Source organism: Equus przewalskii, chromosome 8, assembly GCF_037783145.1.
Source record: "Equus przewalskii isolate Varuska chromosome 8, EquPr2, whole genome shotgun sequence".
NCBI classification, from domain to species: domain Eukaryota; kingdom Metazoa; phylum Chordata; class Mammalia; order Perissodactyla; family Equidae; genus Equus; species Equus przewalskii.
This window is the reverse complement of record NC_091838.1, coordinates 24249153-24310100: the sequence shown is the minus strand read 5'-3', so window position 1 is coordinate 24310100 and position 60948 is coordinate 24249153. Positions and strand designations below refer to the sequence as shown.

At 38.1% G+C, this 60948-nt stretch overlaps 2 long non-coding RNA genes across 2 annotated transcripts; both read right to left on the bottom strand.

The window, feature by feature from the left end:
- Positions 1-1752: 1752 nt before the first annotated feature.
- LOC139085046 (uncharacterized) lies at positions 1753-17083 on the bottom strand. The gene is made up of 5 exons (XR_011543032.1): positions 16812-17083; positions 7364-7417; positions 7099-7231; positions 6550-6644; positions 1753-2070 (listed from the first exon to the last, which is right to left on the bottom strand). It is a non-coding gene; the product is annotated as an uncharacterized lncRNA (long non-coding RNA).
- Positions 17084-41786: 24703 nt separating this feature from the next.
- LOC139085047 (uncharacterized) lies at positions 41787-47837 on the bottom strand. Its single transcript, XR_011543034.1, has 2 exons — positions 47679-47837; positions 41787-43051 (listed from the first exon to the last, which is right to left on the bottom strand). It is a non-coding gene; the product is annotated as an uncharacterized lncRNA (long non-coding RNA).
- Between the last annotated feature and the right edge of the window lie 13111 nt (positions 47838-60948).

The following is a 60948-nucleotide window of genomic DNA, read 5'->3' as shown; positions in this document are numbered from 1 at the left end:
TATTCATACTCATATTTTATATATATGATAATTGTCTTAACTCTCAATAGGTTTCCTAATTAATATTTATGATTTCTTCTATGCCTTTGTACAAATTCAATTTTTCAGTTAAGTTTATTAAGTATAATTAATATATAATAAAATGCTTATATTATATTTTAAAGATACAGTTAAGTGCGTTTTGACAAATATACACATGCATACAGCCACCAACCCAATCAATACCTAGGTTTCTATCACTCCAGAAAATTCTCTTATGCCTCTTTCCAGTTAGTCTCCCCTGACCTCCTGCCCCAGGCAATCACAGATCTGATTTTAATAACTATAGGTTAATTTCACCTGTTTTAGTACTTCATGTTAGTGGAATCATCCTATAAATTTATCTTGCCTCACATCCCACCTCTGTGGCTAGAATGAGGATTTTTCGTGACATGGAAGCTGTTGAATATAGTCATATTTGATAGTTCTTTCCTTTGGACTTGTTTCCTAAAAATCTAGTCCATTTGCTGCACAGGCCTGACTCGGAGAACACTGTGAACCAAAGTTAACATCTTGCCAAAAGTTATCTACAGGTTATAAACCATCTGAAGATTTTTTCCTCTCTCTTCCTTTCCAAAATTTGATGACAATTTCCACTTCTCAACCAGAAGAGATATTTACAGTAAGCATTTGCAATCTATCTAGCTATGTAATAGTGCTGTGCTTTTTAATTATAATTTTAATGTTTTTTAGTCTGACCCCAAAAGTTCGTGAAAACATTCATATCATTCCCGTCTTCATATTTATAATAATCCCTTATTTAAACTTTGAAAGTTTCCCCTCTTTGAGTCATCTTATTAGCCTATTTTTCTCACTTGGTGGTTTTTAGTTTTTTTTTTTTTTTTTCAGTTATAGCAGTGGAAACTTAGTAATGTGTTTCCTTAAAGTAGAAGACTCTGAAACAAATTCACCATCATCAATTCTGATACACACGGAAGTGATTTGCCTATACTTACAAATAAGGAACAAGTCGTGTTTGAAGAAGAAAGGAAAAAAGAAAGAAAGAAAAGGATGCTTATTGCAGTGTGGATGGAATTTCCCAGACCTAAATTGTTTTAGAAATAGGGAAAAAAGACACAAACAGCAATGTAAACATGGCTGTTAGCAGTACCATCCAAAATATTTCCCATATGGCCAATGTGTGTCAACAAAGCAATTCCTGTTTAAGCAACGCAACGTAAAATTATAGAAGGATGCTGCCAAAATTTTGCAGAATGCAACTGGCCTCCACACTTGAGGAAACAGACACTCTCTGAACTTGTGAGAGGAAGGACCAGAGCTCTGCTCCTGAAGACCTGCCCGGAGCCAGACCACACCTGAGGCTGAAACACAAACTGCTGGTTGGTGGTCATGCCTTTCAGAGGTGCACCTCAGTCAGGAGGCAGAGACGAGGAGACTGTCAGGAAAGGCAAATGACAGTAGTCATTATGGTAATAATGGCCATAGATAAGCATATTAATCATATTCTAGGCACTCTATAGGCAGCAATCCAGACAAATAGGTATTATTATAAAATTAATGGATCAGAAAACTAAGGCTCAGAAAAATTAACTAACTTGCCCTTGATCACTTGGCTAGAAAATGGCTAAGTTGGGATTCAACTCATACCATCCCTTCTTTCAAACTGCTCCCAATTTGTGAGTGTTTATCATCCACTAAGCACAGTACTGGGTGTTTCTGTACATTAAACCACTTGCTACTCACAACAGCAGATATTATCATCATTGCTTTAATAGAGGAAGTGGACGTTTGGAGAGGTGAGATAATGTTTTTGAAACTGCTGGCAATGGCAGAACAAAGATTCAAAACCATGTCTATCTGACTACAAAGCTCAAGTCCTTTCAGAAAAGTGTTGTCTCTCATGTGGTTTATCGTCCTCTTTACCTGAAGAAATTGGGAATTTGTTAACATGTAGAAAGTGCATCCGTTCTTAAAATGAAGGATGAACAATTATCTTCCAGTCTTCACCTGCATCATACTATCAACTGTAGATTAATTCACTCTGGAAGCTTGTGACTTCATGATTTATATCTACAAAGAAGGGAAAACGACAGACAAGCGTTAAAGTTCTGTAACCTAGACTACAAACATCTGTTGCTATGTATTAAAAAGGAGGTAGATAGATGTAATAACAATACCTTTCTGATTGTTCTTTCACAACAGAAGATACTCTCCAATTATGGACATAGATTAAAAAATAAAGTTTTTCTTTTTCAAAATATGAGGTTTTGAATTCAAGGTCTTTAACAATGACTTCCAAAGGAAAAGTAAGAGAAAGTCATTCTCATTAGTGAACATGATGATTATCTATTTTTAAATACTCAAGTACAGATTATTTTGCTAATGTAAAACTTTTGTAAAAACAATTGAGATAACACTTTATTAAATGCTGAACCAAACTCAGAAGCTATTGTAATTATATATAAAATTTCAGAGGCCCTTAACTAATAAGAAAGGTAACTCAAGAAGTAGAATTTGAGCCTAATATTATAAATTCAAGTCCCTTGATGATGTTGCTTTCACCGAAATTAGATGTTAAATATACATACAATTTCTTTAATAACATCCCCTTGAAGTGAGTTACGGAAAGAAGGCAACTGACAGTGCTGAGAATTTGCAACTGTACTGCATTTCTCTGCATATGTTCAGAATCACGGCCCTGAGCAGGGTCCGTGGTCCCGTGTGATTTTCAGCAAGCCACTTTAGCTCAAGTTATCAGAAACAGATGACAAATGGCTAAAAATATTTTCAAATAATGCTAAAACAGCAACAGCCCAGCTGAAGACCAGCTGACTCATCAAGTTTGGTCTATCCTGCCGAGAAAAGCTAAAATAGTCTAACCTTTGGATCAACTGTCTTGTAATGCTGCTTCATCAGAACTAAGACCCTTGTCCCAGATAGGAGGACAGAAACACAGCTCTTAGTGCTGGAGAAGCTCAAGGACACAATGTTCATATCAATGAGGCTCAGTCAGACCCTTTCTTGTCTTCCAGGCCCTGAGAAGGACGGAATGAGATGGTGGAATGACCGTCTATTCATAAACAATAAATCTCAGGTTAGAATCTCAATTTTTTTACATTATTCTTAGGTATATTACTCTCATGTGTTTTCACGGGAACTAAAGAAGAGAAAAAAGGTCACAGAATCACATGCATGTCTTCTGAAACTTTTGGCCCTGTTGTAAAAAGCATTATCCCTATACTGAGCTCATCCCATAGTGCTCTAATAGAAGATTGGGAGAGGCTCTTCTTTTTATCATTGTTCATCTGGTACTGAGAGAGGGGATCACAGAGCTGATCACAGACAGACAACAAAAAACAACTGGAACATACCAAACCGGATTCACGGTCGTACCAGCTGACTAGGCAAAACAATGGGACGGTGTCCAGATAAGCAAAGTGAAGTGACAACCCCACTGAAAATTGGGGCAAGTAAAAGGGAGAGAAGGTAACCTCGCCCCTTAATAATTTTCTCCAGGTGACAAGCCAGACCCCATGCTATGTGCTAGCATTTTGTAGAATGAGGTCTCCATTAGCTGCTACTAATAATGATACCTGCAAGAAAGAAGCCCCGAATCTTCCACCTTATCAAACCACAAATCTGAAACTGACATAAAAAGCGCTGAGTTAATAATATTTATTCTGGGCATTTGCAGCAGTAATCTCTTGAGAATGTAAGTACAACTTTACCCGAAAAATTGCTTATATAAAAATTTTAAACTATCTGCAAATATTTAATTTTTAAAGTAAGTTTTTAGTCTTCTCTAAACCAATCTCTGGCCATTCTGAGATTTACATAGAATTAGTTTAGTTTCGGTCACGTCTAATGTTGTCTGAGAGATTTTCTTTCTGACCTTATGCAAAGGACAAGATTGTTGTCCTATGTTCTTCCAATTTTTTTTAATGATTAAATAATTCATTTTTTACGTATTAATTTTATTGTTAATACTGTTATTTTCTCTTTCAATTGTCAGACTGTACTTTGTTCTACACAGTTGTTGCCAAATTTAACTATTTTTTCTATTTGGCAAGTAAAATGTTCAATGTGAATGAAATAAGTGTGACATTAGGTCCTGTGGATTCCTTCCATGTAAGACTGAGTCTCCCATGTGAAGAAAGTGTTCTCCTATAAAATCTGAACTAAAAGATTTTTCTCATCTCCAGATCACTCTTGGGCTCCGTCAAGGCTTGGACAATGATTGTCCTTTAGATGACATTATTCCTTAAAACTAAAGATCCTTAAATTAAGAAATAACAGTCACTCTTGATTTTGTCTATAGGCTGGAACTTTTAGCATATTTGTCAGCATAAAGATTCTCTTGTCTAGAATGAGTTGGCAAGTGGGAAACAAAATCTCCCATTTACCCATTTGTACACCTCAGATTTAGTAGAAGCTTGAAAATAAATAGAAAGTAATTTATAAGGTTGTAAGCTAATTTTCCTCAGTATTTCATAATCAATAGGAATATCTAAGACATTAAAGAAGTAAAACACTGTCGTGCTTGATCTGCATGACAGGGGTGGCAGCATAGCAGAGTGGACAGCATGGAGGGGTCATGGCCTCTATACTAAAAGATACTGTCCAAACCTTGGCTCTATTTGTTTGCTTTGTGACCTTGGTTAAGCTACTTAATCTCTCTGAGCATTGACTTCTTCACCTATAAACTAAAAGTAGTTATTCTCACTTTCTGGGTATATTGTTAGGGATATAGCAGACCTCTAGTAAATGTTATTTCTCTTTCCTTTCATGAAAGCCTAATGTATTTATCGTGATCTAAAATGAAGTGAACAGAACATAATCACAACAGAATGAAAACTTCCTCTCCGGCCACTCTCCCTGCTCCTCCTTCTGCTCCTGTCACCTTGTTCTTTCCCAGCTTCAAGGCTGGCTCTTTCTCTTCCAGGAACACGTTTCCCCTACACATCCCCAGACACAGCGTCTCTTACAAGCCTTGACTAAAACGTCATCTCAATGAGATCCACCCTGTGTAGAAGTGTAACCCACACCCTGATCCTCCCAGCCACACACTCTTGATCACTATCATCTAGCTCTGGTTTTTTTCCACACCGCTTACCACATTCTAACTTCCTTTTTTCTTTCTTTCTTTCTTCTCACTCTTTATTTTCAGAAGACAATATGCTTCACTGACATTAAGTGCCACAAGGGCAGGGACATTTGTCTGTTTTGTTTATTGATGTATCGCAAGTGCCTAGAACTGCACATTAGAGGAGTTCAATAAACACTTCTCCCTATTTTGCGTTTTATAAGATTAGATAAGGTTATAGAAGACAAGGATCAAAGTAAATATCTCTCCTTAACTTCTATATTTGTAAATATTTTTAATGTTTTCTTAAACTTTTTAAAGTTCCTGGAATAACTTTCGATTCACAGAAAAGTTACAAAGATAGGACAGGGAGTTTCCGTATATCCTTCACCCAGCTTCCCCCAGTGATAACGTCTTATGTAACCATGGTACATTTGTCAAAACTAAGAAATTAATGTTCTATCAATACTTTTTTAAACAAATGAATAGTGATAAAGCACCAAGCCATCTATGAAGTTTATGCTCATACCTTCATGCCATTAACCCAGAATAGAGAGTGACAAGAACAGAATGTCCTAAAACTATTTCACTTCCTCTCTGTTTTCTTTCATATTTTGTCATCCTGGAAATCCTTTCTGTGTGAATAACATGTATATTTAAGGGCTTGGGTTGGTAGATTTGCAAAAGACTTTCCCACCAGAGATATCTAGAAGACCCCTGAAAATCTCTGGTAGGAAAGCCTTTAAAACTCTTGTAAAAATATCCCATGACTGTCTACTATATCACCAGCTGAAAAGAAAATCTCCTTCATTTTTAAAATAGGAGGATAAGGAAAACAGAGAACATATAACACTATTCTTAATGAGAAGCTCTTTTTTGTTTCTAACATGTAAATGTATACTCAGTGTTCTGGGAAATGATTCTAGAAGGCCAAGGTGTTCACAAAGCGCTAAGGACTGTGCTACACATCCTCATTAGCTTAAACTGAGATAAAGGAACTCACAAAGCACCCCCCACGATTCACAATTTGTGGGCAGGGGATCTGTGTATAACAGCTATCACTTTTCCCAGTCTGCAGCAAAAGCAGCCCAGAAGAGGCCAATGCATGATGGCGCTTGATCAATGAAGCTTGATGGTACAGCTGGGACTTTTGCAACTGCAAAACATTGGGCACTTGCAATTACTGGGACTCCTCTTCTGTAAACCTCTAAGAACATTTCTAATCGTTCTTGGTCCTGGTTTACCTTACCACTGTCCCTCTCCTTAATTCTCCACCTTACCTTGTATCACCTCTAATTTTGTTTCAGTTCAACTTATTTTATTCACTAATTCAACAAACATTTAGACACTATTAGCCAAAGAGACTCACACATGTTATTTCACTTAATTCAGGATGACCCTAGGACACATTAATACTTCACTTCATAAATGAAAAAACTGAAGAACAAAGACATTAAGAAACTTACCCACATAAATAACTGCCAGTAAGTGGCAGAGTCAGTATTCACACGAGGACCCGTGTGACTCCGAACTTGCTATCCGTTCCTTCTATGACGCTCTGCTGCATTTTGAGAAAAATTAAAATTATGCAGGAGTTTCTTTCTTTTCAAATGATTTCATGAAATCAAATAAATTTGATAAATTCATGTTTATTGGACAAGAGTATCTTAGGACTGAGGTTCAGCCAAATTAACGGATTCTTGACATCATGAATTTGTCATCATGCCACACAAGATGTAGAGGTGAGAATGGGAAGAGAAAAGGGAAATATTTTTGCATTTTCTTCAGTGGAAGGTGGAGAAAATGGGATGAGAAAATAGGCCCTGAATTTGAGTTTCTACCTCACACAGACATTCTCTGTACCCAGCTGAACAGGAAACCTCATGCCTCAAACCCACCCTGGGATCTCCCATCTCAAAGCCTTTGCTTATGGTGTTCCCCTGCCCTAACATCCTCCCCACACCTTGGGCTTTGATTTCTACTTCTCTACTCTATTCCTCCATGGTGGCACCTACCATAATGCCTGCATGCTCGATAAAATTTGATTGAAAGAACAAGCTTCCCCAGATAGATGTCACATCCTTGGGCTACATAAACAATAGTCCACATTAAATAAAACAGTGATGGTCAAAGTCGGTGGAGGAGGAGCTGTTGGGAGAGAAGGCAGTGCAGTTTGAAAAGAAAGAAGCATTTTCCTACTTTCTTGGATTATTTTTAATTGTAGTAATTATTTATTCTATTTCAAATATCATAAAAGGAGGTCATGAAATTTATACTTGCCCTATTAACCTGGGGCATGGCGGTTATTTCACCTCTCTGCCTCAGGTTTTTCATCTGTAAAGCAAGAAAAATAATCTCACTGTAAGGACTGAATAAGATTATCTATTAACACACTTAGGTCATAATCTGGCACACAGTAGTCACTCAAAAGAAGTAGTTATTACCATTGTTATGATTATTGTTATTATTGCTATCTTCTAAATTTTAACTACCTTGAGCAGATCTTTGGGCCTCATTTTCTCACTTGTGTGTAACCTGTATATAAGCTTTAATGTCCCTTCCAGATATTAATTTCAAAGGTTTAAACCTCTCAGTACTTATATATTTCAGATTAACCCAGCATTATATAAGAATGTCAGGCCTCTGTTATTTTCTTCCACTATCCCTTGTACAGTTACATGACAATTTTATGTGTATATTTCCACGTATGTGAATGTGGTGTGTAATAGAAAGTTTGAGCCAACTAAAACATTTTTTACAACATTCTAAAGCAAAGATCCAAACTTTTGAAATATTAAAAATATTTTTGTTTGGTTTTAAAATGATAGTGCATTAAGTTTTAGACAAATTAAACTTGTTCAGAGAAGTTTAAGTGTTCTCACCAAGATTTATTGCTTTCCTGAGATATTTTGAGGTTCTAACTTGCTATGATTTTTTTAAAGTAAGTAACACTAAATTTAACCCAAAATCCAACATGTTGATATGAAAAACTAATTTCTGATATACTATCATTTTTCTCTTGTTCTTAACATAAGATATTTTCAGCTTATCTATTTTCAAATAGTTCCTAAATAATAGTTTGCTTTGGATGATTGACTATAGGAATTTTGCTCATATAATACCTCTAAAGCATGACATCTTAAATCACATACTCCTTTCACTTGTAACGTTTAAAGTGAATTTCATATTGTTACACAATTTATCATTTGGAGATGGAACAAGATATTTACACGGATTCCTTCTATACCTCCACAACTGAAAAATTATGGCCAAGTCTTATTAGAACCATGTGTGCTTGGTTATCACAACTGAATAGCAAAAGCTAGGAATGGTCTTGAATATACATATTCAAGGACATATGCATGGAAATCAAGGCCCAGTGACACAGGGTGGCTTAAGGAGCACTGAGCTTCCTCCCATATGACTTTTCAGAGATCTCTCTGAGAACACACTCAATGGACTCCCCAGTGCTGTGCCACCCTCTCCTGCTTCTACCTCCCTGCGTACCTGGCTTCTCAGTCAACTTTACTGGCCCCTTTTCCCTGAGCTTCCCCAGAAACCTGTCAGTGATCTGCTCTCCTGGTTTTTACTGCCAATTCTCAGAAATGGACTCCAATACACTACTTCTTGTCAACACATCTGTCATGAGCTTCAGATCTGTACAAGGAATAACCTATTGGACATCTCAGTTTACGTAGTCCACAGGTGAGCCAAGCTCCACCTGTCCAAAACAAGCTCAGTGTCTTTCCTTCAAAGTTCCATATTGGCACCATATGCTCCATCTCGATAGTGACACTAAATTCCTTGGTACTCAGTTTCCTCATGTTTAAACTCTAAAAATCTGAGGGGCCAGCCCTGTGGCGTAGTAGTTAAGTTCTCCTGCACATCACTTCAGTGGCCCAGGGTTCATGGGTTTGGATCCCAGGCACAGACCTACACACCACTCATCAAGCCATGCTGTGGTGGTGTCCCACAAACAAAATAGAGGAAGATTGCCACAGACGTTAGCTCAGCAACAATATTCTTCAAGAAAAAAAGGAAGATTTGTAACATGTTAGTACAAGGCCAATCCTCCTCACACACCCACACACAAAATTAAGAATCTGAGTTTAGTATTCTGTAAACTTGTTAATCTGTGAGGTAAGAATCAAGCAATAAAGCATCATTGGGAAACTCAGCAGATCAATGAGATGATGGATGATGTAGAAGGTATCTAGAAAGAAGCAAGCAAATCTGTGTCAGTTGAGAAGTAATCATGTGAATTAAACTTAGATGAGAAGCATGTTTGGAGGATGGAGAGACAGATCTGCAAGATGCATGTTGTAGAGGAATAGGGCAGGAAGGCTTCAGTTAGGAGTTTAGACTCAGTGGAATAGAGACTGCATATTGGGAAGATTTAGGAAACAAATATTGGTATTGTGGGGCCAGACTGGGAAGGGCCTTAAAAACTCTGCAGAGGGGGCTGGCCTGGTAGCATAGTAGTTAAGTTTGTGCTCTCTGCTTCCACTGCCTGGGGTTCACTGGTTCAGATCCTGGGCACGGACCTACACGTCACTTATCAAGCTGTGCTGTGGCAGGCACCCCACATATAAAGTAGAGGAAGATGGGCATGGATGTTAGCTCAGGACCAGTCTTCCTCAGAAAAAAGAGGAGCATTGGCAGCACAAGTTAGCTCATGGCAAATCTTCCTCAAAAAAAAAAAAAAAACTCTACAGAGGAGCTTGGATTTAATGTGATAGGCACCCCAGTGACATTACACTGTATCATGAGGGATCACTATGAGAAAGAGTGACTGAGCAGGAGAATGCAAGGTAGCTGAGAAGGGAAGAAAACAGACAGAACATTTGGTAAGAGGATCGACTTTGTAGGCAGACTGTGCAGGCGTGAGTCCTAGGTCAGCCATTTGGTACATATATGTCCTCTAGGCCTCAACTCCTTCTCTGTGAGATGGAGAGTAATGAAGAGGAGGAGTGAAGCCTGTGACAGTAACTCTCAGTTCCTGCTATGGTCACAGATGGCATGAGGCATGTGGTGTAGGCCTGAACACCTATACATGACTGAGCAGAAGTCAAGTCAGAGAGGTACTTCAAAGGACACAATAGTAAGACTGAATGAAAGAAGAAGAAACGTAAAATGTAAATCTCAAGTTAATAGCTTGGAAATTTTAAGAATTACTGAACCTCAGAGAAAGACGGGGATCATTGAAAAGGGAGATTTGCCTGATGATAGAAAGACCGCATGGTCACTTCTTGGTCACCTTAGTTTGCTAGGCCATTATATCATGGGTCATTTCATCATGCGTTGACCACAGAGACAATGGGGAGAATGGAAGCCACTTATATAATCCTAAAATGAGGGATAATAATGGTAGTTCCAACTAGAAAATGAGGAAAAACTGAATTATCTGCAAGTTTACATGGAATTTAGCATTTAATATTTCATTGATTCTGCATACGACTTTAGAAACATCATGTCAAAAACTTACTTTGTGCTTGACATATTCCAAATAAGTTCTTAAAGTCTCCCAGCTTTTGAAAATAAAAGGTAATACAATTTTAGGACAAACTTCATCTGGCACCAAATTATGCCTGAAAAAAGAAGAGCTAATTTGCACTACAGGGTTAGTGTGGAGGGTGAGGGTATCTATTTAACTTGTATTATGCCTAGATATTAAACGGCCATCCAAATTTGCTTCACTGGGACATTTGATGTGCAGCGTAAAACACAACCGTAGATCTTTCTAGAACTGTGATTTGTCCACACACACTCAAGCATAGAGTTAAGCATAAATGGAACTCATATAAAATCAGTGTTTAATGATATTCAAAATTTGGAAATTACTTTCAATATATCAGGAATAAAGGGATACAAGCGAAAAATATTTGATATACTTACCATTACTATCAATACTGCAACAAAAAAACTGATCTGTATTTTACAAAACCCATCTCTAATGATCCACGCAACATCTTTTAGATGTAAAAGTGTATGCGATTCTAACATATTCAATCTCTCAATCAGCATTAATATTTGTGAAGTGCTTATTCTATTTAGAGCACTGTTCTGGGCACAGAAATTGACATCGTGGGAAATTTTAGCTTAATTCCCAAACTGAATACATCAAGGAGACAAAAATGATAGAGAAGATTTTAAAAACAATTTTAACAAGCAAGTAGATCCAGAAATAGATCAATCCCAAAGAACTGATATCATATACACTGCCTCTAACCATAATGCACTAAATTGGGAATCAAATTCTAAAATATAGCTTCCCCTGCCCCCTCAAAAAAATTGTATAAAAACTAAAAAATACCACTTATAAATAACTCATTAGCTACAAAAATAATAAAAAATATATAATAATTAGAACATTAAAATAGTACATATTGAAAATTGTATAATACAAGAAAAGAAATATTTAGAAGTAAGTTTATACTTTTAAATTCTGAAATTAGAATATAATAATAATCTAAAATAAATGAGCTAGCATTCAACTTAAGAATGTAGAAAATAGCAATGAAGTGAATTCAAAGGAAAAGAAAGAAGGAAACAAAGATTAAAGCAAAATTTTATGAAATAGAAAACATGTCACATGTGTACACAAAACAGTGAATATGAGCAACATAATAGAAAGCTATATATTTGAAAAAACAGGAAAGACAAACTTCTGACAAGATTAATTATGAAAATATTAATAAAATTAGGAATGGAAGAAAGAGGATAACTATAGGCAGATTTAATGTTTTTATTCAAAGTGGAATAGAATGAACAACACGTCAATAAACATGAAGAAAACTGAAATTGACAACGTTCTTGGAAATTAAAAAAATTCAAAAGTTAATCAAGAAAAAATAAAACTCCCAAATAACTGGATAAACATTAAAGAAAACTCTCCCTCCAAAGAGAGCCACCACATCTAGGTGATTTTAAAATGTAATAAATCTTAGAGTAATCCAAAAATTCCTAACTTATACAAAATGTTCCAGAGAATGGAAAGAAGAAAAGAATAGAAGAAGGAAAAAGAATTTTGTGAATTCCATCTAACAGTGTATCAAAACATAAGATATTGCAACAAAGTAGCATGTAACCCAGGAACTCAAAAATAGTTTAACATCTGGTAAATTGTATTAATTGCCACATTACCAGATTAAGAGAAAAAAAGAAACACAAAAAAGAGTTATTCAATAAAATTCAATATCCATTCATGATAAAACTTCTTGGGAAATAAGTTTTAGGAGGGAACTTCAATAGCCCAATAAAGAGGATCCACTTATATCTCGCATCATACTTAAGGGTAAAATTTTAGAAGCAGAAATATGAAAGTCAGCAATAGAACCAGGATATCTAATAGCATTCTTAGTATTCAACATTGTACCAGAGGTACTAGCCATTGTAATAAGACAAGATAAAGAGTAAAGAGGTAGAAAAGTTGAAAAGGAAAGTCAAAACTGCCATTATTTGTATACAATATGTTTGCACAAAAACCCAAAAGAATCAACAGGCAATTTTTAAAAGTAATTTGAGAGTCCTTGTTCTATTCCAAAAGTAGTTTGAGAGTTTAAAACTAGTTTGTACATAGACACAAGCCAATGCACAAAAATTAATAACATTTCCATATGCCAGCTATATCCAAATAAAAATCATAATAAAAATATTTTATTTAAAAATACCAATAAAATCTATAAAGCACGAAGGAAGCCAGAAATTGCCTTTACGTAATCCAGAGTCAGGTCGATTGGATTTCAATCCAGTTCCTTCAATTAGTAGCCTCATGATATTGGTCAAATTACTCAATCTCTCTAGACTTTGATTTTCTCATTTGAAAAATGGGAACAGTAATTGATGCTTTTCTCAGAGGGTTAATGTGAAGATTAAATGAAATAATATGTGCAAATTACCTAAAATGATATCTGATATTTGTGTAGTAGTAGCATTTGTAATATACATATAAGTAAAACCCATATGGAAAAAACTGTAAAATTTTATTAATGGACATAAAACAATTTACCAAATAGAAAAATATTTGGATAGGCATGGCCATTATCTTGAAGACGTCAAATTTCTCCATTGTACTCTATCAATTCAATTCATTTCCAATCAAAATGCCACTAAGGTTTAACAGATCTTGAAATACTAAATCCAAAATTTGTAAGGATAAATAAAGGAACAAGAATAAGCAATACAATTTTGAAATACAACCAGAAGGGTAGTGGGAATTAAAATATATTCCAGAGTTATAACAATAATACAGAGAGTACTAATTAAAGGAATGGATTATAAAGATCAAAAACAGTTCCCTGTGTATATGTCAACTTGGAACATAAAACAAGTGGGAATTATTTCTTCAATAAATGGGACAACTGGTTTTCCTAAGAAACATTGCAAATGTAGACCTTTATTTCATGCAAACACGCTTAAAAACTCAAGAACAAATTAAAGATGAAAACATTCAAATAATTAAAAGGAAAATATCTCTACATATTATCATGGTAAAGGTCAAAAATATTTTAGCTGAATTGATCTATTTGCAGAAAAATATTTACAAAATAAAATTTATGCAGATTTTTGAAACATACAAAAGACGATACTACTTTCTATTTTTTATATATTTGTACATAAACATATTAAAATGGATATTGAGCACACATCAAACTCATACTCATGGGTTCCAAAGAAAAAATAGAGAGGTAGCAGTGAAAGGGGAATTTAGCTTTATATTTAATGTCGTTTTTCCACAATACCATCAGAAAAAGAATGAGAATCAAAACATATTTTTAAGTGTTCGCAAAATTCAACAACAGAATCTCCAATGGTTAGAATCTGCCAGAAAAATCTCAGATGGGGAGGGGCAGACAAAGTATGCAGCCCAGCTCTGTTCCCTAGAAATTTATTTTTTCTTTCAAAGTTTACTTCAACATCACCCTGCTAGCCTCCATGGGGGAGGGGAGAGGATGTCACTTCCCCTTTCCACTGGCTCAAACAAGCACACAATAGTATTTTCTTGACTGTTGGAATCATGAGTAATTTTTTAAGTATGGGAGAAAACTTTGTCCTGGTAGGTGACAAAGAGAAAACAAATCCAGTACTACAACTCTGAGCGATCTGGCTCCCATCTCAGATGCACTGGCATCCCCCCGCCCCCACCAAACCACCCGCTGGCTCTTTTTGCTTTCCCTCTGCTTCAATAGGAGAAGCGTCTCTGCAACAAAACAATCCAGCCATCGTTTGTGTTTGAATCCCCTCTCCTCTCACTTTCTCAAGGACTTTCTTCTTCAGGAGAGTTAACTTTCCTTACTATGTATTTTGCTGTATTGGGGGGATGGAGGCTGCTCTGTCCCTGACAGGAGAGTAACACGTTAATTCCTTCAACGTGCACCACATATCCACAAGGAAATCTGGGGAACCAGGACAAGACTTTTGTTGCTAGTTCATTTTCACTGAAAAATGGAGTGAATCATGTTTTTTTTTCACACTCACATGATGAAAATTATTTCCCAAATTATCCTCTACTGAATAATAAAGGAGGATCATTCTAGAAAGTATACTCCTTTCAAGCTGGTCTGTAAATATTGCTAACATAAACATATTCACTTGTAGGTATTAACTGCAGCTTGGCTACTTGTGGGCCAGATGCTGCAAATCAAACAGTAAGGAGGCAGCGTGCCCATTCTGTCCCAAGGTAGTACAGCTTCCTTCAATCAACAAGTCACCGCACTTTCAAAAGAGCTTTCTCCTTTCTGTTCTGAAGGAGAATTCTAGTAGCATTTCTTCCAGTTAATTGTCTCTTCTCCTCTTTTTAATTGGAAAGCAGATTTCAAATGACTCATAACAAAAATTTGACCTCAGTAAAAACAGAAAGCTTGGGCAATTGTTAAAGAGCGTGGTTTTCTGAACCGTTAATACTATTTTCATCTTCATAAAATTCCAACTCTGTCAAACAAGGAAGGTGGCATAAGCCAAGAAATACATATCCTACGACTTTTACTTTTATGATTTTGGAAACCATTAAATAACTGGAAAAAATTGAAATGCAGCCAAGTAGGGGAGAAAATGGGACTCTGTGTCTTTAAGCTAGGGAGAAAAATAAAACCCAATCATTCCAAATGTATTGCTTTAGTCATCTGGTTTCATTCTATTAATGACCTTTAACATCTGCAAAAATATTGTGAAAAGCTAATTTTGTTTGTACTGAGGTGGTGCAGAACACTTTCTGGCTGTCACTCTAGGATGTGCTATAAAATAAAATTGTCTTTCTGGGAGGCTGACAAAAGCCTACTGTACAGATCCAGTTTATTTACAACATCTAGGAAGGAAAAGAAAACAGAATTTTACAACATGCCAACATGCGAAAAATGAATAGTACTTACACATTTGTGTGTGTGTGTGTTAGCAATACCACATACAGATATCTCCCAAGATTAAAGATTTTTTAATAATGTTTTATGGCATTCAGCAAAACTATTTCTAGCAAATGTTATGTTGCTAAAATATGAGAAAATGCTATTCAACATAGTATGTTTTGATTTACTGCAGGAGCTCTTTAGAAAGGCGAAATGGCCTCATTTCCTCATTTTGACAAGCCTTATGTTTCTATCAATTAAACAGGAATTTTTGGAAAAGAGGCAGTACCATCGGGGTTAATGTATTGACCCTATATCCTTAGAGGCCAAGGTTAAATAGATACCAAGTAGCCATCAAAAAGAATAAATCTAGTCATGCTGGTCTTGTCCTTATGGTCACTCATTCGCAACTGCACTATCCAATTTTGTGAATGACTTGTGGACCCTACAGAGAAGTGTCTGGACCTGAAGAATGTAGGACTTTCATGGTTTGGGAGTTTGATGAGCACTGTAGGCCGAGTTCAGGGGCCATAGAAGAGTGGATCTCAAAGTTGGAAGAGGCCTTGCAGCCATATAGCCAAGGTTCCCATCTGATAATTAAGTCCTCCTGACAACATACCTGCCATGAAGCCAAACAGTGACGCTCGATAACTTCTAATGAGAAGGAATTCACTACCTTCTAAGGTAGGATGCTATTTTGAGAAAGCTTGACTTTCAGAAGGTTTTCAAAATATTGAACTGAAATATTTCTTCTGGAAAGTCCCCCCTTGGGACCACAAAGAATTTCCTTCTGCATCATCATCCTTTGTATATTTGAAAACAGGTAAATTTCTCTAGTTCCATTAACACATGGCCTACGGCATGATTTAAGTTTCACTCATTCTCAGGAGTTTTCAGGTGTATACACGTAGATAGCAAAGATGAGGATGGAAGGGTAGATAAGTAGATGATAGGTAGATAGACAGGTACTCTTCTGCAAACATCCTGAAAAATGATCACCGAATCACAAGACTATCACTTCCTTTAGACAAGAGATATCAAGATTTTGGTAACAAACATTATCATTGGGCAGATTCATCACAATGTTTACCCATACTGAGTTTACCAGCTTAGGCAAGATTGCTAAGCCTTTCACAATACTTCCTCCTAAACTTGTCTCCTGAATCTGTAATGACGGTTTTCAGGACCTAACTCAGAACTTCACATCATGTGTTCAAATTTTGATATTACTCAATTTGACCTATAATTCCAGTATGTTATATCTTGGACAGACCTACAAGGAAAAATACCCAGCCTTTCTGTTCATTAAATCATCCATATCATCCAGCACACCGTCAAAACCACCCAAAGCATGGGTAAGGAAACCACACCTACCCATTTTTACTTACATAAGAGGTTATCTCTTGTCTTTAACCAGTTTTATTACGGCCTCCTAGCTGTAGTCATAACGGAGGAAGTTTCAAATTTGCAGTGTCAGACAAACACCCGCTGGGATGGAATTCTCTATATGAGTGGGCAAAGGCAGTGACCTAAAGCAATCTTCAGGTCAGTTGACATGGTTTCAAGATGGATACAGTTTCATTTTAACCTTTCCTTTCTGATTGCCTATTCTCACTCCACTAGGTTATCATACCCCAACTCTTGTAACAGCACAATGAATGGACTTTCGAGTGATGCATTTTCTTTTCATCTCCAAATATGTACAGTTTCATAATGGGCCATCTGTCATTTTGTGATTCCATGTACACAACAATGCCCTAAAGTTTAGTTGCCATAGCAACCACACCAAAGTCTCCAAAGCAAACTCTGCAGTTAGTCATTCCTCCTCTCAGATTCTATCCAATGTGGGGTGGAAGTGGGGGCTAAAATTTCAGAAAATTTACTTTCCTAATATTTCTTACCTAGTACACCTCAAATTTCAATGAACTAGATTATAATATTACTTAAAAGAAGGAGGAGCAAAAGTGTCTTCTATAGGCTGTGATTTGTTTTATTTTAGATTAGTTTTGTTAGAAGTTAAGTCTTGGTTCGAGTTCTGGACAGATACCCACACATGGCAATCAAACCTTCCTTTTCACTCTGCTGAAGACCAATTTTAGAAGAGGCAAGAAAAAATTCAGCTCATTGTTATATTCTTGTCTCCTATCTCATAGCATTCCAGAGCATCTGTGCCACATTATAGCAGGATAAGGGAACCAAGAGCGTATTCTGTGAAGAAGGCAAAAAAAGCAGCTTTTAATCTTGATTTACTTTATTTCTTTTCTCCGGAGACTATCTTTTACTTATCTTTAACTTCTTTCCTGTCCCTTAGGCATGGAAATGATTCATTTTCTTTCCTTTTTGTTTGTAATCTTTAACGGCTTTCACAAAAGGTACATCTGCATTGCCCTGAGTGATATAGTTTCATAGGAAAGTAAGGCAACTCTCTTTGCTCTTCCTTCTACTGCTTAATGTCTTTCAAGCGCTTTACAACTTCTTCATTTTTTCATTTTTTCAAAAATTAAGAAACTGAGATTCAATCAGTTTCAGTTACTTATTCAGGAAACAGCAAGTTGCCTGAGTAGGAGGAGGAAAGGCGACAAGTTGTGAGAATATTAGTCAGGGGCCATTGCAAAAATTTGCACAAGGGAGAGAAGTCAGAGCAGTAGGAATGAAGAGAAAGATATTGATTGCAGAAAATATCTTAGGATATTCCTTCATTCATTCAAAAATATGGTAGGCACTGTCCAGTTTGCTATAGGAGAAGCAATGCAAAAATGGGTAAAATATGATCCCAGCCACTGAGGTTATAGGAAATGGAGCTCTCTCACATGCAGTTGGCAGGACTAAAATAGATACAGTGTTTGATAGGATGATTGAGTAGTATATATTTTTTGAAGTAGAGTCATATTCTTCATAAAGATGTTTTCGTCAATGATGGACCACATGTACAATGATGGTCCCATAAGACCAGTACCATATAGCCTAGCTGTGTACTAGGCCGCACCATCTAGGTGTGTGTAACTACACTCTACGATGTTCACACAATGACAAAATAGCCTGATGACACATTTCTCAGAACGTTTCCCGTTGTTAAGTGGTGCATGGCTGTATAAATAATTTTATTTCATTTTTATTTTATTTATATTACATTCCCATTATTCACAATGTTGATAAAGAAAGAAAATATATTTTAAAAATACTCATAGTCTCACTGCTTAAAGGTAATCATTCTTAAATTTTGGCATACATTCTGGTAGCTTTTCTCAGCTACATAACATAGCTGTTATATATATATTAAAAGATATGTAATACATAATAGCTATGTAAAATTATATATATTTATTCATGTTTATATATAAGTTAATATATATTAATATATGTTTATATAAATATTATATATATAACACTGAAGATATGTGCTATATTTAATTCTGAATTGCCTCCCTTAATATGATGGCATAAGCATTTTGTACATTAGCACAAATATTGTGTGATCATCATTTTTAAAAATTATGTAATTGTTCATAATGTAGTTATACCCTAATTTTAATAAACCAGATGCTAAACATAAAGAAATGGTATCTACTAGCTTTTCCACTTTTGAATTATTTCCTTAAAATATATTCACCAAATAGAATAAATATTTCAGGGACATAAAAAATAGTAACAGAAGCAATGGGTACCAATTTACTTTTCATTACATGTCGTTACTTTTTACAATAGCTTTTGGTATTCTTTGTTTTTACCATCTTGTGGCTGTTGTGTGACTTACTGAGTATTATAATCACATGCCCAACTAAATCTTTCTGGGGTCTTCTGGAGTCTGGACTGCCTCATACCCTTTGTCATTAGTCAAAGATACCTTAACTTTGTTCCTTCTAACACTTTTCACAATCAGCTCCCTGAAAGAACGAAATAGCCCAGTATTTCACCTTCTAGGAGCTTCATAAACATCCTGTGAAATTTCCTTCAAGCTTGGCTGAATAGGAGTGGCTTTTCCAGTGAGAACTGATAGAGTTCTAATATACTAGGTCCTTTATTATTTTAGACAAGTTTAATTTTTATACTTTCAATGGTCAGTTCCCTATCCATTTCCCCAGATGGTCTGCTATAACAATCCAGGTTTCTTAACAAAGACGTTAAGAGATTCCTGCAGGGAATCTGTGCTTAATAAAACAAAAATGATATTATGGAGTGAATACGTTACCCCCAAATCCATACATTGAAGCTCTAACCCCAGGGTGACTATATTTGGAGACAGGGCCCTTAAGGAGGTAATTTAGGTTAAATGAGGTCCTAAGGGTGGAGCCCTAATCAAATAGGACTGGCTTTCTTATAAGAAGAGGAAAAAACACCAGGAGTACGTGCTCACAGAGGAAAGGCCTTATGAGGACACAGTGAGAAGGTGGCCATCTACATGCCAGGAAGAAAAGTCTCACCAGAAACCAACCCTGCCACACGTTGATCTTGGACTTCCAGCTTCCAAAACCACAAGACAATGAATTTCTGTTTTTAAGCCATCCGTTCTGTGGCATTTTGTGACCGCAGCCTGAGCAGACTAATATAGACGGGTAAGGCTCTGTCCTCAAGAGATTTACAACCTAGCTGTGAGGGAAACATTTAATCCACTTTCCTTGAAGCCTCATCACTCGGGTCATACAATAACATCACAATAACAGTCTTCTCCCAGATGAACTTCCTTCTGCAGAACATCGCAATCCAATCCCACCTTAAACTCATCCAACTGATTAAGGAAATCCTCAGGTTCTGATGTGGTATCAAAAGAGTGCTGGAAAATCTAGTTCTTCTGGATCCCATGTGGTATGCTTCTCGTTGGTGTCCTATTGTGACCACGTGAGTTCCATTCAGTTTTCTAATGTCTGCTGATACAACAGCACAGGAAGTGAGGTCCTGCATCAAGGAGGACTGGATCCCAGAGATGACTGTGGCCTTCTCCTCTACTTATGGGTGACTGTGTGCCTTAGAGAGTCCTCTTTGCTCTACTCGTGCCATGAATGCTTCAAGAGTCACTCACTAAAGTGTGATGGAAAAATATTCTCAGACCAATAACACCACAGCCTGCAGCCTAAGGTACAAAATCATATTGACATTTGCTTTTGGTGTATTTTACAGATTTCCTTGACACACCTCTATTATTTTTAGAAGCTATTTATTGGGACCCGTTTATCCCAGGTCCTAGGTAAAAACCTTAGGGATCTGGACTGAAGGACAATTTGAGAAAATCCGTATTTAAAATTGCCCCTTTGGCCAAGTTTGCCTCCTTGATTTTCACCACCCATAGGTACATTCCTTTCCTTGAATCTTCTAAAAACTTTACGAAAACATATGTTTGAGGTGCTGGCCTCACATCTCTCTATATAAGCCTGGTCATGTCTGACCCCATAGTGTGCACATTTTGGGGTCCCACTTGAAGACACGTACTATATAAAGCATATATAATAAGGAAATCTGTGCAGTACAGAAGTACAATACATATTCGGTAATAAAGAAAGCTAATTTTTATGAACACTGATCATGTAGCCTGGCTTGAATGCTTCATCTGCATTTGGTCATTTAATCCTCACAACTTCCCTATGTGAAAGATGTGATCGCTCTGATCTACAAAGGGAGAAAGTGCAGCTTAGACGTGTTAACTTGTCCAAGGGGAATGGGAAAACCAGGATTCCATCTCAGGGCTGTTGACCACAGAGGCTATGCTATTAATTGCCACATTGTGCTTGACACGTGTTAAAGCAGAATTATTATGAGAAGTACAAAGGAAGGAGAAATTGGTAATTTTCAGGGCAGCCCTTGAGAAGGAGTAGAGTACTAAGATATGGACAGTTAAGATAGGTATGTAGGTTTAGAGAAGATTCAGGTTAAATCTTTGAAGAAGAGATTTGAAAGGGTTTTCTAAGGGGTGTTAAAAGAACTGAGAACTTGAGGCTTTGTGAACAGGAAGTTGAGACAATCGTGTTCTAACGATCTTCTTTCATGAAGGGTGCTTCCCCAGAGGAAGAGGAGCAAAGGTCATAAGCTAACACACTAGGGATTTCAAGCTTTCGTAATGATGAAATCGAGTGATGAAGTGACAGAATGTTTCACCAGTGAAGATGACCATGTTGTCTCAAAGGTTTAAGGGAAACAGGCATTCTCTAACCTATGAGGAGACCTGGAAAAATTCCTCATTGTGGTGATACTTAGGCCCATTTTTTATCTCACTGAGAGGAGTCCAAGTCTCCTTCTGTCCATACAGACCATGCTTCCTTTTTAGGGGTGGAGATGTAAAACAGGAGAGTCTGCTCCAAAACGGTGTATATGAAGTTTCATGCACCTGAAGCCTTCAGGTGATAGAAATGGTATATGCTTGTGTATTTATATGAGTGTCTATATGTTTTATGCTCATCTATATATATATTTATGAATATGTGTGCAATTTAAAAATCATAAATTACTTTTTGCATTTTTTTCATTGATAGCATGCTTTAAAGATGGTAGAAACTATGAAGCATTACTCAGTCATTGGAAAAGGTATCTGTCTCCTTGGAAATCTATGACTGAGGTAGGGCATGATGAGCAACATAAGGCACCAGTTAACCTTTATACCTAGCTCTGCATTCTAAAAGAGAAAAATAAAGGCTGCTGAACACATTCATCTTACTGCCTCAATTACTTGAAGTGGCTAATCAGCTTAACACTATAAGGACGGTGTTGAATATGAGTTGATTTTTCTTTGGTATTGATTGCCGTGCTTCCACACACTGTTCTCGTTATTATGCACCAAGGCACCACCTGGCACTATTGTCTATCTTAACGACTCACACATCAGGTGATCATCCTTTTTCTTCATTGTATACAGTTGCCAATGCATATGCCTGGAACTTAAGACATGGCTCATTGATTTAAGTAACATAGTTTATGTTTTAAAGTACTGTTTGGTGAAAACTATACAGTTTTAGACAAATTTCCCCTGAAATTCAATGGCAGATTTTTTTTCTAGAGTGTATTTTTCTCAAGTTTCTCTCAAGAGAAGTGCTGTTTCTCATTAAAGATAACACTTCAGTTCCTTAATAGGTAAATGTTCAAACGTAAGTAGGAGGCGCACATTCTTTGCATAAATGTCTTCGTATGAACAACCAAAATATGTGTATATGTTTATTGAATAACAATTCTAGTGAGAATTATTCATGTCTGCTTCCACAAAGAAGTATATGCTTACATAGGACACATGTTTCTGCCTACCCACAGATACCCGGCATCCGACAGGCAATATGCAGCCCCCAGGGAATCCAGAGCAAAGCTTGTCCCCTGCACTTGGGGCCCCTGAGGTCCAGGCCTTCCTTTTGTCGCCCCAGCACCTGAATTGCTCACAAAGAGAGCTCTCTAAAAGCCTTGAAGTTGTCCTTGTGAACATGCCCGTTATGTCAAAATCCTGCCCAAAAACTGCCCCGACCCATTCCCTCCTTTCAGCGTGGAAGCACAGGAGTACATGAGCCTGCCATTTTTCCTTGGTTCGTGTTTCATAAAAGGATCAGCTGTGTTGACTGCCCGTGGTCTATCAGTCCCAGGAAGTCCATCAGTCCAACCCCACCCCAGTGGCAGAAGCTTAGTATTTTTCTGACTGTGAGCCCATAAGAGCCAAGCCCCTGAGTGTCCTGGGAACCCCTAATCCCAACCCTCACTAAGCACGAGAGTCTGGACCTAACCTGTGCCTCCTCGTCTGCGGTCTAATGTGCTTGGCACTGAGCTTCTGAAGACCATCATGAGCACAGACCTTCCATCTCCCCCCAGCATCTCCATGCTAATGTGAAGTATACAGGTTCAGGACTCTCCCGGTCCTCTGGAATTTTCCATGTTGGCCCTCCCTAGACAGCACCACTTGCACTGCCCTGGCTTAGTGCCCAGACTCCAAGATGCCTTCTGTGACAAATCACTAATCCAACTGGCTAATGATGAATCCCCAACTTACCCAAGAGGACCAGCTCTTCAGCTTATGGCAGATGCTCTTACAGGGAAATTGGTCTTTAGAAATTCCTCAAGCAAAGAATGTGGCAACTGCTTCTTCAAGAGAAATTAGAGCCTGCCCTCTCTGGAAATGCGAACTTTACTTCCGGATAGAAAGTATGGTGGATACCGAGTACAGCAATGCTTATTATTGTGTGCTGTCTTCCAACACGATGTGGCCAGATGACTGCTCTAAAAGAATAAGTTTCCATGCTAAGGAAGAAGCTGGTTTTAAAGAAAAATTTCATAGTATACTTCCCTTCCCCTGAAACACACACAAAGTGCACACACACACACGATTGTTTCAGTTCCCTTAGGAATTGGCCAGGGCATAAGATTTGGAATTTCAAACAGGCTAATACTTTTACTTCATGCTTTATGTGTAAGCACAACCAATGAACTAATTTCTATTTTTATATAAAAATGTTTTTGACCCCTTGGATGTTTGTAGACACTTACCATCTTCTCTCAGATAACACAGAAATTGATTTTTTTAGTATTCAGGCCCCTTATTTTCCTCTACGTAACTCATTGGCCTCCAACCAATCTATAACTACTAGACAAGCAATGAGGAGGGTGAATTTTTGTGGAAGGCCCCATCTTGAGCAACAGGACCAGGAGATGCTCTGAATTGTTGGTGTCCATTTGGTGCCTGCAGTGGACCAAGAGCTAGAAACTTGGGTTGCAAGCTGCATTGCAAGAAAATATATAGAAATATAGAAGGTAGTGAAAAGGATGTTGCACTGGGCTTTCTCTCCTTTGCCTTCTCTCCTCAAAGTGTATCATCCTCTTCTCGTTTTTTTTGGTGAGGAAGATTCACCCTGAGCTAACATCCATTGTCAATCTTCCTCTTTTTTTTTTTGCTTGAGGAAGATTAGCTCTGCACTAACATCCATGCCAGTCTTCCTCTATTTTGTATGTGGGTCATGCCACAAAATGGCTTGACAAGTGGTATAGGTCCACGCATGGGAGCTGAATCCTTGAACCTGGGCTGCCAAGGCAGAGTGTTCTGGACCCAACCACCACACCACAGGGCTGGCCCATCATCCTCTTCTCTTTTGCAGAAGTAGGGTTTCTTTGTGCTTCTGACCTAGATCCTTCCTGCCCCTTTTCCATCAAATTACCAAGGCACCAGGGCAGAGATTCACTGAGGTCAGCAGTGGGCTTTTGCCCATGGTGGACAGTGTGTCTTATCACATCAGTGCAGGTAGGTGCCAGGGACACAGGAAGCCAGATCCTGACATATTTTTCTGCTAGAACCTACCTTCAAATATCATCTTTTATCATCTGGTTAACTTATACTATTCATCTTGCTGAAAACAAAACCATTTTCAGGTTTTATCATTGACATCTCTCCCACCAGCCTTGCTTTCACAATCAAGTCAGTGTCAACAAACACAGTTAAAACTTGCCCAGTCTCAACTAAAAGCCTGCTGACACTTGATCTGGTAATACCAATTTACTTGCCCTTTTTTCCCCCACCTCCTTGTTTTCCTCAAACAGATGCAGGAGGCAGGTTCATCTCCTGGTTATGTCTCTCATTAGCTCTGTGAACTTGTGCAAATCACTTGTTCTCTAAGAGTTTGTTTCACGTGACAAACATAAAGGAAATAATGCTTCCTTCACAGAGTTGTTATGGGAATCAAATAAGATATTTCTATGTGAAAGTACTTTAATGAAGGATATAGACTGTGTGTACATCTCCCACAATTGGGGCTACTTCCTCAAATGTGTAGGCATCCTCTTTCTTGTCCTACATCAAAATACTCCTAATCAATCACATCTTTAGTAGAATCCATAGGACCTGTGTTTCTTCCCCAATAAATGAGCTGCCTACTAGTATGCACAATGGGGGCCAAGTAGCTACTTTTCCTGGGTTCAGATTTTTTTTAGCTCTCTGCTTATTTTTATAAAGCAAGTCTCTCTCCCAGAATCAAAATTAACATAGTTGAAAGCAGTCATCGCGTCGCACCTTACTCTTTGGTCCTGTAGCAAACAGAGTTCTGGGTTCCATCATAACCAGCACGGGCCTTCACTTGAATTAGCAACAGTGCATCAGAGGATGGGAAAAATAAGAACCCAGGAATTTAAAGAGGAATGTTGTGACTGTGCTTTATAAAATGAAAGAATGCATTTTGGAGAGTAAAGAGTCAAATTCCTTGCCTGCCTGAGTTATCATGCTGTCCCATCGCCGGCCCCCCCTTGCTGCTATTAGCCTCTCATAATGTAAAACATTTCTTCATTTCCAGCAGATAATACTTTCAGTGAAAAGGTAATTTTTGAAGTCTATTACGCACATTCTTAGCGAAGAGCACAATGTAGCATTTTGTTCTAATATGCCATTGAAATTGTTTGAGTAGGTACACCATAGAATCAAATACAAAATGTCAAAATGGTTTCCATTAACTATGCACATTTGCACTGCTTCCACTAATGGCAGTGTTTTTGTTCTTTTCCTTCATCTTTGCATCTATAAGATGAAATGATTCAGTTGATGTAACTGAAAAGTACATTGAAAAGGTAGAGAGCAAATTACAAAAGCATCAAGCCACAATTCCACCCACATACTTTATTTTATAATGAAGCTTAATAATGATAGAAACTGTCGCTAGATTTAAACATCAGTCATTTCAGCAATTGTAGTTAATGTGAATATCTCATACCGAGTGATGTTTTATAAAAACATGACAGGGATTGTGTATTATACTGAACCGAAATGTCATAATGAAATCTTAACTAGACGCTATTATCGTAATATATATTATGTTAAGAGAAATTTACTTCAACTTGAAAAGATAAAATAAGTACTGTGTTTCCTTCAACATCGTAACTTCAGATAAAATCATTTTACTTGGAAGAAAGTTTTTTTTCTTTTCTAGACTCAGCATGAGCACAAATAAACACCCACTACTTATGATAAAAGGTGTTGTCCTCATGCATCTTGGCAGTAAATATACAAAAAAAATATAATTATTTATTTTTCTTGGATAAAATGTGAAGTTGAGAAAGAAATTTGTGGTTCTTATACAGTATACATTTTCGAGCCCGCAAAGTATTTGAGTTTCCCCTCGAATCTATCTTGAAAAGAACAAGATACTCCCAATGGCAAAACCCTAGACTCAACCTAACTAAGCTCAATTATAAGGGGAATGGGGAGGAAGCCGGGGGCCAGGTGGCCACGCTTGCTGAGTCATTTGGCAGCAGCCTGCTTTGCTTTCCTTCCTGATAGTCTGGGTTCCTGCTGATGACTGCAAAGCAGACATGGTAATATCAGATGAATTCAGCCCCTGAAAACTCTCTCATTTTCCACTGCCTACCCAGTTTCCACCCCACTCACAGCAGTCTCTGCCCACATCAAAAAGGTTTAGCAAATCTCCGAGAGTGCTGAGAAACATTTCCCCACTTCATGCTCACATGATGAAGGAAGAAGCATGAAGCAAGTTTTCACCTCTGAGTATCACTTCCTCTCTTCCCTAGTCTAGTAGAAAGGATGAGATGAAAGGCAGCCAGCTTTTCAGAGCGCCTATTTGCCGAGAGTCAGCAGCAGTTCAAGAGTGCACAGGAGATACTACAACGGGCAGAGCGTTCTGGTACTGTGCATGCACGTGAATCAGTTTCATCACTTTCACCTCACAAAATATTTTTCCTTGTTAGTTTTGGTTCCCTGGAGTTCTCTATATTTAGGTGCGCATTTTCATAATTTAACACTTTCACAAATGTTGCTGAATAAACTCACCAGATTCCATCCAGAACAACTAGTCTTCGCCACCAGATGGCAGTGTAATACCATTCATGCATGGAGGGGGGGGAGGAAATGGGCTTAAGGGACTTTGGATAAGTACTACTCACTAAGCTGTTCCCTGAAAATAGATACCACTTCCTTTAAACATTCAACACTGATACATTTAAGATAAAAGAATCTATAGCTATGGAAAAAGAACGCTGTTTCAATTATCTACTGCTGTGCGTCAAACCACTCAATGACTTACCGGCTTAAAAGGATAGTGGTTCATTATGTATCACAATTCTGTGGGTTGACTGCACTCGGCTGGGCCATTCTGGATTTATCTTCTGCTTTACAGGATGGAGCTGTGGTCTGCCATGTAGCACTTTCAGCTGGGACCTTGGCTGGGACTGGAATTTCCAAGATGGCCTCTCATCTTCCAGGGCCTCTCCCTTCTTGGCTTATAGCTATTTGAACTAGCACAAGCTTCCCTACAGCATGGCAACTAGCCTCTAAACGATAGCTTTCCAAGTGGACAAGACCCATTGTTCAAGCGTTTATAGAGGCTCTGCTTGTATCTCACTTGCTAATTCTATTGGCCAAAACAAGTCAAGTGGCCAAGCCCATGGTCAATGTGAGAGGAACCACACATGGACGTAAACACCAGGAGGCAGGGCCAGCAAAGGGACAGTCTAGCATTGATCCATGAAAGGATCCACAGCTCCAGGCACAAAGAATCAGAAAACAATACAATTCTGATTTGCATTAGAAATTTCATAAATTCATGTATTCTTTTTTCAGCAAATCATAGATAAGACAAATGGTGCTGACAAGCTTCTAAAATGTCAGACAGGTAGACCTACTGGCTGTTCCCACAGCACTTTACTCCTTAGGAGAAGGGCATCATTCTAAGCTCTGGCCTCAGTATTGCAGAGCCCCAAACTCAACTTTTTAAGTAATACTCATTATTGATCAAGCTAAAAGGGAATACGAGGGCTAAGTAAACTTGCAAAAGGAAATTTCATCAACCAGACGTAAATTCAATAGTTTACAAAGGCAGCCCTACCTGGCTTATGAATGGATGCTATTTGCAAACTCAATCTTGGAAGATAAATTCCCCCAGGAAAATAAATTATAAAAGCAGAGGTTATTTTATGAACACAAATTTGGAACAAGGGGAGCTGGATATTCTCAAAGGATATTTCCATTAAGGCTGATGAATCATTCTTCTCTGTTTTTCAAACATCTCTATTTTAAGAACTAACTCAGTTCCATTGAATTACAGCAACACTGCCCCTTAATAAGACTAGAAAAACACTGATATAACATTATTTTCACTAGCAAAGATTATGAACAGGATTAAGAATAAAAGCCAAAATTTTTCTTTTTCTCAAAATTATGTGTTGCATAAAGCAAGCATTTTTCTCATCCAAGATGATATTCATACTTATTATGCATGACCCAGAAAGCATTATTGATATGTAATGTTGATTCAGCAATGGGAGCACTTCCATTTTTAATCTGATAATCCCCATGGCTAACAGGTTGCCATAGCCAAAGGATGCTTTTGTAGTTTACTTAATGTCTGCCAATGATTGAACCTAAAGACAGTATCCATCAACAATTCGAAATTTGCTTCCCAGCATCAAGATTAAAACTAAAGAGCAGGGCCTTGCATCTATTAAATTCATTGACGTATAAAATTTATACACTCTACCAACATGCCTTTATTTCGGACCTTTCAGTGAATTAGAAACAAAATTGGGGAAGGAGCATTTACTGAAACTCTTCAGTAAGCTTTGTGTTATTGTTTGAGCATTAAGATAACAAATACCTAATCTGAGAAATGGAGGATGTGAATTTTATAGATAGCATTTATTTATGTGAATCCTGTAGGCCAAACTCTCAAAATTCAGCTTTCATAAGGGGAATGCAATTTGTCTATGATGATTGCTCTTCCACCCACGGCAAAACGTTCTTCATTATGTTACAGCCTGCGATCAAGTAATTCATTGGAGGAGGATGGAGAAATACTCAACGCATTAACAATATCATATGTAAAAGAGCTTTGCCACTTTAAATATTAAATATCTCATGTTTCAATATCAAAATAATGCCAATTCTCAAAAACATGCCTACACCAGCCTCTCTCAAGAAATGTATTTATCTGAGCATTTATTAAATGTTATGTTCCATGCAGTGAGTGGCTCTGCATTTGGAATCACATTAACTATTTTAGGCACCAATTCTTGAATTTGCAACTCAATAAAACAGCGCACATTTAAACAGTCTGCCAGCACCTCACACTCAACACACTGGGTTGGAATCGATCAGTAATGTTCATGACGTGCTCTGAGAGATGCCAGGAGGTTCTCAGAGCTAACCAAGAAGCCACAGTCAAGAGGGAATCATGTGTAACTCGAGGTTCTGCCAACCGCTTTCAAGCAGAGAAATTCTTCTTTCACTTGTTTTATGCAACGATTTCTCCTTAAGACCCCATCCATTTTGATAATGGGGAGTAAATGTTGAGCACACGGTAAATGCTCAATCAACATTCATTTGTTCCCTCCTCTCCCCTCCCCACCCCGGAATCTGCTATAACTTGTCCAACTCTCCTATTTCCATCAACATTAATATTTTTTCCCTAGTCTTAGAGTCCTAAGACCTTGAATTCTTCCTAAGCTATTCTTTCTTCACTCCTAATAGCCAGTCTTTCCTCTGTCCCATGGTGATCTTTCGTATGTCTCAAACACAGCCTTATCTCTCCATTTCCGCTAATGTCACATTCTAATAATAACTGGAAGTCCAGCAACAGCTTCAGATCTGAATTGTCCGCCCTTGATGTCTTATTGCCATCCAGATGATGCTCCCAACTTCTGCAGCCCTCCTCCTCCAAAATACTTGCAGCGTAGTCTCCCGCCAGGGCTGGTAAGGCTGCTCAGGTGTACTTTTTCATGTAAAGTAATCTAAAAAGTCTAAAGCCAAGCCTATGTTAATGCTGTTGTGAAACTAACCTTCTTAGGGGACCTATTGAGGGTTAAATAGCTAGGTAGGTGACCAGAAGTATGGTTGATAAGCATTCAGACGTTCAATGCATGCTTTACTAGGGCATTCCCTAAAGAATTTTCTAAGATTCTTTTCTCAAGAGATCTTCCTTTAAAAAGAAAGGGAGACAGAGACAGAGAAACTTTCATTTATCAAATAAGTTTGAGAACCCTCAAAAAATATTATCCTCCCAAGAGTAGGAATGAATATTAGCGTATTAAAGACTCTAGTAAGTTCTACAGTTAAGAAACCTGCTTAGGGCTGCCGGGTGGCATAGGGGTTAAGTTCACGTGCTCCACTTTGGTGGCCCGAGATTCACTGGTTCATATCCCAGGCACAGACCTATGCACCACTTATCAAGCCATGCTGTAGCAGGTGGCCCACATACAAAGTAGAGGGAGACTGGCACAAGTGTTAGCTCAGGGCTGATCTTCCTCAAAAAGAAAAAAGAAACCTACTTACCTTTTTTTAACGTACTATTCCACAAATCTATCTATTTAAATATTAAATGTCTTCTTTTTTGTTTTTATCCTTATCTTTAGCAAAATTATTAAAATCCTTCAGAATTTGTCTTTTAAAAAGTTTAGTAAAAGCTGCCTTCATAGGCACTATGGTGGACACAAATATTCAGTATTGTAAAGAATAATTATTACTAAATTACTACTGTTCATAAGAGTCTGGTAGATGAAGTCCAAAGTCCTTAACCTAGAATTCAAGATTCTTTACTATTTACTGCTACCTTATGTCCCTCCTTAGACTGCTGGCAGTGAAAATACTGGTTAAGTTCTGAAGTTCAGATCCCAGCTCTGGCATTTAGTAGCAATGAAACCCTCAGTTCCTCATTTGTAAAACGGGAATAATATCAGTACCTGTATTTCCTGGGTGGGCAGATTTCTGGACTCTAACACCGATCTACTGAATTTAATACTCTTGAAAAACGACCTGCGTTTTAACCTCCCCTGATGAACCTCAAGTGAGTAAAGTTAGAGAGAAACGCTGATCTAGAGGGGCTAAAGGATACTTAGTATCTAAAAGAGGAACATCACTGCTACTTTCAAGTGCTAGGAGAGGTAGTGTGCAAAACAAGAAGACATCTGTTTTGCCTGTGCCCAAGAGACAGAACTGGAATCTTGGTAAACGAGAGAAGAGGTAAATTTTAGCTCAGTATAAAGAAAGACTTTCTAATAACAATGGCTGTGCAAACACTGGGTAGGCTTCTTTGAGAAATAGATGTCTGTCCCTTGTGTCTGGGATTATTATTTAGTTGGAGCCTTTTCCAGGATATTTTAGAAGATATTCAGGCATCTCTTGGGGTTCTTAGACTACATGACTTCTAAATTTACTTTCCAATCTCAGGTACTATTATTCTGGACATGATATCACACGTGGAAGCAGACATTTACTAAGTAACCTTCACGCCCACAGCACTTGGCTCTTCCTCACCTTCACTCGTGATACAGTTGTTCAAAGAAGAATCTTTTTCAAAGATTTGGGTATTTGGAGTGTTCTTTAGAAGATTTCTCTGAATATTCTCAGCTCAAGACATTAAATCACGTATGCTAAAAATACTCTAAAAGCATAGGTTCATGTCTTTAAAAAAACACATAGGAAGCTCTCTCCCAGGAAACAGAACCCATCATGATGCTATGGGAGAAAACTCAGGAGCTTCCACTGGTGTCCATGTCCACCAGCCGCCATTCCTTAAACAGCTAGAACAAGCGCGCAAAGTTCTTGTAATTAATCCTTGAATCACAAAGGAAACAGTATGCTCCTCTCCCAGCTGCTGCCATGAGTCACATAAAACATCACCTTGGTTATGAGACCAGAACTTTAAACATGTATTAGGACTGAAAACACAGCTAAAAAGGCACAAAACCCAAATTGTTTCCATGCCACTGTAGCAAGTATTAAAAAAAAATACCTGCACAACTTTTATAATATAGATTTGTGAAATGATGAAAATGCTGCTATCATTTATACTTTTCTTTCAGAATGGACACATTCATAAATGAATGGTTCTGTAATAACCCAATGGCACCTTCATAAATCTCTCCAATGTATGGTACTCTGTAACACATCTGATGAGAAATGTGTTTACTCTTTCAGGATTAAAAATAGAAAAATACAATAGAACAAGTTCATTGGCAGGTTCAGGTGGCCACTTAGTTTATAATAGAATCAGGAAATGAAAGTGCCCTGTGGTGTAGTAAAAAACTCCGCTAGAACCCATTTTTAGCTAACGCAAGCAAAGCATGTTAGTGAGTTTCCTCAGTTGTCAGCATTAAAAAAAAAAATTAACTGTATACCTCCTTTCAATCAGCTAAATATTTATTCAAATCTTCAGCTTGTTATTTCTTCATTAACAAGGTTTCCCCTGCTGCTCAGCAGAATATGTGAGGAACTTTGCAAATGTCAGAAGCACTCAAGTTGAATCAACCAAAGGAAGTGATAAAAAAGCTCATAATCAAGTGGAGCTACAATAGTGGCACATTTCAAGCTGGGAAATAATAGATCAATACCCAAGGCTCTTTCCCACGGGATAATGCTGCTATTTGTTCTGATTTTGTGATTTGTTTTTACTCATCAAATCACAAGTACAATGCATTTCTGTGTTAACCTTCAATTTGTAAATGATCATTTGTATTCTAATCCTCAGAACAGACAACAGAGGAAAGAGCGTACAATTTTGAAAGAAAAGCTGAGTCTCATGAACAAAGCAGAGCAAAATAAAATAAGCAAAGCGTTTTAGGGAAAGAATTAGTGCTTTAGGAGCTCCTGGTTAGCGTGCGAATATCTCCTCCTAAGAGGTAAATCAAGTCTAATGATGTAGTTTATGAAACTACATTTGTATACAAATGAAACTATACTTGTAGACAAATATAACAAAGGTGCTCACAGAAAAAAGTTTTTAAAAGCTTCAGTCTAATCTGGCATTGAGAAGATCTAACATGTTCATTTGCTTGTTTTGAAAAAAAAATTGTGTATTATCTTGAAGTAGCAGATGTTTTACATTTAGTTTTGTGGTTCAGAGAGGATTTGGTTTGTGAGAGCTCTCCTGCTACTGGTCTAATATAAAATCTTATCGCACCAATTTCTTTTACATAATTCCATCTTAGCTTCAGCACCATTGTCCAATAATAAAACACGCCCTTGTCAATTTATCTTTTAAACCGGTTTCCTTACATCATTTCAGATGTATGTTACCATCTTAGAGTTACCAATTATTAAAAAAATCCTGGTTCATAAACATAAACCATAGCTATAAACCATAGATAAATCTATGGACTGCTATTTCTTCATAAAAAATAATGATTTATCAAAACTCAACTTCAAAATATGCTTCCAAAATTACAAAGAAGAAAAAGTTTCAATGTCTAGGTAAAGAAATGAACCCTCAAAAATTTGACAGTGTTGGTGCACATCTTCCTGGGTTACAAAAATTCGGTACATATATGTTTCTCTCTCCAAATATAGACTTTTCTATACTAGAAAGGTTCATTTAAAAAATAAGTATGTGACCCGCCATGAAAAGGAACAAGCGGCTCTTACTGCTGAGGACAGTGATTACAATGGGAGGACTTAACCTACCTTCCGAAGGATCCCAACGCAAGAGGGAGAGTAGAAGCAAGGATGCTTAGCAGTGAAGTGCTGGAAAATCCCAAACTCGCCACATCAGTGTTTAGCAGGTTTTTCAAGTCTTCAAATACAGGAAGAAGAAGGAAGAGAGTCTGAAACCAGAGTTCGGGTAAAGGTTATTTTTCAGTCCCCAGTGCCCGTGTTCATTCATAGCCCACAGGAGTTCCCCTCAGCCAGGCCTTGGGGTACTTGCCTTGTTCCTCTGGGAGGGTTAGCACCATCCAAAAGGGCAAACTTTGTGGAAGGTGGATATGCAATGAAGGCAAGTTTCATTGCTCCCACCGTGCTGCCACCTGAAGATCCTGTCCGCAGGGCTGGACACACCAGCCCGATCTTCCCAGGCTAAGGTGACTGTTGATGAGATGGCAATATTAGGCCCTCGGTGAGGAGGGGAGCGATGGCTTACTTAATGAGAAGAAAAGGGGTATTTCAAGGAGCAGAGTTCAGTTACTCCTCTTTAGTATAGTGATTGATTTTACATGGCAAACAAATGAAATGTTAACACCACTTATAAACAAAATAATTGCAATGTCATCTTAGGATGAGGTCTGTGCATCAGCTACTTTGGTGGCCATAGGGAAAGTCAGCTAATGCTTAGATAAATGTCACCCTTTCCTTTGCATTCAAACTTTGTTCAAGATATTGCATAGGAAAGATCACTAAGTGGGTATTTTTTGCCCAATATTTCCTAAGGAAAGCAAAGATGCTTTACTGGACTCCAAGGTCCAGAGAGATCTGCCTTCAAGTGATGTTGTGAGTAGCTTTGTAGAATAAGCTGGTTTCTTTTGTCAAAGGAGTTCTCTTTCAAGGTGGCTGAGAGTTTATTTTTTACCTTGTGTGAAAATTCTACAGAGAGCCTAATAGCACAGAATGGAGTCCAGAAATCATCTGTAATACTCAACCGCAACATGGATTTTATTTTATGCCTCTTTCTAAATAAGTCTCTTCTAAATATATTTTTGAGGACTGACGGCACATAAAAAGGAGCTATTAAGGAGAACCACAGGGTGTCCGTGATGGGAAGGTCTGATTATCCCTGACAGCCTCCAACTTTGAATTCATGGAAAGGCAAACCACAAATATTTCACTGAGACTAGCATGCAGATAAATTTTATGCCACATTGCCCTTCTCCCCTTTTTCTCCTCTTTCCTCTCCCCTGCCTTCCCAGTTCCTTCTAAAATGGTACATCTGTTACAAGGTGTTCTTGGAAGCTTTCTTATGTCATCTGAATCAACATAATCTCAGATGCGTCAGTATCTCTTTAAAAGGTAAACTTACTTAGTCCTATAGCAGCATCCTAATTAGAAAGCACTCTATGCATTTATACTCTACATTGCATTATGAAGTGTTAGTTTGTAGTAGGTTATTCTGGGAAAAGCTCCGTGCTTTCCAAACACTGAATTTCAGGGAAGTCCTCTGCAAAATCTTGAAACGAATTTCAATCTTATCCTTCGTTCAGGTTTCAGTCTGTGACCTTGCACCCAGATTCCATGAATAGAACATTGTCCTCGCAGGGCAGAGGCTCAATAACTGGACATTTTCTGGGTCCCTGAATTTGTACAATGAGATATCAACTCCAATCTGTGAGCACAATGCTCCAGTGACTGCCAGGAATGGCTGCAATATTGATGCCTTTCAATGGAGATCACATCATTCACACTGCAGAGCTCAATAAAATGATACTGTAGTTAACAAGTTTTATAACACAAAGTTACTTTAAAACATGGAACTAATCAGAGGGAAGTCTGTTTATGCATGTCACCGCCACATTTAATTGTCAATAAATAAACAAAGATTTGCTTCACCTATTGTCATGTATATCAAGTAAGTCATTAATCTAAACTAATGAAGCTTAAGATATATGACAGACAGTTTTTACGGAGCGCCTTCTTAATGATATGTTTGCTTTTCATTTCAATGCCAAGAGCCCATTATCAAGAAAGCAGCACATTATGGCCCAAACGCATTGAAATCTACAGCACTACTCTTTGTTCCGAGTTCACAATACGCAGCGCTGGCACTTACATATTCATGTACTCTCTGAGATGAAAAGCATTAGTTAGAAATGAATAAAGGGAGGAGGGACAATGCATCGAATGCTCCTGTTCTGTGGTGGGTTTCCCCCCTTCAGATTTTTAAGCTCACCTGGAAAGAAAAAGGAAACTAAATCCAGCCCAATTCACGCACAGAGCCATTTTGAAAAATGTGAGTGAATAAGTATCATAAACACAATGAGTCCTAATCACTAAAGAACACCCTGAATCTCCGAAGAACGCAAATCCAGGATGCCAAGCTGCAGACAACGAGCTACTGGATAATGAAAGCAAGCATTCGACACTTATGTCAATGTTCACGTTAGTCCTAAAGCTCTGATGGTTTCCAAAGATGAGGTAATTATTGCTTATTCTGTTTCTAGTTTGGATGAGAATAATGTGGACAAATTAACATCTATCAAGTCATAATGATTCCTATACCTGGTGACGTGGCAAATTCAAAATAGTTGGCCCTTTGGGCTGATGCCACCAAAAAACTGCTACAGGCTCCAAAGACCAAATGAACGATTCAGTCATGTCACAATTTGATTTACTTAAATCTGGAGAACTATGCCTTAAATGGGACCAGATTACAAAAGAACACAATTAATCTGTGTGCAGGGCAGAACAAAGGACTATCACTATGTATGGCCAGGGATCTTGATTATCTTGTTCCTCAATGTATTTCCAGCACCTTCTACAGTCCTGGCCCATGGTGAGTACTCGGTCAATATTTGCTAAGTCTATGAAAGCAACCATGATATAATGAAAAGAAGGATTTCTTTTTTTAAAGATTGGCACCTGAGCTAACAACTGTTGCCAATCTTCTTTTTTCTTCTGCTTTTTCTCCCCAAATCCCCCAAGTACACAGCTGTATGTTTTAGTTGTGGGTCCTTCTAGTTGTGGTATATGGATGCCACCTCATCGTGGCCTAATGAGCAGTGCCGTGTCCGTGCCCAGAATCCAAACTGGCGAAACCCTGGGCCTCCAAAGCAGAGCACATGAACTTAAACACTTGGCCCCGCGGCCGGCCCCCAGAAGGATTTTTTTAAACTTTTTTGGAAACACCTTCTTCTCCTCTCCTATCCCATTTTATCGCTTCCTCTGGTGAAAACAGGAAGGCCTTCACTGTCGAGAGCTTCTCTTCTGTATCTTCAGGCTCATGCGCAAAGGGCCTTTATGAAGTCATAAGTTCTTTCTTGAATTTTCTACCTGCTCAAACCAAAGCAAAATTCAATTCATTCCATCAAGAGATGCTCATGGAGCATACCATGGGCCAGACTGGTATGTGGCCCCTCGTGGAGCACAGAGACACACCCTCAGAGAATTAGAGAACTTGGTAAGCAGAATTTTAGAGCTGTGGAAATAAAGTCCTAAGTGACAGAAGAGGTTGACTGTGAGTGGAGATTCAAGGAAGGCTTCCCACGACATGTCATATGAAGTCACCTGGAGGGTGACTTAGCTTTTGACAGTCCATGAAGAAGGGAAAAATGAGCAAATGAACAGAACATGATAAAGCACTGAGTGTTCAGGGATCAGGAAGTGGTCCAAGGGCCTAAGCAATGAGTATCATGACATGAGACTGAAAAAGTAAGCTGGGACAGATTATGATCAGTGATCACAATCATAGCCGTTGTTAACATTCCTTTAGTGCTAGTTATTCCAGGCACACAGGCATTTACTTTTCACAATAAACCTCATTTTCTGAGTGAGGGAACTGAGGCTTCCAGGGGAAAGAGCCTTGTCCAAGGTAACACAGCTGTATGTACGCTCCTGGACTCAAGTCCACATCTCTCTGAGTTCAAAGCCCAAGCTTAATCCTTGTTCTTTTCACAAATGCCTAGAGAGAGAAGCCTGAGCAATTGCAAGCCCTGGGCCTTTTAATGAAACTCCATAGGTTTCTACAGACCTTCTCAGGCCTTTGTGCAGAAGGGAATGCTGAGAAGGGAGATAAAAACAACGAAGAAAGGGTCCATTTTTATACTCATTGTTGGGTTTTACGAGGAAGGTTAAAATAGCAGGTGATCAAGTTGGCCATTTAAGGACATGTTTGGTTTTAGGGAAGTGCTATTTCCATGTTGTTTCCAGAACAACCATGTGTCTCTGAGGATGCCCAGTGCCACATCAGGTGCTCTGTGTGAAACTAGGTCCTAAGACTGGAAGTAAAAACAAAAAAACAAATATTAAAAACACCTGATAACCCCTCGTCCCTGTAGCCCAGCCTGTGCCACAGGCACCCTGGACACATTGAAACTGCCTCATTCTATAGAATTCTGGAAAAATGTCCCATATGTTCTCACTAATTTATTCCAGAACTTCTCAAACTTTGTGATCAAAAAGATATTCCTGATATGGAAGCCTCAAAATATATATTAAACTTATGATCCAGCAAGGTTGAAGAAAGGAGTTTTTGGCTAATACAGCATTGTGGCTGGTAAACTGTTTCTGGGTATAAAGAAAACTGGTTATAATTACCAAAAAGAAAAACCATAATATATTAAAATACTCTAGACCAGGCTTTCTCAACTTGAGCACATTGACATTTTAGGCTAGATTAGTCTTTGTTCTAGGGGGCTGTCCTTACACTGCAGGATCTTTAGCAGCATCCTTGGTCTCTCCCTGCTAGATGTCAGTAGCAATCCCCAGTTGTAACAACCAAAAACGTCTCCACTCAGAGCCAATGTCCCCTCGGTGGCAGAATCATCCTCAATTGGGAATACCTGCTCTAAACATTCATATGTAATGAACATAATATAATCTTGTTTCGGTGATTCAAAAGGCACATTAGAATCCAGTTGAGACTTTGATAAAAACACGAGAGCATGGTGAGAACAGAGGCAGTTTAGTGTTCTAATTAATGAAACATCAGATAACAGAGCTAACAGTAATAATAAGCAGCGAATATTTGTCTATTGGAGCACAATTAAATTTATCTATGAGCAAAACACTCATTATTTACATTATTTTGCAACTGAGAAAACTCAAGTCTCAGGGAGATGCCATAATTTATCCAGTGACGTATTATCAAGTCTCGGGTGAATGTTCTGGGCTCCCTGCAGGAATCCTAGGGGACTACAGATCCCGATTCCCTGTTTAAATAACATAGGGCTCTTGCATTTCCTTAAAATTATATGAGCCACGTGATGATGACCTCCACTCATATTGTCTTAAATTTCTTTTCAACTTTTCCTTCCCTATGTAACATATTTATAGTGCCAGAACTTCACTGGATGTGAGAGAGCAACTTGAATGCCAAGATGTGTGGGTACTTTAGTGCTTTGGGACAGGTAAAGAAAATTAAGATATCAAGAGCCCACAAAGATAAGAAGGCTTTGGACCTCCTTGGACAATGGGCAAATGTGTCAGGAGCCAAAGGCAAACCAAAATAGAAAATATATTTGGCTAAGACTTTGCAACAATATTGCAACATTGCTTTTGTCTTTACTATTGAAAGGGACATTTTCTCTATTATCTTCTTTATTTCAAAAGCACTTGATGTAGTACAAATCCATCCCCTCTTGTCCTAACTAGATGTCTTAAAAACAGCTATTTCAAAAAGAGCTATTTCAAAGTCTCTGTACTATCACCATTGAAATTGTTGAAGTCCATAGTGTATAATACTCATGGCTCAATGTTTAGCCGTGATCCAAGAAAATATGTCACCATCCATGACCATGAGTTGAGCCCAATGTCAGGAGTGTTTACAAGTGGACAGGTGCTGTGACCCCTGGGAACCCTTCTCCATGGCTCCTCCCCACAAATAGAAGCCATTCAACCATTTAGCTCTTCTAAACACCCTGCTGCTCCCATTCCTCAAAACTCACTTCTGGGTGATTAACCTCTTAGATATTTTTCTCCCAGGAGATAATGATCCAAGAAGTAAAATCTTCCTCCCTCAGCCTCTAGGAGAATTGGTCCCAAAAGAAAATGTCCCTCCTGTAGAACCAGTCAAAACAGAGAATTGCCAGGGCCTTTCACTCCCCAGGAGGAATAGAGTCACCAACACTGAAATAGTCCCCCTTGGTTTTAAAAGCTGAACTGCCTTTCTCATCCATCTAAGTATTTCTCCTCAAGGTCTTCCATCACCTCGCACTCACACTCTGAACTGCCTTCTACTGAGATCTCCCAGCTTACAGCTGGTGGGATGTGAGAAACTGGAGAAAAATCTCAGCTACCAGGTGTCCTCCGCACCTACCCTTTCAGGAGCTCTCCCATCACAGCTACACTCAGGAGTTGGTCCCACAAGCACCTTTTAATATTTCTTGATCAAGAGGAGAGTTAAACTCTTAGCTGCTAACTTTTACTACTTTATACTAACTTTTTTATATCTATTACTCTATGCCAGGCACAGCCAGCCCTGGTGACCTAGTGGTTAAGAGCTGGCATTCTCTCAGCCACTAGCCAGATTCATTTCCCGATCAGGGAACCAAACCACCCATCTGTTAGTTGTCATACTGCGGCGGTTGCATGTTGCTGTGATGCTGAAAGCTATGCCACCGGTATTTCAAATACCAGCAAGGTCACCCACGATAGATGAGTTTCAGCAGGGCTTCCAGACTAGGAAGAAGGACCTGGCCACCCACTCCTGAAAAAATCAGCCACGGAAACTCTATGAACAGCAGCAGAGCATCGTCTGATAGAACACTGGAAGGAGCAAGGATGGCACAAAAAGACCAAACAAGGTTCAGCTCTGCTGTCCACAGGGTCCCTAGGAGTCGGAATTGACTAATGTCGGAATCCATGACACTAACAACAATGCCAGACACGCTAAGTGCTTTATATGTATTAACTTATTAGGTACAACAATATTACGTGTAAGTTTCATTATTATCCTCATTTCACAGAGGAGGAAATCAGGTCTCTGAGTTTTAAGTACATGATTACACAGCTAGTAAGTGTCCAAGCTGGAAATCAAACCCAGGCCATCTGGGCCCAGAGTCCACAACCACGTGACCAGTTTCTCTTTGTTTTCTAGACTTCTCAAGGAGAATCTCAATGCACCGAGTTTTTTGTTCTCCTCACCAGGAAGCGCACTATGAACTCTCTCCACCAGACTGGAGGAGAATGTCAGCACCATAGGCACACATCAGAGATTCCCAAGAAGGTGGAGAGAGGCACACCTCAGAGGCTTCATCCTTTCTACTCCTTTCCCCTTAACAGTGGATCAAATCTGGGTTCTTGAAACTTGCTTAGGTTGCCTCCATGCGTTCAACCAGCACACATGGAATCACAAACTCTTTCCATGAAAAAATAATACAGGCACACTTTTAAGGTCTACATTAGTAAAGGCATCTTTGTCCCTTTCTTTTCAGGAAAAAAAAACACAGCCTCTGTACTGTGGCTCATGGTAGTTTCAGGTTTTGAGAGGATTAGTGAGTTCCAGCCTTTTACTCAAGGTCTCTCAACTATGACTTTCTCCACAAACCCTGTTGTGGTCCCCAGAACCAGGCATGGTCTCTCTCGTTAGAATCCCCAGCACACGGCATGATTTCCTAAGTCACAGCCGTAAGTTAGCCTTTGTCTAGCTATTTGAATTATTTGGCTGACCCCTAAATTTGTGTTTCCAGAGGACAGGTTGTACATCTTGCTAAGCTTTGGAACAAAAACGGTAGCTGACGTTTATGAAGTGGTTCCAGCGTGACGGAACTCCTGCTCGGCACTTTAGATGGTTTCCCTTACTTGATCTTCATCATAAATCTGTGGAGTTGCTTTCATCATTATCTCATTTTTCAAATGGATAACTGAAGTTTAGAAGGGCTGAGAACATTCCCCAAGTTCCCTTTGTTGATAATTATTCAATTATTGCTCTTATTACTCAAGTTGCCTAATCTTCCATGCATCATATCTGTCTGTGTCTGTGGTTTGTGTATGAAATTAGATAATTAAAGTGCTTTTTGATGCAATTAAGGACATGCAAAATCATCCACAAGCAACTCAGTGAGAATTAATACACAAAGCTTTTATAGTTAATTGTATAGTTTCTAGATTAAATTCAAGTTAAGATAATATACATCTTCAGAAGTCATTGTAGGCCAACCAGCTTGCATTTCCTGAAGGGCAAGAACTCCTTCTTTAGCTTCACTTTGTCCTCAGGGTTGTATGAAAATGGATCAATTGAAGAAAAAATGGTGACATTCTCTGTTCATTCCTTTCTTTTCTTTGATTTCTCCTTTCTTCACTCTTTTACTCATTGGTGATCCTCCCCTCCTCCACAAAATAAAATTTTGCTGTCTATTATTTGTCTTCTTATTCACTGTCTACCCTCCTTGCCCCAAGAATGCCTCTCTCAATCAAGTCAAAAACTGTGGATGGCAGCCAACTATAATTCTTCACTGATTTAACAATTATTTTCCAGCATCAATGATTTTCAATATGTAAGCTCATCCACACTTTCAATCTCAACCAGTGGAATGAAAGGCCCTTTTTCTTATTAAAATAAATTTCAAAAAATGACATCAGTTGAGAGAAAGCATGGTCAGAAAAATTTTCCCAGAAAAAGTAAAGTCATCAAAGGACTTCCCTCAGCCCCGACCAGAAGTGCCAGGCCAAATGGTTGACTGCGATTCTACCACCTTCAAAGACCAGACGGCCTCAATGCTTCTTTAATTGCCCAAGGTATAGAAAATGAAGGAAATTTTCTAAATCCTGTCTATGAAACAAGCACACGCATTGTAATTAGTCTTTGGGTGGTGAACATCATGTAATCTACACAGAATTCGAAATATATTATGATGTACACCTGAAATTTATGTAATGTTATAAACCAATGTTACTGCAATAAAACAAACAAGTCCAACATATATACCTAAACCTGATAAAGATAATATGTACATACAAACCTACAGAACAATTCCACTTATAAATACCAGTGAAAAATTACTAAATAAAACATTAGCCAACAGAATCCAAGAGCCCATTTAAAAAATTATAAGACATCATGACCAAGTAAAATTTACTCCAGAAATATAAGAAATTATATCAATGTAATTCACCTTATTATAAATCCAAGTAAAATATAATATAATCTCCATAAATGCTAAGATATCTTCATTGAAATTCAATACTCATTTTAAAAATCCATTTTATATATGTTTACATAATGAGAAGTCACTAGACGCTTTCCCACTGAGACAGGAAGGAGGTAACATGCGCTCCACCACCACTACTATTCACAGCTGGGCTGGAGTCATGAGCATTGGCCATCTGAAAAAGAACACAAAGACCACAATTAAGAGCATAAGAACTGGGGAGGAAAGAAGGAAAATTCTGTCTCTTTTGTACATGACATGATAGTAGACCTAGAGAACCAATGATATAACTAACGCAAACATTAAAGGAATTGAATAATCTATCAGGATAGAAAATTAGCACACAAAAAGTAAATAGCCTTCACAAACACAAAATGATGCCAGTTAGAAGATTTATTAAAACAGAAAACCCGCTTACAGTAATGAAAATAAAAGATTCTTAGAAATAAATTTTAAAAAGAAAACTTTAAAACTCTCTTGAAGACAAAAAAGAAAAAGTATGAGAGAGAGAGAGAGAGACTAGCACAAATAAAAAGATATTGCGTCTGCTTAGATAGGGCAGTTTAGCATATATGCCAGTTCTCCCCCCAGTTAGTTTACTAATTCATTGCAATCCTAAGAAAATTACCAACAACTTTATTTTTTTCCAGAACTATGTGAGTTAATTCTGAAGTGCATCTGGAAAAGAATCCAAACATGCCCAAGAAAATCCTGAAAAGTAAGAACAATATGTAAGTATTACTGCTACTAGATATTAAAACTCTAAAGATCAATAATTAAAACAACATTGTTCAGGTACATAAATAGACGGATAAATCAATGGAAGGGAATTTATAAATTTAAACTGGAACATCTTGTAACATAAAACAAGGAAGTATTCAAAAACGAACGACACAGATCAAAACAAAAGAGAGGCCAGCTTGAAGGGCTCCCATTGGCCAATTTTTCTAACGCTTTGAGTATAATAAAGAATAATGATCCTAACGTATGAGATATTAAAAAGAGCAAGAGAGAGGGTAAGGGAAGACCTTCCTTTCATGAGAACGCCAACTATGAAACTCAGAAGAAATGTTCTCTTGTAATTAATCTCAGAATACATTATTATTTTTGCTTAAAACAGTTAAAGACATTTTAAGAAGATGAATGAAAGGGAAAAAAGTCTTTTATATTTACCTACATATATACTATTTCTGGTATACTATATTCCTTTATAAAAATGTTTCCACTTCAGATCATTTTCCTTTAGCCTGAAAAACTTGAACACTTCTTGTAGTGCAATTTTGTTGGCAATTAACTCTCTCAGGTTTCGCTTTATTGAAATAAAAACACTTTTTGAAGGATAGTTTAAGGAATCCAGTATTCTAGTTTGACAGATTTTTTTTTCCTTTCAGCACTTCAAAGATGTTGTACCATTGTCTTGTGGCTTGCAAATTTCTGATAAGTCTGCAATTAATTCAATTTTTGTTTCTATACACAGTGATTCTCAATGTGGGTCAACTATCCCCCCAGGGACATTCAGCAATGTCTAGAGACACTTTTGATTGTCACTGGAGTTGTTTTACTGCCATCTAGTGAATAGAGGCTAAAGATGCTGCTACACATCTTACAATGAACAGGGCATTCCCACAAGAAACAACAATTATCCAGCCCAAATTTTCAGTAGTGCTGAGGTTGAGAAACCCTGCTCTGTTATAAAGTGTGTCTATATTAATCAAGCTGATTTTAACATTTTTCTCTTTATCACTGATTTTCAGCTATTTGATTACGATGGGTCTTGGTGTGTGTGCATGTGTATGTTCTGCTTGGCATTTATTGAGCTTATTGGATTTGTGGGTTTATGTTTTTCATTAAAGTTAGAAAATGTTTGGCCATTAACTCTTCCAATATTTCTTCTGCCCTTCTTTTCTCTCCTTCTGGGATTCCAATTACACAAATGTTAGACCACTTGATATTATCACACAGGTACCTGAGAATCCATTCATTTTTCAGTCTTTTTTTTTTTCTCTATAAGCTTCTTTGAGATTCTGTTTCTATGACTTCAAGTTCTCTGATCTGTTCTTCTGCAGCAGAAAATCCATTTTTAATATCATCTGGTAAATATTTATTTCATAAATTGTATTTTAGTTTCTGGAGGTTCCATGTGGCTCTATTTCATATGGCCTATTTTTCTTCTCCTTATGTGCATCTTTTCCTTTAAACAGCTGTACATTGTTATAATAGTTGTTTTGAGGTTCTTATGTGCTAGTTCCATCGATTTGCTCACTTCTGGGTCTGTTTCTACTGACTGATTTTTCTCCTGGTTACAGGTCATGTTTTCCTGCTTTTTGGCATGTCTAGTAATTTTAGACATTGTGACCAGATCCAGGACATTGTGACTGTTACATTACAGAGTCTCTGAATTTTGTTGCATCCTTTAAAGAATTTGCAACTTTGTTTTAGTAGACGTTGAGTTACCTGTATATCCCTTTGCTCCCTTCAAGACTTGTTTATAAGCTTTTCTAGAGTAAGTCTAGAGTAGCCTTTACTCCAGGAATGGTTCAGCATCCCTAAGTTATAATCTGTCTGAGGTCTCTGCTGAATGTCCTGGTGGATCAAACTCCACTTGACTGCTTGGAATCTGAAATTCCCCCACATTATGTAAACTCTGATAATTGTTCACCTTGCCGTTATCTGGTCATTTTTGCTCAGCCATGTGACACGCAGCATTCAGCAAAGTGTTAAGAAAATTCCTCTGCACATTCCTGGAGCTCTTTTTTTTGAGTAGTCCCTACCTTTCTGCAACTTCTAGCAACAACAGTCACCTTAAACTCTGATCTCCATCTCTTTGACTCTTGTGTGGTTCTTTTTGAGCTCCCCCTTCCTGTGCCTCAATCCAGAAATAGCTTCTGGGAAGAAACCTGGAGTGGTTATAGGGCTCACCTTGTTTGTTTCCCCTCTCTCTAGTCCTCTGCTATCTGTTGCTCAATGTTTAAAGCAGATGTTTTGTATATTTGGTCCATTTTTTAAGTTTCTAATGGTAAGAGGATAATTCTAGCCCTTCTTACTCCATCGTGGCTGGAAGTGGAGCAGCAAGCTCCTGTATTTAGGAATGAAATGTCACGATGCCTATAACTTCATTTCAAATGGTTTAGCCTAGAGACAGAGAGTAAAAGAGAGAGAGAAAGCCAATGTGAAAAAAAGTTAATAATTAGTAAATGTAGGTTAAGACTATAAAAGTAGTCATTGTATTACTCCTCAGCTCTTTTTATAGACTTGAAATTTTTCCAAATAAATAGTTGAAGAAAGAAATGGCAAGGCTATGCTATTGCTTATGGCAATAATCTTCTGAAAGTTTTGACAAAAATATTAGAAGAGTTTTCTAAGTATAATTTTAGTAGCTCCGTATAAAGAAAAACATCTGGATACTTAACTATGTTTTCTCTCATGAAATAACATCACCTCAAGTGCCATGAACAATACAAGAAGACATTTTATATCGAGACTATTGCCTGTCCCCTAGTAAAAGTCCAAGTCTATATTAACTATAAAACTTTGAAGGCTTATCCCCATTTTGTACATAGGAGGATGAGAGGATGGGAAGAGGTGTAAGCCAAAGTACTTTTTCTTCTCTTTCTCATTATTCATCTTTAAAGAACAATTCAGAAATTACAGCTCCCAGAAAACAAAAGGACTGCAAAAAGGGAGACTTTTTAGGAAGCTTTGCAATGAATTTCACAAAATTAAAGCTTTTATCAGCAAAAACTTAAAAATTTATAAATGGGGCCAGCAGTGCATGATGAAAAATACAATTTTTAGTGAATTTATTGCCGCTGCATGCCAGGGACCAGATATAAGGAGTCATGCAGGGAGGTGGTGGTTACAGAAGAATATCTCATCTTGTACAACAGAGCTGACTCAAGGGAAACTGCTAAACCTAATATCCTGGGATCTAGGTGCTCCAGCTGGCTGTCCACCTGCAAATCTGAGGAAGGAGTTCATCCTACTGTCAAGAAGTTGCACAGAAGTCAAGATAAACTGGATAGATTGTTTCACATTTTTGATTGATAAATATAAAAGAAATCAAAAAGACCTATGAAAAATAAACCATAGCAAGGAAAAGGAAATATCATCATGAAGGTGCAAAGGAGGGAGCAATCTTTAAAGAAACTTTATCACGGAAACCAAAAATAAATACTTTTCTTAATGTAGAACATCTTCTATAAATTACAAGGCAGATATCACCTCCATAAAGAAGTGCAGAAAGCCACAGGGCACAATAGGGTGATGTGTTTGGAAAGCGGGATGAGGTTAAAACACTAAGATCTAAGATCTGAAAAGGAAACAGATTAGGATGAGATAAAGATGAATTGAGAGAGCATTAAATTATCAGGCTTTAACCCCCATTGGAAGTTATTTATAAGAAACAAAAGAAAGTCAGATTAGTCATATAGAGGACAAACCGTAGAAGCATTTTCAAAATATATAGAACAACAAAATAAGAGATATGATAGAATGGAAGAATAAATATTGAGAAAAATAACCAAGACAATTTAAAAGAAGTAATAAACAGAACTGAAAGTGAAATAAGACTGTGAGATGCAGGCCAAAAGCGCTCACTGTGTCCCAAAGAAAATTAACACAAAGAAGCACATATCCTGACATAACATTAGGAAAAATTTTAATTTCAAGAATAGGAATATATTGATAAGAATACTTTCAGAAAGAAAAATTGTGCTATGAATCAGGCATTCCCAGGATCCTCTTCTTGGGTTCAATTAATTTGCTAGAGTGGCCCACAGAACTCAGAGAAACATTTTACTTACAGATTACTGGTCGATTATAAAAGGGTGTAATTCAGGAACATCCAGATGAAAGAGGGGCACAGGGCAAAACACGTGGGAAGGAGCGCACACCTTCCATGCCCTCTCCGGGCACACCACTCTCCCCACACCTCCATGCATTCGTCAACCCAGAAGCTCTCTGAACCCCAGCCTTTTGGGTTTTTGTAGAGGCTTCATTACGTAGGCATGGTTGATTACATCATTGGCATTGGTGATTCATTCACCTCCAGCCTCTCTTTCCTCCCAGGAGGTCTGGGGGTGGGGTTGAAAGTTCCAACCCTCTAATCACTTGGTTGGCTCCCCAGGCAACCAGCCTCCATCCTTAGGTTAACTAGGGGCTTTCCAAAGACACCTCATTAACATGACAAAAGGCCTTTATTGCTCTCATCACTTAGGAAACTCCAAGGGTTTTAGGAGCTCTGTGCCAAAAACAGGATGAAGACCATATACATTTCTTATTATAAATCATAATATCACAGGCATCTCATACACTATTGGTTAACAGCAATTTGTGAATAAGTATCATGAACCCCAAAGTCTTTATATTCTTAAAAATTACAGCTCCTTTAAAAAATCTAACCCTAGGAAACGTCGACACAAATAATCCATAATCAATGTATTAATCAAAATTGGGGTGAGTTTTATTACGAGCCAGGCCTAAGGACTAGACTGGTGCCTTCCTTCCTTAAGGAAAGAAGGGCATCAAAGAAGTGGGGCATGCAGAGTGGTTATATACTCTCTTGGAACAAAGAGCATACATCACATATGATGGGAATGTCCCTTTTACAATTGTCATGAGATTGCTCTGCCAGCACGGCAATTTGGTGAACACGGCAGGTCTATTGTCTCTAGGTGGGTGGTCACAAGGTGAGCACAGGTCAGCAATCAATCCCTAGTTTAGGGAGAGATGTTTATCCTTAAAGAAAGGTGATGTGGGGAAGTTACATCCTTATCTTTAAGGCTGTTGCTTTTGTCTTTGGGACACAGTAAATACTTAAAGCAGAGGTATAAGGCATCCTCAACCGCCACATCAGGCCCTTCGGAAAAACAAGTTCAGGCCAAGTTAGTTTTACACCAAATGGCTTCCTCAGATACTCCACTATATCCTATTGCTTGTCATTTATTCATAAGAAATAATACAAAATGAAATATTTCTGCACAAGGATATTCATCACAATAGCTCTTTTTTTTACTTTGAAGTATGTTTAAAATACGTAAAATAAGAAAAATATCTCCTTTAACAGGTATTAAAATTCTGTTATATTTTCTGAAGGCCTGTTTTATTTTTTATTTTAACAAAGTATTACGTATAGCTGAAGCTCCCCATGTTTTCCCTTTCCTGTCTCTCCTAAGATACCACTATTCTGAAGCTGTTGATGATCATGCTCATGCATGTATTAGTCTAGTTAAAAAAAACCAAAAATTCAACTGCTTACATGTAAAGACCAAATTGGCTTTATAAAGTAATTCATGAATCGTGCAGCATCCTACCTAGCAAGTAGAAAGGCGCTCCTTCGAGCTGTGGACTAGGAAAGGTTTTTAAAGGCAGAGAGGTAGCAAAAAAAAAAGGAAAATTATTGGCAAAGAATGCACTGTTTCAGGCAAGGTCATCCTCCTAAGGAAAGGGGAGGGGATCTATCAGGGGATTACCTCCTAGTACAAACCAGGAAGTTCCAGGCTGGCTGGTTAAAGGTCACATTCTGGGGAGGTCAAAACTGAAATTAGGTTAGGCATTAAGTTTGGTGGAGCTCAGTGTAAGTGGCTCCATTTGAGGCCTGCTGTCTCCTTTTCAACAGTTTTCTTGGTATATATGTATTCAGCAGTATTGGCTGAGAGTCCACTGTTGGAGCTGGGGCTTATTCTAGGTTTTTGAGAGACATCCATGAACAAAAGGACAGCAATCCTTGCTCAAATGGAGCCTGCTTTCTAGGTAGGGCGGAGACAGAAAATAAGCAACACACTTAAACAAATATATTCTAGAGTATTTTAGAAAGTAATAGACAAAATACAGCAGGAGGCGAGAGATTTGAAGGCTTGCACAACTGGTTACAGAGAATAGTATGTTTAGAGTCTGCCAAATTGGGAAGATGCCATTTGGACAAAGACTTAAAGGAGGTGAGCCACGTGGATATAAAGGGAAAGAATGTTGCACACAGAGGGAAGAGCCAGAGCAAAGGCCCTAAGGCAGGAACACACCTGGTGTGTTTAAGGAACAAGGGGCTGAGTGTAGTGACAGTTTAGGGAACAATAGGTCGGAATGCAAGCGAGAGACAGACTGAAGGCCTTTAAGCCTCAGTAAGACTCTTGACTTTAACTCTTAGAGAAATAAGGAGCCATTTGAAGGTTTTGAGCTGAGAAGTGATGTGATCAGGCCTACAATTTAAAAGCATCAATCTGGCTTCTGTACAGACTGTGGGGAGGCAGGGTGGAAACAAAGATGCCAGGTAGGAGGCTGGAGTAGTCATCCAAAGGAGAAATGGCAGTGGATGGAACAGGATGGTGGCAGTGAAGCTGCTGCACGTGGTCAGACACTGGATGTATTTTACAGGTAGAGCCAGTAAGATTTTCTGCAAAAACTGAATATGGGTTGTAAATGAACTGGAAGGAAGGCATTGTCATTAATTGGGATGGAAATGACATGAGTAGAAGATGTCTTGGGGAGAAGAACAGGAATGTTTTAGATGTCTTAGGTGACACATCCATCGGACATCTGAAACGTCTAGCAGGAAGACGCGTACAAGTCTTGAGTTCAGTAGAAATGTCTAAGCTGGAGATATGCATTAGAGAGTCATCATCCGCATAGAGGTGATATTTAAAGCCATGAAACTGGAAGAGAACAAAAGGATCAACTCAGACAAAGCAAGGAAGAGAAGCTGGGGTTGAGGCCTGAAGCACTCCAACATGAGGAGGCCAGGGAGTGGAGGAGGAACTTCAGAGACACCAGATAAGGAGGAGGAAAGGCAAGAGAACGTGGTGTCTTAAACCAAGTGAAGAAAACGTATCAAGGAGAAAGAATGATCACTGGATTTATCAATTTGGGGATTACTGATACCCTTGAAAAGAGCTATTTAAGTGGAATGAAAACTTGATTGTGGAGGGTTCAAGAGAGGATTGGAGGAGAGAATTGGAGACTTCTACAGATTTTGCTGCAAGGGGAGCAGAAAAAAGAGGTGTTAGCTAGCAGTGAGGGGAAGAAGGGTGAACAGTTTTTTTAAAAAATGATAGAAGTGGTCCATGAGGGCAGGAAAAATCGATGATGCAGAAAAGAGAGAGGAAAATTACTGGAGCAAAGTCCCTGAGTAAGGAAAAGGGCTAGCATCCTGGGCACAAATGGGAGGAGTGGCTGTCGATAAAATGTGGATATTTCATCTCTAGCATCAGTGGGGAAGGCTATTGGGTGAGTAGATGTGCCGCTGGGATATCCACAACAATATAAAGTATACCTGTGCTTTAACATTTTTCATAAATGATATACTACGAATCCTTTTGTCACTTTCTTTTTGCTCCTAACCTTAAGTTTTGGAGATTCATCCATGTTGACTCTCTATAGACCAAGTTTGCTCAATTTATACTCACTGTACTGTACTATTGTGTGTTAAACTTACCGTGCAAATCTATCCATTATTCTACGATATAAATAAACCCTAGTATATTCTATTATACCCTATTGATAGAACAATTAGCTACTGTAAACAATACAGCAATGTACACTTATTCCACAACACAACACATAGACAAGAGTTTCTCTCAAGTATACAACTAAAGCTCATTGCAAGACTATAGGCTAGCACACAGTCAGCCTCAAGATTTTATGGTGTTAGAAAGTAGCATCCACATTGTATCTGAGAACAAAAATGCAGTTTTCTTTTCCAGGATATAAACACTATCTACCTCAACCCACAGTTGTGTTGTATTCAGCTGCTAAATCTTTCTGTAGCAAATGATTCCCCAACATGTCAAAAAATTCAGGTAACAAAAATTACAAGTCACCTTGCTTAACACGCCAATCCTTCTCTAGAAAATGGAAGCTGGTCAAAATATAGCTGATTCAAGCAGACTTTGTGAAAATCCTGGGTACCAGTGCTGTCCCATTGACATTAGGAGGGCTCTTTCTTCAGAATCAAAGTAATGGGGTTTTTACTCTGTCATCAACAACAGAATAACACCTAAATATGAAATCATATCAGGGAAGACATATATTTTAGCTGTTTGAATATCTCTATTTAGAAGTATTCTATCCTCTAGCCCTTTATGGAAATGTCATACAAACTCACCATCTACTCTATTTTTGATACACAGAATTTAAACTATTTCTAAAATCATCTTTGGTTTGTGTGGCAATTTTCTCCCTTCACCTTTATTTCCCAATTTCCATGAGATAATAAAAAGAAACTTCCCTATTTTCATAGAAACATTTACATACAATCTTGAAGCGAACAAGAAGGCCAAAAAGTCTATTTCCATTTGTGCAAGAAACAAAGAAGAGCTTTTAACCTAGAAATGTCAGGCACCATTACTTTCTGTACGGTATGAAAATGCTACATCTGTTGATGTCAAAGATAGCAATATGTCTATCTACATATGAACATTGATGATTGTGGTATGCTTCAACAGACTCCTGACAGGCCACAGATAGTAATTGTTTTCATAAATGGCCAGCATAAAAACCAGTGCAAGATGGACTTTTTGCCACAAAAATCATCTACACTGACTTTAAAAAATTTACCAGTGAGCTTCCATTTATCATTAAAACATTTTGCAAAGAGCCAATGATAAGTGGAGATGATCTTAGTTTCAATAATGGCGAATTGCATCATTATGGGTTTCATTACAGGCGTGTGTGTGTGTGTGTGTGTGTGTGAGAGAGAGAGAGAGAGAGAGAGAGAGAGAGGGAGAGAGAGAGAGAAAGATAATATATATTTTATGATTCTACATGACAACAGATATATGTAGCGCAATAAAAATGCCCAGAGACAAGTCTAAATAGTTGTTGGTTATCATAGCAAGAATTCTCTTTATAAAGATAAAACTATATAGAATGAGAACTAGCAATAAAAAATACACACTAAAAAATCTGAAGGTCATATTTTAAGCTGCCTTCTCTACAGCCTGTTTATTTGTAGTTTCAGCTTCCGCCTAAAATGTCTACTACATATGCAGCAAATTAGTTGCATCTGAATGAAAGACAAACACAAATCAAGTATTTTAAAGTATCATTAATAAACAGAAATAAGTAATTTAAGTATGGGACTCAACCTGAGACAATAAACTTATCTTTGAATTTTCCAATATTTCTAAATAAATATGAAAAATATTGTTCATCCGCTGTGCAAATATACGATACAATCCCAACTCAAAAATCCATATTTTAAGCCTTGGTCATTTCTAAACTCAGCCAAAATGACAGTGCCAGCTCCAACTACCTGAAAGAATATGGATGGGGTCTCAAGGCCAGCTGGAATCAGGAGCTACTTCAAGTTCAAACTCCCACTCTGCTTCTCATGTCTCCCAGCAATTCATTATCTCCTATGCAGCCTAACCTCTTCCATGTAGGACGCATGGCTTCCTACATCTCCTGTACTCCAAGAGGGACTACTGCACTTTTATTTGCTCCAATTTAAAAAAGTGGAGGAAGACTCTGATTTGGGTCCTTTTGGATTATATATGTCTATTCCCAAACCGATGCCTGTAGCCATGGAATTGGACTTGAAACATTTACCTACTCTTCACCCGGACACTGTGGCGGGGAAGGAAATGTTCTGTAAAAGGATGGCAGCATTCCCTAAATCTCACGGTGAAGAATCGGGGGAAAGGCACTTTCCTAACAAGTGGATGGGTACTTTCACCAGACGCTGGGAAGGGTGTTGGCAAACCTGATAATGCATTCCAACAGACAAATACATTACTGCCAGCTTCGACTCATCAAAACAAATGTTCATACAATATGCTGAATTATATTTCCTTCCAATTAGTCAGGCTTTTAAAAAAGTAAGGAAATTGGAAAATATCTAAAATTCATTGAACATAGATTAGTCTTGCCCAGGCAACTCGTCTAGGACCAGTTTTCATAAAGTCCAATTTAAACTGAGTCAGATCATAATTATCTGGTCTAGAAAAATATAAATTTCGTATCTTCCCTGCTCCTTAATCTTATTTACTTCAATTTTCTTCTTTATCAATCTAGTTCAACAAATCTCACTCTCACGGTTACCTTGAAAATGTAAAAATCATAAATGCATTAGATACCCTATATGTTGTTTCATTGACATTACTAATAGGTGTGTTTACTTTGAAAAAAGTAAACTATCTATGATTTCAGGGATGTTTACTCCCATTTGTTGCAGACACCTTTGATGAATATAACTGCCACCACGGCCATAAGTCCTATCATAAAAAGATTGTCTATAGCTGTGAAATTCATCCTCTTCAACTGAATTGTAGATTCTTCATTTTAAGTATACTCTACACTCTGAAAATGCTTGCGACATAGTTGTGACCAAAAAGTCAATAGGCCTCATTGTTTTGCAGGTGAGGAAGATGGTGAGAGAAAAATAAATGTGCTAAAAAAAAATGAAATACGGTATTGATGGGTACATTGCTAAAAAAACGGACTCCGGTTCCTGTTTAGGAGCTTGAAGAGTCTTTAACCAGCAAGACTCAGATCTAGCAAGTGTTGGTTAAACGCCTTCCTAAAACAAACAAAAGGAAAAACAAGAAAGTCACATTTTACCTCGCAGCTGGTTTTTTGTTTGCTTACTGTATCAAGGGAGTTTTTAAAATTATTGTTATGAATAGCAAGTGCTCATTTGCACACATCTCGAACCTTAATTTTCTGATTTTCTCAGAGATGAGTAGAGCTAGTGAGAAACATCTGTGAGCACAGAGGGAGTGGAAACCTCACTTTCAACATCACGGGCCAACTTCCCTCTTACTACAATTCTCTCTCGGGATCCAGGTCATACAGGAAACCCAGCAGGTGTGACTCTTTCTCTCTGATCAACTCGCTTTGTTTTCCTATTTTCATGCTCTCCTGAACACTGTATAATTAACTTCGCTAATGGTTCTAAAACTACAATGTAAATATACTTAATGAACTCCTATCCATGTTGATAGAGAGGAAATACGATGACTGTCAGATTTGCTCCTAGAAAATGCACCAATGCCAGCAGTTATTGGTAAAAATATCAATCTAGTGCATTGCAGATTCCAACCCAGTTTCAACCACACCCTCCAGCCTTGTAATGAAATGGTGTTAGCGACAAGGGAGTGGCAAGCTGGGGCAGGCATTTCTGAGAAGTTCAAAGGCATTTCTTACACTGTGCAAGGAGCAGGACACAATGGGACCCTGGCCCCAACACTTCATGCTCCCGCTGAAAGTGGAAGCATATGGGTAAGATCAAACCAAATCCTCGGTTCAACCAGCAAGCGTTTATTGAATACCTGCTGTGTGCCAGAACTAGTCTAGACACTTTCAAGGAAGTTGTCACAAAACCCTCCAATAACATCCCATCTCACTCAAAGTAAAGGCCAAAGTCCTTATATGGACCTGGAAGAGACCCCAGGATCTTTCTACCACCTCACTCCACTCTAGCTACAATGATGTCCTTTCTATTCCTCCAACATGCCTTACATACTTCCTCCCTAGAATCTTGGCACACGTGGTTCCCTCCACTTGGAAAGCTCTTCCCCAGGATATCTATGTGGCTTGGCCCTTCCTCCCTCTGGTTTTTGCCCAAATATAACCTTAGTGAGGTCTTCCCTGGCCATATTTCCAAAGTTGTGGCACTCATGTGCACTTCTTAACACTTTTCTCCACTTTATTTTCTTCCCTAGCACCTGTCATTCTCTTTCATAGTATATAATGGTTCCATTATGGTCTGTCTCTATCAGTTGACAAAATCTTTAGGCAGATGGAGATTTGGGGTTGTTTTGTTCACTGCTAGCTCTCAAAAGAGTGCCTTGCAGATAGTAGTCACTCAGTAAATATTTTTGAATTAATCAACCAATTAATACATTTTTTTGCATAACAACTATATGAGGTTGCTATTATTTCTTCACACCAATGAATAACAGAGGCTCAGAGATTAACTTACTTAAGGTTCCAGAATCCATGAATGGCAAAGCCCCTTGTTATCTCCAGATTTCTAGTCTAGGACTCACTCTTCTCTGCCACAACTACCTGGGAGTACAGCCCAAAGTTAAGGTGGGGTGGGGTGAAGTCAGATGTTAGAAATGGACACTGGGAGCAGCATCCGTGTCCTAAGGAGCAGGTGGGTTCCAGGGGGCCTGCACCATGTGGCAAGATGGATGAGTGAGGCTCCTGCACTTAGATTTAGATCTTGTGTTTATTGGAAAGTGGCCGAAAAATGTTTCAGGTTGCTATCTTATAAATTAAAAATATTTTAAAAATTATAGATATCCCCTTCTCTAACTAATTAGTAAATATCTACGCACAATCTAGACTTACTCCCGTGGAAAAGAAACTGCTTTCCCTCTCATCCACCTTGTGTAGTATGAACTCCACTGTGGATCAAATGAATACTCGTTTGAGCGACAAACCGGTTGCATTAGAATTCTTGTGATTGCCTGACACCTAACTCTTCTTTTAATTTCATATCAATGTAATAGTGCCATGTGGTGGGATGGGGGAGAGAAAAAGCTGAAATAAATACTAATCTCTCACATGTGGCAGGTTTTTAAATTTAATATCATTTTCTAGATCCTACACAACAGATTCATGTAGACACTACTTGGGTTTTAATCAGTCTTACGGTAGATCTAACACTTTGCAGAGTAGCATGTCACTCAAACAGGTGGACCAGCATTTTTAGTCAAGCAAGCTTATTTGGTTTAGCAGATCAATTTGCTTTTTCTAGTCCCTAAATACTTCTCCCTCGTCTATGTTTTTAAGGCTTTGTGAATCAAGACTCTCTTGTTTGAAAGTGGTTGAAGCTCAGTCAAACAAGCTTGAGAAAAAGAGGAATTTATTAGCAGATGTAGCAATAAAAAGGTCAAAGTATAGCTATGTCTTTGGGCACACCTGGAAGAGAAATGTGTCCCCTTCAAGGCTCTCCATCTCCTGCCTGTGCTGCTCTCTGGCTGGGTATATCGTTCTCTCTAACCAGCTTCTTCCGTGTTTTGAAAATATGGCCACCAGTTGCTTCTGTACCTTACACTTCATTGCTTTGCCCCCAGCTAGGAACTCAATCTCTTCCCCTTTTAATGTTTGCAAAATTTCTAGGAAGGGTTCTGATTGGGCTTGTTGGGGAGCCCACTCCTGGATCTCAACCGTCTGTGCCCTAATTGGAGTCAATAAGAAAATGGCCACACCATTCAAATTCCACGATTAGAGCGTCTAAGGGAGCCTTTCCCAGAGGATGGGTTGGTGCTGTTACCACAGCCCTCAGGAGAGGGAGGAGGCGCCCGGGGCTTGTTGGGTGACAAAACAATTGATGTTGCCCGAACAGGCCTGCCTTCCCAAAACCCATCTCATGCACCACATGCTCTTTCTCATTAAACTTTCCCTTCAAATTTCCAACAGTCAGCTAAATCATATTTCCATTAAAGTGCCAGAAAACGGTTTTGTCAGAGCCTCAGACATAGCCCATTGTCATCAATAAGTTAAATGAGTTACTATGAAGATTTCCAACAACTGATATTTAAATATGTCAATGTTACTTGAGCCCTTTTAGTCTACTTTTGATAATCCTTAGCACAATATAGTATACATGATTGAGTCTAAACTTCTTACTGACACAAGCTTTGTATGTAATTATTTCACCAGGATGTTTATATATATGTATACTCATTTACACTCTGTCCTCCTCTGTATACACTAAAACAGACCCAGCAGGTCTCCTGACATCTCACAGTGCAGGATGCCAGTACCTTTGGGTCACGCATGCATTTCTCTGGTATACCTGCTGTAGGCTCATAGTCACCTGTGTTGAGTCTAATAATTATCACGTCTTGGAACATCATAAACTTGTAAAGATCCTTGCCTTAACATCATCTTCCTGTACGATTTATGTGGACAATGTTTAATCTAGGAAAATTGAAAATATATGCAAAATTGTTTTTATTTTTTTGCCAGAAATGAGTCACAAGGTAAACTACATTCACATATACTTACACACATGCGCGCACACACACACACACGCACACATATCTACCTTTCTCTGTGCTTCACAATAACTACATTAAGGAATTTCAGATTAGCTTTGGAAGAAAATGACTGTTTCTAAAGAGAAGCTTTGAGAACTTTTTTCCGGATTAAAAAAAAAAATGCCTATGAGCATGCTCAGCTTCTGATAAAGCTAGTGTTGATTCTATTCAATAATATGATTCATCTTATCCCACTACATATGAGAAAAATCAGAGTCCAACAATAGCTACAGATTTATAGAAGATGGTGTAAGGCACCAACTGAAAAATTGCACTTGCTGTGCTACAAATGACTACTCTTCAGAATACATAACTTTCCAAATAATAGTCACAGAACAAAGCAAAGAAAATTCCCTCTGTTAATCAATACCCAAAGAATACATTCCATTTCCATCTCAACCACAGAAATCCCTCTATTAAAAGGAGACACAGCCATAGTCACAGTCATTGGTGAACCCATCATTACTCATCAGTATTCATTATTTGTCATTTATTACCTTCCAGATGTGACGCATTTGCTAGGAACCATACAAAAGACACAGTTCCCACACCATAGGTTTACAATCAAAAAGAAAAGATGAGCTCATATTCAGTGAGATAAAAAAAAAGGAGTAAAAATAAATGGTGCAGGGAGAAGAGAAATTCAAAAAGGAAATCTAAGCCATAGAGGAAAGGGGCGTGGAAATTCAAATTCCGACTTGGGGTTAAATTCACCATCAAATATTAGAAGATCAATTCTAATTCAAGGGAGCTCAAATGCTTTAGGAAATATAATATTCCAGTGTACCAAAAGTAAAAGGCAAAAAATATAAGGAACTAAATGCCTTAAGCTCAGAGGTGATGGTTTATTCCTCTTTACATTCTCCACAGTCTCTAACAGAAGAGTAAGAACACAGAACACATAGTGGGCTGACAACAATTATTAAATAAAAGAATGAATAAAATCATTCTGTAAAGTAGCATGACTTAAAGATTGTTCTGAGTCACATGATGCCAGCTAAGTGGTCTGTACACAGAGGGGTTTTTGGTCAAGTAAGCTCAACAGTAATGCATAATACCACATGCAAGATGCAGAAGGCCTATGGGTAAAACTCCTAGAAGAAAACAGGGATACAGATCCTTGCCATTGGTCTTAGCAATGATTTCTTGGATAAGACACCAAATGCACAAGCAAGAAAAGCTAAAATAAACAAGTAAGACTACATCAAACTAAAGCTTCTGAGCAGCAAAGAAAGCAATCAATAAATTGAAACGGCAAACTGCAAATCAAAACCACAATGAGATATGAACACCTGTCATCAAGAAGACAAGAAACAACAGGCGCTGGCGAGGATGTGCTGGAAAGGAAACCCTCATACTTGGTTAGTGGGAATGTAAATTAGTTCAACCACTATGGAAAACAATATGAAGGTTCCTCAAAAACTTAAAAATAGAGCTACCATATGATCAGGCAATTCTACTTCTGGGTATATACCTAAAGGAAATGAAAACAAGATTTCAATGAGATATATGCACTCCCATGTTCACTGCAGCATTATTCACAATAGCTAGGATGTGGAAACAACCTAAATGTCCTTCCACAGATGAATGGATAAAGAAAATGTGGTGTGTATATATATAAAATATATTATTCAGTCATTAAAAAGGAGAAAATCCTGCCATTTGTGACAACATGGGTGGACCTTGAGGGCATTATGATAAGTGAAATAAGCCAGATAGAGGAAGACAAATACAGTAAGGTATCACTTATACATGGAATCTAAAAAAAAAATCTGATTTCATAGAAACAGAGAATACAATGGCGGTTGTCAGGGACTGGGAGGAGGAGGCAATGGGTCATGTAGGTTGAAGGAAACAAATTTTCAGTTATAGGAAGAATAAATTCTGAGGATCTAACGTAAAGCATGGTAAGTACACTTGCTATTGTATACTGTACTAGAAAGTTGTTGAGAGATCTTAATCATTCTCACCACACATAAAAAAAGAGTTAGCTATGTGAGGTGATGAATATGTTAAGAATCCTAATCTTCGTAATCATTCCACAACATATATATGAATCAAAGCATTACATTGTACACTTTAAATAAATATATTTATCAATTATTCCTCAATAAAGTTAAAAGTAAAAGAAAATACATGCTCAGAGAAATGCAGCAATAAAGAGAATACCACATTTATTAATCCTATTTTTCTCAACTCATGTGACCTCAGAATCTGTATTTTTTTCCCCCATTTAACACCTACTGATGACCCAAAACTATTCCTCTATTGTAAGGCACACACTTTGGGAAATATTGCCTTAAAAATTCAAGGTATAAGAAAGAAAAGATTTAAAAAAAAATACTATTAGCTCCAAGAGGTCAGAGATTGTGTCTGTTTGACTTAATGGTTGTTTCTCCAGTGCCTAACAAAATAGTCAGGCACAGAAAGTGCTCAGTAAATATTTGATGAATGAGTGAATGGAGGGAGAAGGAAATAAGGTTAGGTTCGTTTGTTTAGCCTCATGAATTCTGGCTCTGTTCACCAAGATAAGGAAGATAATAAGTCCAGTATATGACAGGTTGAGTTTGAGGCAACTGTTGGAAATCCAGATGGAAATTTCCAGCTGAATGGGTGGGATTGAAATCAAGCTCAAGATCTGAGATGGAGCCAATGTGTTAGGAGTCACCAGTGTAGGATTAGTGTCTAAAGCTTTAGGATAGATAAGGTCACCCAGAAGAATAGAAAACTGAACCAAGGACACGTGCCTGAAGAAAACTTTGAGTTAGATGCTACGGAGTGGTTAACGTCACAGGGAGGGATCCAGCCGTTGTCTTCCCACATGTTGTCCCACCTCTAGCCTCCATCTCCCTCCTCTCCTGCTCTTTGTCCTCTTTTCTCCAGCTCAGAAAATGGCACACAATCATCCTGTTCTAGAAACCTGAGAATCATCCTCACTTACAAGGGCCTTCCTCATCAACACTTCCAGACTCCAGCCGGAAATCTGTTTGACATTAACCGATTAGCACTAACAGATAGAATAAATAATACGAATGACCAGATTATTCTGCCTTTACATAGCACTCTAGAGCACATTTTCAAAGATACT